Source organism: Dendrobates tinctorius, unplaced genomic scaffold (genome assembly GCF_039654945.1).
Source record: "Dendrobates tinctorius isolate UK_male_01 unplaced genomic scaffold, ASM3965494v1 ptg000232l, whole genome shotgun sequence".
NCBI classification, from domain to species: Eukaryota; Metazoa; Chordata; class Amphibia; order Anura; family Dendrobatidae; genus Dendrobates; species Dendrobates tinctorius.
Genome location: NW_027361899.1, coordinates 2,691,272 through 2,763,360, shown reverse-complemented (window position 1 = coordinate 2,763,360; position 72,089 = coordinate 2,691,272). Strand labels below are relative to the sequence as shown.

At 44.8% G+C, this 72,089-nt stretch overlaps 1 protein-coding gene and 2 long non-coding RNA genes across 4 annotated transcripts in view; 1 reads left to right on the top strand and 2 right to left on the bottom strand.

Annotated features, from left to right (window-relative positions):
- CMTR1 (cap methyltransferase 1) overlaps window positions 1-18,054 on the bottom strand; it is a 71,691-nt gene extending 53,637 nt beyond the window's left edge. The window contains exon 1 of one of the 2 annotated variants that reach the window (XM_073556263.1): window positions 17,842-18,054. The gene's annotated coding sequence lies outside the window, so the exon portion shown is untranslated. The remainder of the gene's footprint in view (window positions 1-17,841) is intronic. The other variant, XM_073556262.1, reaches the window with a different exon arrangement.
- A 6,079-nt stretch (window positions 18,055-24,133) lies between these two features.
- Window positions 24,134-30,563, bottom strand: LOC141060012 (uncharacterized). The gene is made up of 2 exons (XR_012222646.1): window positions 26,781-30,563; window positions 24,134-26,396 (listed from the first exon to the last, which is right to left on the bottom strand). It is a non-coding gene; the product is annotated as an uncharacterized lncRNA (long non-coding RNA).
- Window positions 30,564-47,014: 16,451 nt separating this feature from the next.
- Window positions 47,015-59,472, top strand: LOC141060011 (uncharacterized). The gene is made up of 2 exons (XR_012222645.1): window positions 47,015-47,580; window positions 59,148-59,472. It is a non-coding gene; the product is annotated as an uncharacterized lncRNA (long non-coding RNA).
- Window positions 59,473-72,089: the final 12,617 nt, after the last annotated feature.

Here is a 72,089-nt window from a genome sequence, read left to right as displayed (position 1 = left end):
CATTCATACCCTATGGATTACTGGAGATCACGGACGGGGCTGTGGAGTCGGAGCCCATTTTGGTGGAGTCGGAGGTTTGGCTTACTGACTCCACAGCCCTGATCGCGAGCGCTGCACTTGGCTGGTCTTCAGTACTCATATTAAAAATGTAGAGTAGGAGTGCATGATTTACCACTGCTCCACTCACCGCAGGCTCAGCAGAGCCCCAATTCTTGAGGCTGGTGGAGGTCTCAGTGGTCAGACAGTCAGTCTGCAAATTGTCTCCTATTGTATGGATAACTTACTAATTTGGTACAACTCCTTTATGCGTCACACTAGCTGAACCCCCTTGTGTAGCCACTGAGCCATGATAAAGCTAGCAATAGAAGAAATACCTTTAGGATTACCACACAAGGAAAGAGAACATTGGAGAGCCATTAGGAAATACTCCCTATGAGGAGAGTTGGTACCGCACCTTACAAGTAAAAAATTGGGTGGGTGCTGTGTCCCCCAATGAACTTGTACAGAAAAGGATTTCACGGTATGTAAGAAAAAATAATCAAATTTTTCTCATCAATGTATTTGGGAGACTTAGGGTGGTTTCACATTAGCGTTTCAGGGAGCAGCGACGGCCTGCGCGCGGCCACCGATAAGCCCCGCCCCCTGCCGCGCCTCCTCCGGTAGCTCCGCTTACGGGCGCATGACGCTGCATGCGTCCTGCATCCCCTATCTTTATCACTGGGGACGCAGGCCGTGCGCAGTATGCGTTTGGCGGCACATGCGTCCTTTTGATGGTGCACCGAGCGCAACCAAATTGCAACAGGTTGCGTTTGGCGCTGGTCGGCGCAGCGTCAAAAGGACGCATGCGCCGCCAAACACATACTGAGCACGGCCTGCGTCCCCAGTGATAAAGATAGGGGACGCAGGACGCATGCATCGTCATGCGCCCGTAGGCGGAGCCACCGGAGGAGGCTCAGCAGGGGGCATGGCTTAGCGGCGGCAGTGCGCAGGCCGTCGCTGCGCCCTGAAACGCTAATGTGAAACCACCCTTAGAGATCATGGGATGTGCAAAAGCAGTTCCTAAGGATGGGAGCAACATCCCAGACCATGCAATGATGCTGTCAAACTATGCAATCCAAAGCTATGTTCACACGTTGAGTTTTTGCTGCATTTATTTCTGCAAGCAAAACCTGCTCTCTTGGCAGTAAAGAAGCTGCTTACAAAAAGCAGGTTTTGCTGCGTATATGCTGAGTTTTCATTGTCTCTTGTGCATGCTGATAAAGTTTAGTGCCCCAAACAAATCATGAGGCAACTTCCTTAAGGTTTTTGCACAAAAAATGCTGCAAAATCTGATACCTGTGTTTTTTGCTGCGTTTTTGCACTTACTCATTGCTTTCTATGGGTGAATGAAAAGGTGCAAAAACGCTGAAAGAAGTGACATGCTGTAGTATGCACAAGCACAGCAGTTTTCCAAATTAGCCAGGTAAAAAAAAAAAAAAACACCGGTGGTCGGCGCTCATAGCAAGTCTGTAATTCTGCTACATAGAGGTAATCTGAGCATCACTTCTATGTAGCAGAGCCGATCAGGCTATGGCAGCTTCAAGCCTCCCATGGAGGCGATTGAAGCATGCCAAAAGTTAAAGAAAAGTAGTTTTAAAAATATAAAAAAAATAAAAAAATATAAAAGTTTAGGTCACCCCCCCTTTCGCCCCATTCAAAATAAAATAAAAAAAAAAAAAAAATCAAACATACACATTAGGTATCGCTGCGTTCAGAATCGCCCGATCTATCAATAAAAAAAGGATTAACCTGATCGCTAAATGGTGTAGCAGGAAAAAAAAAAATCAACACGTCAAAATTACGTTTTTCTTGGTCGCCACGACATTCTATTAAAATGTAATAACGGGCGATCAGAAGATCGTATCTGCACCAAAAAGGTATCGTTACAAATGTCAGCTCGGCACACAAAAAATAAGCCCTCACCCGACCCAAGATCACAAAAAATGGAGACGTTACAGGTCTCGGAAAATGACACCATTTTTTTTTTTCTTTTTTAGCAAAGTTCGCAATTTTTTTTCACCACTTACATAAAAGAGAACCCAGACATGTTTGGTGTCTATGAACTGGTAATGACCTGGAGAATCAGAATGGCAGCTCAGTTTTAGCATTTGGTGAACCTTGCAAAAAATGCCAAGCAGAAAACAAGTGTGGGATTGCACTTTTTTTGAAATTTCACCGCACTTTTTTTTTCCTGTTTTCTAGTACACATCATGGTAAAACCAATGGTATTATTCAAAAGTACAACTTGTCCCGCAAAAAACAAGCCCTCACATGGCCATATAGACAGAAAAATAAAAAAGTTATGGCTCTGGGAAGAAGGGGAGCGAAAAACGAAAAGGCATAACCGAAAAAAGCTCCAGTCATGATGGAGTTAAGTTCTGTTTTTCTATTGTATCAAATACTTATTTCATGCAATAAAATGCAGATTAATGATGTAACGATCCTACAATGTGATTCTCTGGATTTATCTGTAGATTCTGTCTCTCACAGGTGACGTGTATCTACGTTAAAGATTACATATCTCTCCATTCATTGCAGGTGGGAAAACTTGTAATATTGTCACTGCATCAAAAACTATATCCCCACTGTATATGTACATTATACATGGGGTACGCTGTATATAGAGGTATATGTACATTATACAGGGGGAATACGCAGTATAATAATAATAATATTGGGTGGGGTCGCACGCATTCAGCAAAGCATCGCATTAGCTAAGCATCAAGCAAAAGGCAGTTATTCCATGACAGTTAGTCAGGGCAGGAGTCAGGTAACCCACACTTTGCAATCCCCTTTAACCATGTGCTTTATTTCTATCGACTGTGTTCTCTTGCCTTCCACATTCACCGCCTCATCCCCCCTCCATCACGACTCATACACATCAGCCCCTCTATACTTCCCTCTCTCATGTACAGCTCCCATGCACTTTTCACCTTCCTGGAAAATCTCAGCCCATCTTGCCCATACACATAGCAGAAAAAAAACTTCTTACAATTCCAATAACTACTTGCTCTTTATCTTCCTACTCCTACTGATTTCAGGGGACATCTCAGCCAACCCTAGTCCACCATCCCCCAACCTCAACCCCTACCTCATATCGAAACCATAATCTTCTTAATATTACTTGCACTCTCTCATCTCCATCCTTTAATTGTGCCCTCTGGAATCCGTGCTCTGTATGTAACAAGCTTCCTTTCTGAACAACTCTCTGAATCTGTTGGCCCTCACTGAAACCTGGATCCAGGATTCTGACACTGTCTCTCCTGCTGACATTTCCTATGGTGGCTTACAATTCTCTCATTCCCCGAGACCCACTGTCACGGGGTCCTTCTCCGATACCACACAATCAACAGAGCGAGGGAAGGGTGAACAATCCCAAGACCTTTATTACAGGCAAAATTAGAAGGTCCATAAACAATCCACCACACTGAGGATACAATAGTCCAGAACAAGAATATAGTCCAGTAACAGGATAAAATGTCCAGGTAGACGAGATTCCAAAACTCTAGCACCAGAGGATAAAATAGGTCCTCCTCTCTGAAGTGCAGTCTTTACACGATCCACTCCACGCAGGAACTGACTTGACCAGCTCCTGTTCTCCCCACCCCCTTCCTTGTGTCCAGGGGTAGTCAAACAGGTTGGGGTGGTTCCCAGGCCTCTCAGAGAACAAAGGAGCCTTGGGGATTAAAGAACTACAGGGGGTCAAGAGACAGATACAGTCAGGCTATAGACATACAAGAAAAACACTATGAAAATAAGTGAAATAGAAATGCACACAAAATGATATCCACAAAGCCTATCACACCATCACAACCTCTCCCCCCCATAATAAGTGAGCACGCTATGAGGTCTACACTGACCTCTGGCCTGCTCACTTTAGACCACATTGCTCAGTTATTTATATTTCCTTGTACAGTGGCAGGGGTAGGTCGGCCTGGGGAGCCTATGGTTCTTCTTGTCGAGACAGTGCATCGGCGTTCTGGTGTTGGCTTCACCGCTTGTATTGGATGGAGAAGCTGTAGGGTTGTAAGGACAAGCTCCAATGCAGCAATCTTCCATTGTCCCCTGATACACGGTTCAGCCATGTGAGGGGGTTGTGGTCTGTAACAATTGTAAAGTCTCTGCCATACAAGTATGGCTGCAATTGTTTTAGCGCCCATACGATGGCAAGGCACTCGTTTTCAATAGTGGCATAGGCAACTTCCCGATCCAGTAGTTTCCGACTGGCAAAAGCAACAGGATGTTCTTCTCCGGCAGCGTTCACTTGGCTAAGTACTGCCCCAATCCCAAAGGTGGATGCATCTGTCTGCACGAGGAACCTGCGTTTATAATCCGGGGCAGCCAAGACAGGAGCAGTACCGAGGGCAGTCTTTAACGCTGAAAAGGCATCCTCGCATGCCGTCGTCCACGTCACATTCCTAGGCATGTTCTTGCGGGTCAGGTCGGTTAGGGGCTTGGCCAAGGTGCTGAAGTTAGAAACAAATTTGCGATAGTAACCAGCAGTTCCTAAAAATGCAAGTACCTACTTTTTAGTCTGGGGTCTACGCCAGTTGCTAATGGCTTCCACCTTGGCAGACTCAGGCCTTAGGGTCCCACCCCCTACTCCATGCCCGAGGAACTGCACCTCAGCCATCCCAATTTGGCACTTAACAGGGCGAATGGTCAGTCCTGTAGTAAGGATACAGTCTAGCACTATGCCCAAGTGTTTAAGATGTTCCTCCCAGGTAGTGCTAAAAATAACAAAGTCGTCTAAGTAAGCACAGGCAAAGTCCTGACATTGTTGTAACAGTCGATCCACCAGTCTCTGGAAAGTAGCGGGGGCAGTTTTCATCCCAAAGGCCATTCACAGGAACTCAAAAAGCCCAAATAGAGTAATGAAGGCTGAGCGCTCCCGAGCGTCCTCCGTAAGGGGTATCTGCCAGTACCCCTTGCTCAAGCCTAACGTGGTCACAAATTGGGCACTGGCCAGATGATCCAAAAGATCAATCCTGGGCATGGGATAAGCATCACTCTTGGTAGCATCATTTAGTCATCTGTAATCAATGCAGAATCGTGTTGTACCATCCTTCTTGGGGACCAGGACGACAGGAGAGGCCCAAGAAGTGAGATGGCTGAATAACTCCAAGTCGTTTCATCTCCTTTCAGTTCGTTCTTTATCATGCCTTGAACAGCCTCTGGAACCCGCTAGGCAGCCTGCTGGATGGGGCGTTGTCCAGGGGTTTCAACATGGTGTCTGGTGAGAGTAGTCTTCCCCGGCTTTGAGGAGAAAGCAGCAGCCCTCGGCCTTAGTACGGCGACAATATAGTCCTTTTGTATGTCCGATAAATGGTAGCCCAGTGGCACTTGTTCCAGTGATCCTCCCGCTTGGGCAACCTGGAGGAGATCTGGGAGATACTCGTCGGCGGCGGTATCACTAGGGGGGTGGCAGACAGCTAGAACAGGCAGAGATCGGTCGTGGTAGTCTTTCAGCATGTTAATGTGGACGGTTTTCTGTCGTCGACCACTAGAGTCCAGGGCAATAACATAGTGTCATTAATTTTCTTGACAACCTGATAAGGGCCTTCCCACACTACTTGAAGCTTGTTGGCAGGGGAAGCAGTAATCATGAGCACTTGCTGTCCTTCCATAAATTCCTGGGACATGGCATTACGGTCATACCAGGTTTTTTGTCTGGACTAAGCCATTTGCTGATGTTCTTTAGCGAAGGTAGCTAGCTGGGCGAGACGGTCTCTGAGCTCCAGAACATAGGGAACGATGGGCATTGCGGTATCTGAGATGTCTCCCTCCAAATGTTCTTTCAGAAGAGTGAGAGGCCCACGGACCTTCCGGCTAAACAGTAGTTCGAAGGGAGAGAACCCTGTGGACTCTTGGGGAACCTCCCGATAGGCGAAGGAGATGTGGCAGGTACTTTTCTCAGTCTTTTTCAACGTCAAAAAAAGCCCTCAGCATATTTTTTAGGGTTCCATTAAAGCATTCACATAGTCCGTTGGTCTGCGGGTGGTATGGGGTGGTGCGAATGGCTCGAACACCACAGGTATGCCATAGGGACTGGACCAGATCTGACATGAACTGAGTGCCTTGATCTGATATTTCACTAGGAAACCCTACCCGGGTTAAGATGGTAACAAGGGCCTTGGCTACCTTTACTGCTGTAATACTGGACAGGGCCAAAGCTTCAGGATATCTTGTGGCATAGTCCACCATTCTTGACTATCGCTGACCCCCGTGTGGTTCGACCCGAGGCAATTTACCAGGGTCCAGGAATTCCCATTGTGACTGCTCCCACAAATTGGCACTGTAACTCCCCAATGTTGTTACCAAGGAGGATATCTGCAGGAAGTCCTCCCATAACTCCAATCCAACACAGTTTTCCTCCACAACCATAATCCAAACGCATAGAAGCTCGCTGTATATATTTGCAGGCACCCACCGCCAGGACAATGGGAATTTCTGGACCCTGGTAAATTGCCTGGGGTCGAACCACACAGGGGTCAGCGATAGTCAAGAATGCCCCCGTGTCTCTAAATCCTGACACTTTGTATCCATCAATTAAGACATCCTGCAGGTGGCATTGCCGTTGCTCTGAGTAGCTAAAGGACAGAGGCCGGAGTCCGTACACTCCAGGAGGAGTATCTATGGTGCCGTGGTCGGTGGTCCACTCTGATGGGGGTGGTGGTCGCTCTTCCTCAGGCGGGGTGGAGTGCACAAGATGCACTGGACGAGGTGGGGCTGCGTGGGGCTCCCTCCGAATCCTGGAGGGACAGCCAGACTGCAAATGTCCAGGTTGCCCAAACCCATAACACCTCCTCTCTGTGATACCCCCAGGTCATGGTCGGAACTGTTGGGGCCTAGGATTGTGAGGCGTGATTGTCATCGGCTTGCGACTAGGTGGAAGGGCAGATATAATTGGAGGGGGACGGGGAGCGGGAGCAGGCCGTGGTTCATTGTCCAGAAGCCTCCTCCATTGCGGCCGGATAGTAAGGGCTTCATCGGCCAGGGCTGCAGCTCTATCCACGGTACACGGCATGCGCTCCCGGACCCATTCCCGCACCTCTGCGGGGCACTTGGCAAGAAATTGTTCTATAAGGAACGCCTGTATAACATCTTCCACAGTAAAGGCGTTTTCTACTTCCAGCCATCTTCGACATTCCTGGGACATCTTATGTGCATACATCCTAAACGATCCCCCCCGTGGTGCATGGGAGGTCTCGGAACTTGGCCCTATATGAGTCTGGGGTGATAGCATGGTACTCCAGGATAGTCCGCTTTACAATGTTATAATCCCGATTCCGAGGTGTGTCAATGGTTCGGTAAGCCTCCTCCATGCTTCCGTTCAGGAGCCCCACTAACAAACGCATCCAGCTAGAGTGGGGCACCTCCATCACAGCACACTGCTGCTCAAAGTCTTTGAAGAATCCCTCCACATCTCCGGAAGCCTCATCAAATGGGTGATCCGTACAGGCTCCCGGATCGTTGGGGTTACACTCCACATTGCGTTACTCCCTTTTTCAAGCTCCATTGCTTCTTGTCTCCGCTGTGCCCAGCGGGCAGCCTCCGCCTTGTACTCCTGAGAGACGCCGGGGCCCTGAACCGCCATCTCTTCTTCGTACCACACCAACCACTGGCTTTTCTGGATGGGGATCCCTGTCTCCAGTGCTCGTCCTTCAGACATCTGGGAGGAGGTGGCCGGGCTAGCACCCACCAGTAGATCGATTAAGGCCTCTTTAGTCAGTCCCTGGTAGTTCAGGCCCAGGTCTCTGACTGTCTCCTGTAAACTGGATACAGTCGAATTTCTGTACTCACTCTGTGGGTGGTTCTCCATTGGATTATGCTCTGTTGATCCCACTGCTGCCACCAGTTGTCACGGGGTCCTTCTCCGATACCACACAATCAACAGATCGAGGGAAGGGTGAACAATCCCAAGACCTTTATTACAGGCAAAATTAGAAGGTCCATAAACAATCCACCACAATGAGGATACAATAGTCCAGAACAAGAATGTAGTCCAGTAACAGGATAAAATGTCCAGGGAAACGAGAGTCCAAAACTCTAGCACCAGAAGATAAAATGGGTCCTTCTCTCTGAAGTGCAGTCTTTACACGAACCACTCCACAAAGGAACTGACTTGACCAGCTCCTGTTCTCCCCACCCCCTTCCTTGTGTCCAGGGGTAGTCAAACAGGTTGAGGCGGTTTAAAGGCCTCCCAGAGGAGAACAAAGGAGCCTTGGGGATTAAAGAACTATAGGGGGTCATCAAGAGACAGATACAGTCAGGCTATAGACATACAAGAAAAACACTATGAAAATAAGCGAAATAGAAATGTACACAAAATGATATCCACATAGCCTATCACACCATCACACCCACAAACAGAAGTGGTGGCGGAGTCGGCATACTCCTGTCCCCACTATCCACTTTCCAGGTCATCCCCCAGTTCCATCACTCTCATTCCCTTCTTTTGAGGTCCACACCATCAGGCTCTTCCGTCCCCTCTCCCTCAGAGTAGCGCTGATATACCGGCCCCCAGGCTCGCCCACCCACTTCCTTGACCATTTCTCGGCCTGGCTGCGCACTTCATATCCTCAGAACTCCCAACTCTTATCCTGGGAGACTTCAAAATTCCCATTAACAGTCCTACTTCCACATCTGCATCCCAGATTCTATCACTAACCACCTCTCTAGGCCTCTCACACCTCTCAACCTCTGAGACACACAAGGACGATAACACCCTTGACCTGGTCTTTGTCCGGCTCTGTTCAATCCTCTACCTAAATAACTCACTGTTTCCCCTCTCTGACCACAACATTCTCTCCTTCACGCTCACAAATCCTGGCCCACCCCAGCACACTCCTACCCATCACACATTCAGAAAGACATTAACCTTCAGACACTTTCAGACTCCCTACATTCATCACTGTCCCCAATCTCTTCTTTTTCCTGTCCTGATCTGGCTGTTCATCACTACAACGACACGCTTAGAAGCACCCTTGACCAAGTAGCGCCCCTCACCCTCAGAACCTCCAAGCACAGAGTAATACAGCCCTGGCTCACATCGCAAACTCAACTTCTCCAGCGATGCTCTAGAAGTGCTGAACGCCTGAGAAAAACACGCACATCAGAAGACTTCATCCACTTCAAATTTATGTTAAGAACCTACAACGCTGCCCTTCACCTCGCCAAACAGACCTACTTCACCACCCTGATCTTCTCACTAGCCAACAACCCCAAGAAACTTTTTGACTCCTTTCACTGCCTCCTCAGGCCAAAAGCACAAGCCCCTATCACAGACATTTGTGCTGACGACCTGGCCTCCCACTTCATAGAGCAAATAGATAATATCCGTCAGGAAATCTGCTCCCAACCACCAAGTGCTGTGACTCCCATCCTTTCCTGCATCTCCCATGGCTCACTTTCCACATTTGATCCCATCACAGAAGAAGTCTCCAAACTCCTCTCTTCTTTTCGTCCGATTACATGCACTACCGACCCCATTCCCTCACATCTCCTCCAGTCTCTCTTTCCAGTCGTCACAACTCACCTAACTACAATCTTTAATCTCTCCCTCTCCTAATGTATATGCACATTATACAGGGGGATACACTGTATATAGAGGTATATGTACATTATACAGGGGGATACGCTGTATATAGAGGTATACGTACATTATACGGGGGGATAAACTGTATATAGAGGTATATGTACATTATACGGGGGGATACACTGTATATAGAGGTATATGTGTATACGGGGGGATAAACTGTATATAGAGGTATATGTACATTATACGGGGGGATACACTGCATATAGAGGTATATGTACATTATACAGGGGGATACACTGTATATAGAGGTATATGTACATTATACAGGGGGATACACTGTATATAGAGATATATGTACATTATACAGGGGGATACACTGTATATAGAGATATATGTACATTATACAGGGGGATACGCTGTATATAGAGATATATGTACATTATACAGGGGGATACGCTGTATATAGAGGTATGTGTACATTATACAGGGGGATACACTGTATCACGCCAGCCTTTATAGAAAACACCGGCGATTGTCTAAACGCTGTGTCTAACATCATGTCCTCACTATATCTGAAACTGAACCTGTCAAAGACTGAACTCCTTGTGTTTCCTCCCTCTACTAATGTACCTAAACCCGACATTGCCATTTCCATGTGCGCTTCCACTATTACTCCCCAGCAACATGCCAGCTGTCTTGGGGTCATACTTGACTCCGAGCTTGCCTTCACCCCCCACATTCGATCACTGGCTCGCTCTTGTCATCTGCACCTCAAAAACATTTCTAGAATTCGACCTTTTCTTACTTTTGACTCCGCAAAAACTCTGTTTCTCTTATACATTCTCGTCTCGACTATTGTAACTCTCTTCTAATCGGCCTCCCTCTTACCAAACTCCCCCCTCTCCAATCTGTTTTGAATGCTGCAGCCAGGATCATATTCCTCACCAATCGTTACACCGATGCCTCTACCTTGTGCCAGTCATTACACTGGCTATCCATCCACTCCAGAATTCAGTATAAACTTATTACCCTCACCCACAAAGCCCTCCATGGCTCAGCATCACCCTACATCTCCTCCCTTGTTTCAGTATACCACCCCCGCGCCCTCCGCTCTGCTGATGACCTGAGGTTAGCATCCTCAATAATCAGAAACTCCCACTCCTGTATCCAAGACTTTACACGTGCTGTGCCAATTCTTTGGAATGCACTTCCCAGGTCAATACGATTAGTCCCCAATCCCCACAATTTTAAGCGTGCTCTGAAAATGCATTTATTCAGACTGGCCTACCGCCTCAACTCTATCCCTGTGTGGCAGAACCAAAAGTTTTACCATATCCAGGTTCCCCGCATCATGTTCCCACATGCTTTATGCATCCATTAGCCCTCTGTGTCTGTACTGTTACACACTTAACATTATGGCTGGTCCATACAATCAGGGCAACTGTTACCACCCACCTTTCGTGTCTCCCTCTTTCCTCATAGACTGTAAGCTTGCGAGCAGGGCCCTCTTTCCTCTTGGTATCTGTTATGATCTACTGTATGTGATTATTGTTATGCTGTAATGTCTATTGTCTGTACAAATCCCCTCTGAAATGTAAAGTGCTGCGGAATATGTCGGCGCTTTAGAAATAAAATTTATTATTATACACTGTATATAGAGGTATATGTACATTATACAGGGGATACCCTGTATATAGAGGTATATGTACATTATACAGGGGTATACGCTGTATATAGAGGTATATGTTCATTATACAGGGGGATACGCTGTATATAGAGGTATATGTTCATTATACAGGGGGATACGCTGTATATAGAGGTATCTGTACATTATACAGTGGGATACGCTGTATATAGAGGTATCTGTACATTACACAGGGGGATACGCTGTATATAGAGGTATATGTTCATTACACAGGGGGATACGCTGTATATAGAGGTATCTGTACATTACACAGGGGGATACGCTGTATATAGAGGTATATGTACATTACACAGGGGGATACGCTGTATATAGACGTATATGTACATTACACAGGGGGATACGCTGTATATAGAGGTATATGTACATTATACAGGGGGATACGCTGTATATAGAGGTATATGTACATTACACAGGGGGATGCGCTGTATATAGAGGTATATGTACATTACACAGGGGGATACGCTGTATATAGAGGTATGTGTACATTACACAGGGGGATACGCTGTATATAGAGGTATGTGTACATTACACAGGGGGATACGCTGTATATAGAGGTATGTGTACATTATACAGGGGGATACGCTGTATATACAGGTATGTGTACATTATACAGGGGGATACGCTGTATATAGAGGTATGTGTACATTATACAGGGGGATACGCTGTATATAGAGGTATGTGTACATTATACAGGGGGATACGCTGTATATAGAGGTATATGTACATTATACAGGGGGATACGCTGTATATAGAGGTATATGTACATTATACAGGGGGATACACTGTATATAGAGGTATAAAAAACCAGGGGAAGAGTCTTGAGATCATTTGCATATTCCCAGTGCCTTCTGGGATAAGTGAAGAGTCTCCGCGAGCTCCTTGATCACTGGGTTTTGGCCGTTGCAGCTGAAAAGAGGACATCGGAAAACCAGGGGAAGAGTCTTGAGGAGATCATTTGCATATTCTCAGTGCCTTCTGGGATAAGTGAAGAGTCTCCGCGAGCTCCTTGATCACTGGGTTTTGGCCGTTGCAGCTGAAAAGAGGACATCGGAAAACCGCGCGCCGAATTTTGGCTCATCTTTCATCGTTTTTAAGAAATCTCAATATGGAAGAGGCCAGGAGCCATTTGGTGAGCTGCATTTCTTGCTACATGTTCATAGACTTACCAGTGGAAAAGCCAAACTTCACATGCCACAAATGCAAGCTTGTGTCCCTGTTGGAGGAAAAGTTGCAAAATCTCGAAGAGAGGTTAGCTACGTTGAAGACCATTAAGGAAGGTGAAGAGTTCTTGGACAGAGCAGAATTATCTCTTCATGTTACAGGAAGAGAAGAAATTCGAAGTGGACCTGAAGAAACAGAGGAATGGAGACATGTGACCCAGAGAAGCAGGAGGATCAGAAGGCAGTCAGCACCCATACTTCTCAGTAACCAGTACCAGGCTCTTACACAGGAGAGCGATGAAGAAATACATCAGGATAAGACTTTGCCCACAAACAGCAACCTTGTACGCCTTCAGAGTCCTCCTGGATGGAGAAAGAAAAATGTTGTGAAGAAGAAACGAAGAGTGGTGGTCATGGGGGATTCCCTGTTGAGAGGAACAGAGGCTGCTATCTGCAGACCGGATATAACTTCAAGAGAAATGTGCTGTCTTCCAGGTGCAAAAATTAAAGATGTGACTGACAGGATATCAGGACTCCTCAGACCTACAGATGACTACCCATTCCTGCTACTACATGTGGGGACAAATGACACCGCAAGAAACGACCTGGAAACCATCGGCAGAGACTTTGAAGACTTAGGCAAGAAAGTGAAAGAACTGGGAGCGCAGGTGGTCTTCTCTTCTATCCTCCCAGTGGATGGCCATGGAACAAGGAGGTGGAATAAGATTCTGCAGGTGAACAACTGGCTACATCGATGGTGCCGTCAGCAACGATTTGGATTTATGGATCACGGAGTGAATTACTTTTACGATGGACTACTTGCTAGAGATGGGGTGCACCTTACGAAGACTGGAAAACATGTATTTGGAAGTCGCCTTGCTACACTTGTAAGGAGAGCTTTAAACTAGAACAACATGGGAAGGGAAGCAAAAGACCAGAAAAAGCCATACATCTGAAAAATGCTATTGAGAACTCTGCTATTAGAAGTGGAAAGGAAGAACAAAGACAAAAGAATCTAAATAATAAAAATATTGGAGAAAGAGAAACCAATCACAAACTAAAATGTTTCTATACTAATGCACAAAGCATGGGCAACAAACAAGGAGAATTGGAACTACTAACACAGGAAAAGAAATATGATGTCATTGGAATCACTGAAACTTGGTGGGACGATACACATGATTGGAATACAAGACTAGAAGGATACAACTTATTTTCAAGAAACAGACTTGATAAACGAGGAGGAGGTGTTGCATTGTATGTTAGAAACACGTATATCTGCACAGAGATTGAAGCTTCAGAGACTGGGAGTTCTGTGGAAACTGTTTGGGTAAGAATACAAGGACAGAACAATGGAAAGGACACCATTGTAGGCATTTACTACAGGCCGCCTGTGCAAGCTGAAGATATGGATGAACTCTTTATGCATCAAATGGCCAAGTTCTCCAAAAAATATGACATACTTGTCATGGGAGATTTCAACTATCCAGACATTTGTTGGGAATCTCTCTCAGGCAAAACTAACAGGTCAAGGAAATTCTTATCCTCTCTTGCTGACAACTTTATCTTCCAAAAGGTAGGGGAGAAAACAAGGGGAACTGCTACCTTGGATCTAATCCTTACAAACAGGGAGGAAATGGTTGAGGAGGTAAAAGTGGCTGGGACCCTAGGAGGTAGCGACCACGCTATTTTAGAATTTTGGATAACTAGAGGAGGAAGACATGTGAAGACTCAGACGTCAAGGTTAGATTTCAGAAAGGCAGATTTTAAGGGATTCAGAAAGAGAACTGGAGGGATCCAATGGCTGGATATCCTTAAAGACAAAAATGTCCAGGAAGGATGGGAAATCTTGAAAAATGAAATTCTCAAAGCACAATTGCTAACAATTCCAAAAAGAGGGAAGAATAGGAAGCATTTAAGGAAACCAGGATGGATGAACACAGAACTTAAGCACATGCTAAAAAGGAAGAAAAAAATGTTTATAAAATGGAAAGAGGGAGGCATATCTAAAGAAGAATATAATGCTGTCTGCAGAACCTGCAGGGAACAAATCAGATTAGCTAAAGCTGACAATGAATTGAGGCTTGCAAGAGATGTCAAAAGCAATAATAAAGGATTTGGGGGATATGTCAAAAGTAAAAGAAAAGTCAAAGATGCTATAGGATTTTTACAGGATGAAAATGATGAAATGGTAAGACAGGATGTTGAGAAGGCCGAACTTTTAAATTCCTATTTTGCATCTGTTTTCTCTCAGAAAGGAAATGTAACATCAACTGTTCTTCACTGTCCTATTAAGGGAATAGAAGAACCCAGGATATCTATAAACAGAAAGATAGTGAGGAAACACTTAGCTAACCTAAATGAATTCAAGTCACCAGGTCCAGATGAATTACACCCCAGAGTACTGAAGGAGAAAGCAGAAAAAATTTCTGAACCCCTCTCCATAATCTTTGAAAATTCTTGGAGAACAGGAGAAGTCCCAGAAGACTGGAGAAGAGCAAATGTTGTTCCTATCTTCAAAAAGGGGAAGAAGGTGGACCCAGGCAACTATAGGCCGGTGAGTCTGACTTCTATACCAGGAAAGATCTTTGAACAAATTATTAAACAACATGTATGTCAGTACCTGGATAAGAATGAAGTGATTAAACAGAGTCAGCATGGGTTTGTAACTAATAAGTCATGTCAGACTAACTTCATTTCCTTCTATGATGGAATCACTGATTGGGTGGATCAAGGAAATGCTGTAGATATAGTATATCTTGACTTCAGCAAAGCATTTGACAAAGTATCTCATACAATCCTTATTGAAAAAATGTCTAAGTATGGAATGGACAAGGCAACTGTTAGGTGGATTCATAATTGGCTTAGTGATCGGACCCAAAGAGTGGTCGTAAATGGCTGCACATCCAGTTGGAAGAATGTCTCAAGTGGGGTACCACAGGGCTCTGTCCTGGGCCCTGTATTGTTCAACATCTTTATCAACGATTTAGATGAAGGAATTGAGGGTAAACTGATTAAATTTGCTGATGACACAAAGCTAGGAGGGATAGCTAATACTAGAGAAGAGAGAGAGAGGATTCAAAAAGATATAAATAAACTGGAGAAGTGGGCAGCAACAAACAGAATGGTTTTTAACAGGGAAAAATGCAAAGTACTACATCTGGGCAATAAAAATGAAAAAAGCATATACAGAATGGGAGGAATAGGGTTAAGCAACAGCACATGTGAAAAAGACTTGGGCATACTAATAGATCACAGACTGAATATGAGTCAACAGTGTGATGCAGCAGCAAAAAAGGCAAATGCAATTTTAGGATGTATTAACAGAAGCATACAGTCTAGATCACGTGAAGTCATTATTTCCCTCTACTCCTCTTTGGTCAGACCTCATCTGGAATATTGTGTCCAGTTTTGGGCACCACATTTTAAAAAAGACATCAACAAACTGGAGCAAGTTCAGAAAAGAGCGACCAGAATGGTGACCGGTCTGCAAACCCTGTCTTATGAGGAAAGGTTGCAGGATTTGGGAATGTTTAGTTTGCAAAAGAGAAGACTGAGAGGAGACTTAATAGCTGTCTACAAATATCTCAAGGGCTGTCACATTGTAGAAGGATCAACTTTATTCTCATTCGCACAAGGAAAGACTAGAAGCAATGGGATGAAACTGAATGGGAAGAGACACAGATTAGATATTAGAAAAAACTTTTTGACAGTTAGAGTGATCAATGAGTGGAACAGGCTGCCACGAGAAGTGGTGAGTTCTCCTTCAATGGAAGTCTTCAAACAGAGGCTGGACAGACATCTGACTGGGATGATTTAGCGAATCCTGCTTTGAGCAGGGGGTTGGACCAGATGGCCCAGGAGGTCCCTTCCAACTCTACGATTCTATGACATGTACATTACACAGGGGGATACGCTGTATATAGAGGTATATGCACATTATACAGGGGGATACGCTGTATATAGAGGTATAGGTACATTACACAGGGGGATACGCTGTATATAGTTATGTGTACATTATACAGGGGGATACGCTGTATATAGAGGTATATGTACATTATACAGGGGGATATGCTGTATATAGAGGCATATGTACATTATACAGGGGGATATGCTGTATATAGAGGCATATGTACATTATACAGGGGGATATGCTGTATATAGAGGCATATGTACATTATACAGGGGGATACGCTGTATATAGAGGTATATGCACATTATACAGGGGGATACGCTGTATATAGAGGTATAGGTACATTACACAGGGGGATACGCTGTATATAGTTATGTGTACATTATACAGGGGGATACGCTGTATATAGAGGTATATGTACATTATACAGGGGGATATGCTGTATATAGAGGCATATGTACATTATACAGGGGGATATGCTGTATATAGAGGTATAGGTACATTACACAGGGGGATACGCTGTATATAGAGGTATATGCACATTATACAGGGGGATACGCTGTATATAGAGGTATAGGTACATTACACAGGGGGATACGCTGTATATAGTTATGTGTACATTATACAGGGGGATACGCTGTATATAGAGGTATATGTACATTATACAGGGGGATATGCTGTATATAGAGGCATATGTACATTATACAGGGGGATATGCTGTATATAGAGGCATATGTACATTATACAGGGGGATATGCTGTATATAGAGGCATATGTACATTATACAGGGGGATACGCTGTATATAGAGGTATATGCACATTATACAGGGGGATACGCTGTATATAGAGGTATAGGTACATTACACAGGGGGATACGCTGTATATAGTTATGTGTACATTATACAGGGGGATACGCTGTATATAGAGGTATATGTACATTATACAGGGGGATATGCTGTATATAGAGGCATATGTACATTATACAGGGGGATACGCTGTATATAGAGGTATAGGTACATTACACAGGGGGATACGCTGTATATAGTTATGTGTACATTACACAGGGGGATACGCTGTATATAGTTATGTGTACATTATACAGGGGGATACGCTGTATATAGAGGTATATGTACATTACACAGGGGGATACGCTGTATATAGAGGTATATGTACATTACACAGGGGGATACGCTGTATATAGAGGTATATGTACATTACACAGGGGGATACGCTGTATATAGAGGTATATGTACATTACACAGGGGGATACGCTGTATATAGAGGTATATGTACATTATACAGGGGGATACGCTGTATATAGAGGTATATGTACATTATACAGGGGGATACGCTGTATATAGAGGTATATGTACATTATACAGGGGGATACGCTGTATACAGAGATATATGTACATTATACAGGAGTAATACGTGCTATACAGAAACAGCATCCTATTATACACATATAGACAATATCACACACTGTATGTAGAGAGAAGCCGCCATTATACGCAGGTCACACGCACTGGATGGACTGTCGGATGCTGCGATCTCAGGTTTCGTTTCTCTGGCTGTTTACTCCCTCAGAGCCCGGGTCCTTCCCGCCTCCTGGCGACATCCGATGACGTCACTGACTACAGACTCCGCCCTCGGCGCGGCACGAAGTCGTCGTCAGAGGCTGCCCGCAGCGCGCCTGCTCCGAAAATATCGACAACTCATCCTGTGGTATAGAATCATGTGATTAACCTCATAGACTACACATTACTGCATGTAGCTGCACGGGTGGAGGGTCCCGCCATCGCTATACACAGGTAGAGGGCCCTGCCATCACTATACACAGGTGGAGGGTCCTGCCATCGCTATACACAGGTAGAGGGCCCTGCCATCGCTATACACAGGTGGAGGGCCCTGCCATCACTATACACAGGTAGAGGGCCCTGCCATCGCTATACACAGGTGGAGGGCCCTGCCATCGCTATACACAGTTGGAGGGCCCTGCCATCGCTATACACAGGTAGAGGGCCCTGCCATCACTATACACAGGTGGAGGGTCCTGCCATCGCTATACACAGGTAGAGGGCCCTGCCATCACCATACACAGGTGGAGGGTCCTGCCATCACCATACACAGGTGGAGGGTCCTGCCATCACTATACACAGGTGGAGGGCCCTGCCATCGCTATACACAGTTGGAGGGTCCTGCCATCACTATACACAGGTAGAGGGTCCTGCCATCACTATACACAGGTAGAGGGCCCTGCCATCACTATACACAGGTAGAGGGCCCTGCCATCACTATACACAGGTGGAGGGTCCTGCCATCACTATACACAGGTGGAGGGCCCTGCCATCACCATACACAGGTGGAGGGTCCTGCCATCACTATACACAGGTGGAGGGTCCTGCCATCACCATACACAGGTGGAGGGTCCTGCCATCACTATACACAGGTGGAGGGTTCTGCCATCACCATACACAGGTGGAGGGTCCTGCCATCACTATACACAGGTGGAGGGTCCTGCCATCGCTATACACAGGTAGAGGGCCCTGCCATCACCATACACAGGTGGAGGGTCCTGCCATCACTATACACAGGTGGAGGGCCCTGCCATCACTATACACAGGTGGAGGGTCCTGCCATCACTATACACAGGTGGAGGGTCCTGCCATCACTATACACAGAGGGTCCTGCCATCACCATACACAGGTGGAGGGTTCTGCCATCACCATACACAGGTGGAGGGTCCTGCCATCACTATACACAGGTGGAGGGTCCTGCCATCAACATACACAGGTGGAGGGTCCTGCCATCACCATACACAGGTAGAGGGTCCTGCCATCAACATACACAGGTGGAGGGTTCTGCCATCACCATACACAGGTGGAGGGTTCTGCCATCACCATACACAGGTAGAGGGCCCTGCCATCACTATACACAGGTGGAGGGTCCTGAAATAACTATACACAGGTGGAGGGTTCTGCCATCACTATACACAGGTGGAGGGTCCTGCCATCACTATACACAGGTGGAGGGCCCTGCCATCGCTATACACAGGTGGAGGGTCCTGCCATCGCTATACATAGGTGGAGGGTTCTGCCATCACCATACACAGGTAGAGGGTCCTGCCATCACTATACACAGGTGGAGGGCCCTGCCATCGCTATACACAGGTGGAGGGTTCTGCCATCACCATACACAGGTAGAGGGTCCTGCCATCACCATACACAGGTGGAGGGTTCTGCCATCACCATACACAGGTGGAGGGTCCTGCCATCACTATACACAGGTGGAGGGCCCTGCCATCGCTATACACAGGTGGAGGGTCCTGCCATCGCTATACATAGGTGGAGGGTTCTGCCATCACCATACACAGGTAGAGGGTCCTGCCATCACTATACACAGGTGGAGGGTCCTGCCATCGCTATACACAGGTGGAGGGTTCTGCCATCACCATACACAGGTGGAGGGTCCTGCCATCACCATACACAGGTGGAGGGTTCTGCCATCACCATACACAGGTGGAGGGTTCTGCCATCACCATACACAGGTAGAGGGTCCTGCCATCACTATACACAGGTGGAGGGTCCCGCCATCACCATACACAGGTGGAGGGTTCTGCCATCACCATACACAGGTGGAGGGTCCTGCCATCACTATACACAGGTGGAGGGCCCTGCCATCGCTATACACAGGTGGAGGGTCCTGCCATCACTATACACAGGTGGAGGGTCCCGCCATCACTATACACAGGTGGAGGGTCCTGCCATCACCATACACAGGTGGAGGGTTCTGCCATCACCATACACAGGTAGAGGGTCCTGCCATCACTATACACAGGTGGAGGGCCCTGCCATCGCTATACACAGGTGGAGGGTTCTGCCATCACCATACACAGGTAGAGGGTCCTGCCATCGCTATACACAGGTGGAGGGTTCTGCCATCACCATACACAGGTGGAGGGTCCTGCCATCACCATACACAGGTGGAGGGTTCTGCCATCACCATACACAGGTGGAGGGTTCTGCCATCACCATACACAGGTAGAGGGTCCTGCCATCACTATACACAGGTGGAGGGTCCCGCCATCACCATACACAGGTGGAGGGTTCTGCCATCACCATACACAGGTAGAGGGTCCTGCCATCACTATACACAGGTGGAGGGCCCTGCCATCGCTATACACAGGTGGAGGGTCCTGCCATCACTATACACAGGTGGAGGGTCCCGCCATCACCATACACAGGTGGAGGGTTCTGCCATCACCATACACAGGTGGAGGGTTCTGCCATCACCATACACAGGTAGAGGGTCCTGCCATCACTATACACAGGTGGAGGGCCCTGCCATCGCTATACACAGGTGGAGGGTCCTGCCATCACTATACACAGGTGGAGGGTCCTGAAATAACTATACACAGGTAGAGGGTCCCGCCATCACTATACACAGGTGGAGGGTTCTGCCATCGCTATACACAGGTGGAGGGTCCCGCCATCGCTATACACAGGTGGAGGGTCCCGCCATCACTATACACAGGTGGAGGGTCCTGCCATCGCTATACACAGGTGGAGGGCCCTGCCATCGCTATACACAGGTGGAGGGTCCTGCCATCGCTATACACAGGTGGAGGGTCCTGCCATCGCTATACACAGGTGGAGGGTTCTGCCATCACTATACACAGGTGGAGGGTTCTGCCATCGCTATACACAGGTAGAGGGTCCTGCCATCACTATACACAGGTGGAGGGCCCTGCCATCGCTATACACAGGTAGAGGGCCCTGCCATCACTATACACAGGTGGAGGGTTCTGCCATCACCATACACAGGTAGAGGGTCCCGCCATCACCATACACAGGTGGAGGGTTCTGCCATCACCATACACAGGTGGAGGGTTCTGCCATCACTATACACAGGTGGAGGGTCCTGCCATCACCATACACAGGTAGAGGGCCCTGCCATCGCTATACACAGGTGGAGGGTTCTGCCATCACCATACACAGGTGGAGGGTCCTGCCATCACTATACACAGGTGGAGGGTTCTGCCATCACCATACACAGGTGGAGGGTTCTGCCATCACCATACACAGGTGGAGGGTCCTGCCATCACTATACACAGGTGGAGGGCCCTGCCATCGCTATACACAGGTGGAGGGCCCTGCCATCACCATACACAGGTAGAGGGTCCTGCCATCGCTATACACAGGTGGAGGGTTCTGCCATCACCATACACAGGTAGAGGGTCCTGCCATCACTATACACAGGTGGAGGGCCCTGCCATCGCTATACACAGGTGGAGGGTCCTGCCATCGCTATACACAGGTGGAGGGCCCTGCCATCGCTATACACAGGTGGAGGGTTCTGCCATCACCATACACAGGTAGAGGGTCCTGCCATCACTATACACAGGTGGAGGGCCCTGCCATCACTATACACAGGTGGAGGGTTCTGCCATCACCATACACAGGTGGAGGGTTCTGCCATCACCATACACAGGTAGAGGGTCCTGCCATCACTATACACAGGTGGAGGGTCCCGCCATCACCATACACAGGTGGAGGGTTCTGCCATCACCATACACAGGTGGAGGGTTCGGCCATCACCATACACAGGTGGAGGGTTCTGCCATCACCATACACAGGTAGAGGGTCCTGCCATCACTATACACAGGTGGAGGGCCCTGCCATCACTATACACAGGTGGAGGGCCCTGCCATCGCTATACACAGGTGGAGGGCCCTGCCATCGCTATACACAGGTGGAGGGCCCTGCCATCACCATACACAGGTGGAGGGTTCTGCCATCACCATACACAGGTGGAGGGTTCTGCCATCACCATACACAGGTGGAGGGTTCTGCCATCACCATACACAGGTAGAGGGTCCTGCCATCGCTATACACAGGTGGAGGGCCCTGCCATCGCTATACACAGGTGGAGGGCCCTGCCATCGCTATACACAGGTGGAGGGCCCTGCCATCGCTATACACAGGTGGAGGGTCCCGCCATCGCTATACACAGGTGGAGGGTCCTGCCATCGCTATACACAGGTGGAGGGTCCTGCCATCACTATACACAGGTGGAGGGTCCTGCCATCGCTATACACAGGTGGAGGGTCCTGCCATCGCTATACACAGGTGGAGGGCCCTGCCATCGCTATACACAGGTGGAGGGCCCTGCCATCGCTATACACAGGTGGAGGGTCCTGCCATCGCTATACACAGGTGGAGGGTCCTGCCATCGCTATACACAGGTGGAGGGTCCTGCCATCACTATACACAGGTGGAGGGTCCTGCCATCACTATACACAGGTGGAGGGTTCTGCCATCGCTATACACAGGTAGAGGGTCCTGAAATAACTATACACAGGTAGAGGATCCCGCCATCGCTATACACAGGTGGAGGGTCCTGCCATCGCTATACACAGGTGGAGGGCCCTGCCATCGCTATACACAGGTGGAGGGTTCTGCCATCACCATACACAGGTAGAGGGTCCCGCCATCACTATACACAGGTGGAGGGTCCTGCCATCGCTATACACAGGTGGAGGGTCCCGCCATCGCTATACACAGGTGGAGGGTCCTGCCATCACTATACACAGGTGGAGGGTCCTGCCATCGCTATACACAGGTGGAGGGCCCTGCCATCGCTATACACAGGTGGAGGGTCCTGCCATCGCTATACACAGGTGGAGGGTCCTGCCATCACTATACACAGGTGGAGGGTCCTGCCATCGCTATACACAGGTAGAGGGTCCTGAAATAACTATACACAGGTAGAGGATCCCGCCATCACTATATACAGGTGGAGGGTCCTGCCATCGCTATACACAGGTGGATGGTCCTGCCATCACCATACACAGGTAGAGGGTCCCGCCATCGCTATACACAGGTAGAGGGCCCTGCCATCGCTATACACAGGTGGAGGGCCCTGCCATCGCTATACACAGGTGGAGGGTCCTGCCATCACTATACACAGGTGGAGGGTCCTGCCATCGCTATACACAGGTAGAGGGTCCTGAAATAACTATACACAGGTAGAGGATCCCGCCATCACTATATACAGGTGGAGGGTCCTGCCATCGCTATACACAGGTGGAGGGTCCTGCCATCACCATACACAGGTAGAGGATTCCGCCATCGCTATACACAGGTAGAGGGCCCTGCCATCGCTATACACAGGTGGAGGGCCCTGCCATCGCTATACACAGGTGGAGGGCCCTGCCATCGCTATACACAGGTAGAGGGTCCTGAAATAACTATACACAGGTAGAGGATCCCGCCATCACTATATACAGGTGGAGGGTCCTGCCATCGCTATACACAGGTGGAGGGCCCTGCCATCGCTATACACAGGTAGAGGGTCCTGAAATAACTATACACAGGTAGAGGATCCCGCCATCGCTATATACAGGTGGAGGGCCCTGCCATCGCTATACACAGGTGGAGGGCCCTGCCATCGCTATACACCGGTAGAGGGTCCTGAAATAACTATACACAGGTAGAGGATCCCGCCATCACTATATACAGGTGGAGGGCCCTGCCATCGCTATACACAGGTGGAGGGCCCTGCCATCGCTATACACAGGTAGAGGGTCCTGAAATAACTATACACAGGTAGAGGATCCCGCCATCGCTATACACAGGTGGAGGGTCCTGCCATCGCTATTGTCGGGATCCCTCAGATTACTCTTTCATCTGAAGGACCGATGTTCTTAGGTGTGAAGCATCATATGTCTCTAATTAAATCAGCTCCGTCGAGAAGAACTACACAGACACCAGCTGTATAATACCACTCGGGATGCCTGCCAAGACGCCTCTGGCTTATCAGTTAGGCTTCCGTCTTTTATAGTAAAGAATTTAAACATTTTACAGACATGCGCAGTACAAATGATTTTACAACTTGTTTTAGACAAAGAAAGTCATTTAGGCGAAAAAGCAGAGGTATTTGACCTTGGTTCACAAGGGAGATGTCTGAGACATCTCCTCGAAGAACAGATAAGGTTTTAAACAAGAGAATGCAACATAGACAGAACTCAATTTAACTCCTTCAGTTCCTATCATTCCCCCCTTTGACATCTTCATTTTCCACAATCTGGAACACTGGATCCTGCAACAACAGCGGATAGTGGCTCGTTCACCAGGTACTATCCCAGGCCGACGGGTTGCCCAAGGGAGACAGGTCTTCTACCTTCTCCATCCCCCAGATACTGAAGCCACGTCCATCATTGCAAGAGTACGCTCCTTCATGCCAGAAATGAGCTGTCAATCTAGGACTCAAAGGAATAATAGTTAAATTCTTGTTGTTTACAGTCAAACTTCCTTATCTATTTCTACATCTTTTCTTGCATACAAAGATACACCAAAAAACAAGTTTCAATAGCGCATATATTACGAAGATACAGACAACAATACGTAATAGACTTAGTATAATCCCAGTTATCCAGCCTCCAATACCCTTAAACCAATTAGCTGGATTAAGAAAAGAGAATGTATCTGACCACCAACTATCCTTAGTACGATCATTGTCTTTATCGTACTGATCTCTAAGTTTTTGAACATCCTCTATTTTTGATCTTAACTTTAAACTACTGTTGGGATCTATATAATGACAGCAAGCGGGTCCGATGACTTGACACATACCTCCTTGTGCTGCCGTTAAATAATCTAATACTATGGTATGCTGATTAGTGGCTATGATGAGCTGATTTTGGACAGCAACGGTGGTGTTCGATATATCCAATATATCCCATATTTGGTCATCTAAGTACTCTGTAGCCCTGACTAATTTATCCCACATTTGAGTAATCATAGGATAAATAAAAATAGAGCTGACAATTTTATTAGCCACACTCATCTGCACTATATGTGGTCTCCCAGAGGGACGAGGTGTATTGTCAGCAGCTCTTTTGTACAACGTGTGTTTAGGTATGCTCTGAGTATTCAACTGGTCATTCGGAATAACAAAGGTAGCTGGAGTCAAACGACCCAGAGTACAAGCACCTTTTACCCCTACTGGCAACCATTTATATGCATTGTCTCCACATACCCAGAACATGTCACTAGGTAGGTCCCATAGGGCTGAATGTTGTAATACCAGTCTATGAACTAAATCTATGAACGCAGATACATTCTGAAGCATACACCAATTTGGAAGTTGTCCTAAAGGGCTACAATACCCTACATCGGGATTTCCACAGGTGGGAGTTCCTTTCTCATATCCAGATGACTCGTTGCAAGGTATATTACCTGAAATATTAAAACAAGTTTCATTATTGCCTTGGGGAAATAAATTGGAATACTCCCAGGACGTGTTATGCAACCTTCTTTCTAGCAGTATTGGTTTGAAGGCATCAGTAGAGTGGGAAGTTACATTAAAACTAACTTGTAGGCCATACATTGGAATTTGCCCCAGGTAGGTTAATCGAGTTCTATTCCTGGGTACCCAAGCTCCCCCTTTATATGCCAGATATTGAAGGTATGTATTACTTCCTGAAAGATTACCCTGCCACCAAGGGTATCCTACCCATCCCACAATAGGTATTCCAACAGTTGTGTTCCATAACTTCACATTATTTGTGGCATTATTAGCGAGTGTATCAGAACAACTGGTCCAGGCAAATAATTCCTCGGGTGGCATAGGAATAACAAGGAACGGAATACTAGTGGCTGATACTGGTGAATGTGTGCAGATCCAGCAAATGATTTGACCAATCATTTAGTATTTTTTCATGATGTTGTATAAACTTATTATTCAAGGACATTGGAGAATTTAGATTGTCCCACGCAGCTACCATTATTACAGATAATGCAACAAAACCAAACCAAAACATTATGCACTCTTATGCTTTGTTAATTCCTGTGGCTAGTTTGCAATGCGATGCGTGGATCCAGGTTGGTCGTCCTTCCAACTTAACAGAAGTAGGCGTTGTCAGGAGTACTTGGTAAGGTCCTTGATATCGGGGTTCAAGGGTCTTTCTGGAGTGTTTCTTGACATATACGTAATCACCAGGTTGTAGACAGTGAGTTCCTTCCACACTATCTGGATCTGGAATGGAAGAGAAAACTAGAGAATGCATTTGAGTTAAATGCTTTTGCAACTGGATTACATAACTTGTCAAATTATCCACATTGAGTGTTAAGACCTGTGGGTAGTACAACCCTGTGTTTGGTGGTCTTCCAAACAGTATCTCGAAGGGTGACAGTTTAGTTTTCCCCGTGGGTGTGTACCTTACTGAGAATAATGCTAATGGGAGACACTCTGGCCATGGTTTATGGGTCTGTTCCATGGTTTTCTGTATTTTCAATTTTAGTGTCCCGTTCATTCTCTCTACCTTCCCTGAACTCTGTGGGTGGTAGGGTGTATGAAATGCCTGTTCTACACCTATCATTTGCATTACATTTTGCATTACCTCAGCAGTAAAGTGTGTACCTCTGTCTGATTCAATTGTTTCAGGGACACCGAATCGTGGTACTAGTTCCATCACCAGTTTCTTTGCAGTGGCTCGAGCTGTAGCCGTTTTCACCGGGTAGGCCTCTGGCCATCCAGAGAAGAGATCTACACATACTAGGATATTTGCATACACTCCTACCTTGGTAGCTGTATGTCGTCAATCTGCCGTCTCTGAAACGGGTAGAGAGGCCTAGGTGTCGCTTTCTTAGGGACTTTTACTGTTTTACCTGGGTTGTGCTGTGCACAGATGAGGCATGATTGTACAAGTTTCGCGGCTGCGCAACTGAAGCCAGGAGCGATCCAGAAGGCATCTACCATGGCACACATGTGACTTTTTGAGGTGTGATTGGGGCCATGTGCTGCTTGCGCCATGATTGGGAACAGGGACTTTGGTGGGCACATTTTATCCTTATTCTCCCATACTCCATTTGAGTTCAGCTCAGCTCCCAGTCTCCCTCGGTGTACCTTCTCTGTTTGGGCAGCCTTTTGCTGGAGGGATTTCAGGACATCTAGACCCAATGTGGCTGGAATACGCTGACTCCCCGCCACCGTCCACTGCTCTCTCTAGGCCGCCTTGTGCTATTTTAGCAGCCTCATTCGCCCTTCTATTGCCCTCTACCTCCACGGAGTCACCTTTGTGTGTGCTTTTACCTTGACAATGCCAACCTGGACTGGTAACATCAATGCCTCCATCAATTGTTTCACCAGCTCTGCATTTTTAATGGGCTTCGAATCTGTGAAAATATTAGCGACTTTACCTGCAGCGGCTCTACACACCTCAGTGAGTGCCTTCAACTCTGCCTCCTGCGCCGACATGTGAGGAGAGAGTGGTTCCGCTCGGATTACCTCATGTGAGGATACTACTGCATATCCAGTGTAGAATCGTCCATCCTGGTGGTATCTGGGGCCATCTACAAAAAAGAAACTCAAAGTCTGCATTAGGAACAGGTTTTTCATGAATGTGTGCAAACCCAACTGTCTCCTGACTCATCAGTTCTATGCAGACATGTTCATGCGTCATGTCAAAGTATCCTTCCTCACTTGCCAATACGGTCACCAATTCCCCCTTTTCTGAATCCATAGGCAGGAGGGTGGCTGGATTCAGAACGTTACATCTTTTGAGGAGTGACATACTCAGGAATTAGTAGAGCACACTCAAGTCAGAGCTGTCTGGCCATAGACAGATGTTTTGGTTGAACTTGTAGGAGTATGGCATGGATGTCATGTGTCATCTCACATGCCTTTCCTATTACGTCTCCACTTTTTTCCTTGTGCTCCAGCATACATGACAGGTCGTTTTATTATCCTTGTTTGCTCAATTTCTTTAGCTACCTTAAGGAGGTCTTTCGGATCTACATGTCTCCATTCAGGTCTGGCTGTCTGTACTGCGTCTCGTAAGTCTTTGTTCATACCGTCAATGAACGCATTCACCAGTATTCTAACATCAAGTGGGTTTATGCAAATGTACCCCATGTCTGCCCATTTCAGCTGTAACCGTCCAAGGTATATCTCTACTCTCTCTCCTCTTTGCTGTGTCACATTAGTCAGGAGTACAGACTGCTCTGATTGTTCCACTGCAGCCCATTGTCTTAGTGACTCACAGTACGTCTCCCCAGATCGTGCAGATTTATCATCCATGCCCCAAGCCTGATTCTTTGTCACATCTGTGTGTGTTAATTATATGATCTAGTGCGTCACCTGCCTTTAAACTCACCAACCTCTCTAGGTCTGCCCAGGTACACTTATATGTCTGCTGTACTTCCTTTATGTGTCTGTAAAACGGGAATGGTTGGTCTTCAGGGGCAGGCAGCTGCTTCAGCAAAGCTAGCTGGTCAGAGGGGCTCCAGGGATAATACACCTGCATCTTTCTTATTCTAGTCACACTTCTAGGTCCTGCTGGGGTTGGCCGTCTGATGTCTACTGTCAGCTTACTCCTCAAGGGCCAATGTCCCCACTACCCACTATCCACACTATTATGTCAGCTTCTTATGATCTTGTCTGGATAGGATTTAGTGCAATTCTCTTAGGTCAGTAGCACAGGTCACACAAGTAGCTATTCAGTCTGGGTTTGTCTGAGTCTGACCACAGTGTTTACAAGTCCATCTGTTTTGTCTGGGTCTCTGGTTACACTTTGTCAATCAAACATTCATAATACACCTTCCACACTGCTGCACATTCTCAAGCATCATTTATTCACTTGCTATTTTCTTCCCTTGTCTGTGCCTTTTTGTACATCCAAACATTCACACTCTGGTATTTTTGCCTTTTTCAATATTTGTCCCACTTGTTTTACTGCTTCCTTCCTTCTCTGTCTCTTGTAATTTGACACAATTTGCTATACAAATCAATCACACAACTAGAAGCAGGTTCAAACACATTAATGACCAAGCAATCACTTACAATTCCCTTCTAAATTAGGCACCATATCTTACTTTTAACTTCCAATCTTCAATTAAGTACTGTTGCTTTAAAATGCACAAATCTTTCAGCTTGTACCTTACGGATAGAATTACAGAGAATTTTGAGCACAGCTCACACTCAGCAGAGATAAGAGCGAAGGGAGAAGAAACTACGCAGCGCCATCCTTCACCCCTCCCGTCAGAATGCAGCGTCGTCCTTCACAGAATTCTGTAGTTCTTTAGACTTATCAAAATCAATTTCTACAAAGAAACTCAAAATCACGGGATTTCACTGTAAGGGCAGATAACTGTATAATGAGATTAACCATGCCTTGCCCTTTTTCTGGCCAAATGCATTCAGGAAACTTTACAATGTAATGCCACATATAACACGAACTATATCATTACTCAATTCATTCAGTCTCAGATGTAGATTTGAAATATCTATAACGCATCTGTCCGGGATTCCACCACAACTAGAAAGGTCACAAATCTCTTGACACAAAAATGATGTGTGATGATTCATTCATACATGCTCATTCACTGATTTTTTTTTTTTTTTTTTTTTACTCAATTACTCATCTCTCATCTTATTCAGAGGTTCTCATAGACATATATACAAGGATTCACACAGCCTGCCTATCTTGCACTTTGGATTTGATTAATACTTTTTCCAGGTTCTTTGCTGCACTACTTCCATATCTATCCTCAATTATATCACATAACCGATTTCCTTCTTCAGGTGTCTTTCCCTGACTGTTCCCCATTTTATCTTTTATTCTTATCCTGTCTCTCTTGTTGTCTTCCTGTTAGTCCCCTGCCTTAGGTGGTGTATTGGGTAAGCTCAAGACTAGGCTCTACTATACCTCGTTACCTTCTTCCTAAGGTGCTAACAGGCTAAATGGAGTGTCTGTTCCTCGGTGTACTACGTGTTTCGTGTACTTATATGCTATGTAGCATCCGAACAGAAATACTCCCACAACACACAGGATTGTAAATAAAGTGTCCATCTACTGGGGTTCTTCAGTCATATCCTGTCACAGGCTCATTTCACGGTCCTGTGCTCATTCGGTCACACTCTTATCTGTCACAAGGTTTATTCGTAAAGGGTGTTGATTTAAGCTTAGGCGGTGACCTCCCCGAAAGGACGCTGTCACATGACCCAGTTAGGCAATATCACCACTCTTTGAACGAATACCTACTGTGCAGCTTATTTGTCTACTTTCCACAACCTTTCAAATCAAAGTAGCCATTCAACAACCTCCTCTATTCCTAGTGCGGAACCGTCTATTGTGAAAAACTTGTCCGTCCGGGTTGCGCAGTATGAACTGTTCACCCAGCCTTATATTCCGTAATGTCAGACCTCTCCCATTTTGATTTGCATCAGCTCTTTTTCTAAAAATAGCTGTGCACACACAGAACCTACAGTAACCTCTCATTCGAGCAGAAATTACATATGCGTGTCACACCCGATTTCCTCAGAGTTCTTATATGGACCTGATTTTACGGCCCCCTCCTCTACTAGATTCCCCTTTATACGGACCTTAGTTATAATGATAGATTATGAAGAGCAGAGAAGAGAAAAATTGATCTCTTACCTGGCCAGGTGTTTAGGTCTGCTGTTCACAATTTCATCAGTAACTGGAGTGGTCTGTAGATCGGGTAGTCTTGGAGAGGTGCCTATATCAGGTCCCTGTTCGGGCGCCAGGAAACTGTCGGGATCCCTCAGATTACTCTTTCATCTGAAGGACCGATGTTCTTAGGTGTGAAGCATCATATGTCTCTAATTAAATCAGCTCCATCGAGAAGAACTACACAGACACCAGCTGTATAATACCACTCAGGATGCCTGCCAAGACGCCTCTGGCTTATCAGTTAGGCTTCCGTCTTTTATAGTAAAGAATTTAAATATTTTCCAGACATGCGCAGTACAAATGATTTTACAACTTGTTTTAGACAAAGAAAGTCATTTAGGCGAAAAAGCAGAGGTATTTGACCTTGGTTCACAAGGGAGATGTCTGAGACATCTCCTCGAAGAACAGATAAGGTTTTAAACAAGAGAATGCAACATAGACAGAACTCAATTTAACTCCTTCAGTTCCTATCAATACACACAGTACTGATCACTATACACAGGTACTGGACCCCATATATCACCATTATTACCTCATATACTATATACACAGAGTACTGATCACTATACACAGGTACTGGACCCCATATATCACCATTATTACCTCATATACTATATACACAGAGTACTGATCACTATACACAGGTACTGGACCCCATATATCACCATTATTACCTCATATACTATATACACACAGTACTGATCACTATACACAGGTACTGGACCCCATATATCACCATTATTACCTCATATACTATATACACAGAGTACTGATCACTATACACAGGTACTGGACCCCGTATATCACCATTATTACCTCATATACTATATACACAGAGTACTGATCACTATACACAGGTACTGGACCCCATATATCACCATTATTACCTCATATACTATATACACAGAGTACTGATCACTATACACAGGTACTGGACCCCGTATATCACCATTATTACCTCATATACTATATACACAGAGTACTGATCACTATACACAGGTACTGGACCCCGTATATCACCATTATTACCTCATATACTATATACACAGAGTACTGATCACTATACACAGGTACTGGACCCCATATATCACCATTATTACCTCATATACTATATACACAGAGTACTGATCACTATACACAGGTACTGGACCCCGTATATCACCATTATTACCTCATATACTATATACACACAGTACTGATCACTATACACAGGTACTGGACCCCATATATCACCATTATTACCTCATATACTATATACACAGAGTACTGATCACTATACACAGGTACTGGACCCCATATATCACCATTATTACCTCATATACTATATACACACAGTACTGATCACTATACACAGGTACTGGACCCCATATATCACCATTATTACCTCATATACTATATACACACAGTACTGATCACTATACACAGGTACTGGACCCCATATATCACCATTATTACCTCATATACTATATACACAGAGTACTGATCACTATACACAGGTACTGGACCCCATATATCACCATTATTACCTCATATACTATATACACACAGTACTGATCACTATACACAGGTACTGGACCCCATATATCACCATTATTACCTCATATACTATATACACAGAGTACTGATCACTATACACAGGTACTGGACCCCGTATATCACCATTATTACCTCATATACTATATACACACAGTACTGATCACTATACACAGGTACTGGACCCCATATATCACCATTATTACCTCATATACTATATACACAGAGTACTGATCACTATACACAGGTACTGGACCCCATATATCACCATTATTACCTCATATACTATATACACACAGTACTGATCACTATACACAGGTACTGGACCCCATATATCACCATTATTACCTCATATACTATATACACACAGTACTGATCACTATACACAGGTACTGGACCCCATATATCACCATTATTACCTCATATACTATATACACACAGTACTGATCACTATACACAGTGTCGGGATCCCTCAGATTACTCTTTCATCTGAAGGACCGATGTTCTTGGGTGTGAAGCATCATATGTCTCTAATTAAATCAGCTCCGTGGAGAAGAACTACACAGACACCAGCTGTATAAAACCACTCGGGATGCCTCTCAAGACGCCTCTGGCTTATCAGTTAGGCTTCCGTCTTTTATAGTAAAGAATTTAAACATTTTACAGACATGCGCAGTACAAATGATTTTACAACTTGTTTTCGACAAAGAAAGTCATTTAGGCGAAAAAGCAGAGGTATTTGACCTTGGTTCACAAGGGAGATGTCTGAGACATCTCCTCGAAGAAAAGATAAGGTTTTAAACAAGAGAATGCAACATAGACAGAACTCAATTTAACTCCTTCAGTTCCTATCATTCCCCCCTTTGTCATCTTCATTTTCCACAATCTGGAACACTGGATCCTGCAACAACAGCGGATAGTGGCTCGTTCACCAGGTACTATCCCAGGCCGACGGGTTGCCCAAGGGAGACAGGTCTTCTACCTTCTCCATCCCCCAGATACTGAAGCCACGTCCATCATTGCAAGAGTACGCTCCTTCATGCCAGAAATGAGATGTCAATCTAGGACTCAAAGGAATAATAGTTAAATTCTTGTTGTTTACAGTCAAACTTCCTTATCTATTTCTACATCTTTTCTTGCATACAGAGATACACCAAAAAACAAGTTTCAATAGCACATATATTACGAAGATACAAACAACAATACGTAATAGACTTAGTATAATCCCAGCTATCCAGCCTCCAATACCCTTAAACCAATTAGCTGGATTAAGAAAGGAGAATGTATCTGACCACCAACTATCCTTAGTACGATCATTGTCTTTATCGTACTGATCTCTAAGTTTTTGAACATCCTCTATTTTTGATCTTAACTTTAAACTACTGTTGGGATCTATATAATGACAGCAAGCTGGTCCGATGACTTGACACATACCTCCTTGTGCTGCAGTTAAATAATCTAATACTATGGTATGCTGATTAGTGACTATGATGAGCTGATTTTGGACAGCAACGGTGGTGTTCAATATCTCCAATATATCCCATATTTGGTCATCTAAGTAATCTGTAGCCCTGACTAATTTATCCCACATTTGAGTAATCATAGGATAAATAAAAATAGAGCTGACAATTTTATTAGCCACACTCATCTGCACTATATGTGGTCTCCCAGAGAGGCGAGGTGTATTGTCAGCAGCTCTTTTGTACAACGTGTGTTTAGGTATGCTCTGAGTACTCAACTGGTCATTCGGAATAACAAAGGTAGCTGGAGTCAAACGACCCAGAGTACAAGCACCTTTTACCCCTACTGGCAACCATTTATATGCATTGTCTCCACATACCCAGTACATGTCACTAGGTAGGTCCCATAGGGCTGAATGTTGTAATACCAGTCTATGAACTAAATCTATGAACGCAGATACATTCTGAAGCATACACCAATTTGGAAGTTGTCCTAAAGGGCTACAATACCCTACATCGGGATTTCCACAGGTGGGAGTTCCTTTCTCATATCCAGATGACTCGTTGCAAGGTATATTACCTGAAATATTAAAACAAGTTTCATTATTGCCCTGGGGAAATAAATTGGAATACTCCCAGGACGTGTTATGCAACCTTCTTTCTAGCAGTATTGGTTTGAAGGCATCAGTAGAGTGGGAAGTTACACTAAAACCAACTTGTAGGCCATACATTGGAATTTGCCCCAGGTAGGTTAACCGAGTTCTATTCCTGGGTACCCAAGCCCCCCCTTTATATGCCAGATATTGAAGGTATGTGTTACTTCCTGAAAGATTACCCTGCCACCAAGGGTATCCTACCCATCCCACAATAGGTATTCCAACAGTTGTGTTCCATAACTTCACATTATTTGTGGCATTATTAGCGAGTGTATCAGAACAACTGGTCCAGGCAAATAATTCCTCGGGTGGCATAGGAATAACAAGGAACGGAATACTAGTGGCTGATACTGCTGAATGTGTGCAGATCCAGCAATCTGCTGGAGACTGAGTGTCTTTTGACCAATCATTTAGTATTTTTTCATGATGTTGTATAAACTTATTATTCAAGGACATTGGAGAATTTAGATTGTCCCACGCAGCTACCATTATTACAGATAATGCAACAAAACCAAACCAAAACATTATGCACTCTTATGCTTTGTTAATTCCTGTGGCTAGTTTGCAATGTGATGCGTGGATCCTGTTTGGTCGTCCTTCCAACTTAACAGAAGTAGGCGTTGTCAGGAGTACTTGGTAAGGTCCTTGATATCGGGGTTCAAGGGTCTTTCTGGAGTGTTTCTTGACATATACGTAATCACCAGGTTGTAGACAGTGAGTTCCTTCCACACTATCTGGATCTGGAGTGGAAGAGAAAACTAGAGAATGCATTTGAGTTAAATGCTTTTGCAACTGGATTACATAACTTGTCAAATTATCCACATTGAGTGTTAAGACCTGTGGGTAGTACAACCCTGTGTTCGGTGGTCTTCCAAACAGTATCTCGAAGGGTGACAGTTTAGTTTTCCCCGTGGGTGTGTACCTTACTGAGAATAATGCTAATGGGAGACACTCTGGCCATGGTCTATGGGTCTGCTCCATGGTTTTCTGTATTTTCAATTTTAGTGTCCCGTTCATTCTTTCTACCTTCCCTGAACTCTGTAGGTGGTAGGGTGTATGAAATGCCTGTTCTACACCTATCATTTGCATTACATTTTGCATTACCTCAGCAGTAAAGTGTGTACCTCTGTCTGATTCAATTGTTTCAGGGACACCGAATCGTGGTACTAGTTCCATCACCAGTTTCTTTGCAGTGGCTCGAGCTGTAGCCGTTTTCACCGGGTAGGCCTCTGGCCATCCAGAGAAGAGATCTACACATACTAGGATATTTGCATACACTCCTACCTTGGTAGCTGTATGTCGTCAATCTGCCGTCTCTGAAACGGGTAGAGAGGCCTAGGTGTCGCTTTCTTAGGGACTTTTACTGTTTTACCTGGGTTGTGCTGTGCACAGATGAGGCATGATTGTACAAGTTTCGCGGCTGCGCAACTGAAGCCAGGAGCGATCCAGAAGGCATCTACCATGGCACACATGTGACTTTTTGAGGTGTGATTGGGGCCATGTGCTGCTTGCGCCATGATTGGGAACAGGGACTTTGGTGGGCACATTTTATCCTTATTCTCCCATACTCCATTTGAGTTCAGCTCAGCTCCCAGTCTCCCCCGGTGTACCTTCTCTGTTTGGGCAGCCTTTTGCTGGAGGGATTTCAGGACATCTAGACCCAATGTGGCTGGAATACGCTGACTCCCCGCCACCGTCCACTGCTCTCTCTAGGCCGCCTTGTGCTATTTTAGCAGCCTCGTTCGCCCTTCTATTGCCCTCTACCTCCACGGAGTCACCTTTGTGTGTGCTTTTACCTTGACAATGCCAACCTGGACTGGTAACATCAATGCCTCCATCAATTGTTTCACCAGCTCTGCATTTTTAATGGGCTTCGAATCTGTGAAAATATTAGCGACTTTACCTGCAGCGGCTCTACACGCCTCAGTGAGTGCCTTCAACTCTGCCTCCTGCGCCGACATGTGAGGAGAGAGTGGTTCCGCTCGGATTACCTCATGTGAGTATACTACTGCATATCCAGTGTAGAATCGTCCATCCTGGTGGTATCTGGGGCCATCGACAAAAAAGAAACTCAAAGTCTGCATTAGGAACAGGTTTTTCATGAATGTGTGCAAACCCAACTGTCTCCTGACTCATCAGTTCTATGCAGACATGTTCATGCGTCATGTCAAAGTATCCTTCCTCACTTGCCAATACGGTCACCAATTCCCCCTTTTCTGAATCCACAGGCAGGAGGGTGGCTGGATTCAGAACGTTACATCTTTTGAGGAGTGACATACTCAGGAATTAGTAGAGCACACTCAAGTCGGAGCTGTCTGGCCATAGACAGATGTTTTGGTTGAACTTGTAGGAGTATGGCATGGATGTCATGTGGGGAATAGATTGTCAAAAGAAACGTCAGTGTCATCTCACATGCCTTTCCTATTACGTCTCCACTTTTTTCCTTGTGCTCCAGCATACATGACAGGTCGTTTTATTATCCTTGTTTGCTCAATTTCTTTAGCTACCTTAAGGAGGTCTTTCGGATCTACATGTCTCCATTCAGGTCTGACTGTCTGTACTGCGTCTCGTAAGTCTTTGTTCATACCGTCAATGAATGCATTCACCAGTATTCTAACATCAAGTGGGTTTATGCAAATGTACCCCATGTCTGCCCATTTCAGCTGTAACCGTCCAAGGTATATCTCTACACTCTCTCCTCTTTGCTGTGTCACATTAGTCAGGAGTACAGACTGCTCTGATTGTTCCACTGCAGCCCATTGTCTTAGTGACTCACAGTACGTCTCCCCAGATCGTGCAGATTTATCATCCATGCCCCAAGCCTGATTCTTTGTCTTAATTATATGATCTAGTGCGTCACCTGCCTTTAAACTCACCAACCTCTCTAGGTCTGCCCAGGTACACTTATATGTCTGCTGTACTTCCTTTATGTGTCTGTAAAACGGGAATGGTTGGTCTTCAGGGTCAGGCAGCTGCTTCAGCAAAGCTAGCTGGTCAGAGGGGCTCCAGGGATAATACACCTGTATCTTTCTTATTCTAGTCACACTTCTAGGTCCTGATGGGGTTGGCCGTCTGATGTCTACTGTCAGCTTACTCCTCAAGGGCCAATGTCCCACTACCCACTATCCACACTATTATGTCAGCTTCTTATGATCTTGTCTGGATAAGATTTAGTGCAATTCTCTTAGGTCAGTAGCACAGGTAACACTAGTAGCTATTCAGTCTGGGTTTGTCTGAGTCTGACCACAGTGTTTACAAGTCCATCTGTTTTGTCTGGGTCTCTGGTTACACTTTGTCAATCAAACATTCATAATACACCTTCCACACTGCTGCACATTCTCAAGCATCATTTATTCACTTGCTATTTTCTTCCCTTGTCTGTGCCTTTTTGTACATCCAAACATTCACACTCTGGTATTTTTGCCTTTTTCAATGTTTGTCCCACTTGTTTTACTGCTTCCTTCCTTCTCTGTCTCTTGTAATTTGACACAATTTGATATACAAATCAATCACACAACTAGAAGCAGGTTCAAACACATTAATGACCAAGCAATCACTTACAATTCCCTTCTAAATTAGGCACCATATCTTACTTTTAACTTCCAATCTTCAATTAAGTACTGTTGCTTTAAAATGCACAAATCTTTCAGCGTGTACCTTACGGATAGAATTACAGAGAATTTTGAGCACAGCTAACACTCAGCAGAGATAAGAGCGAAGGGAGAAGAAAAACTACGCAGCTCCATCCTTCACCCCTCCCGTCAGAATGCAGCGTCGTCCTTCACAGAATTCTGTAGTTCTTTAGACTTATCAAAATCAATTTCTACAAAGAAACTCAAAATCACGGGATTTCACTGTAAGGGCAGATAACTGTATAATGAGATTAACCATGTCTTGCCCTTTTTCTGGCCAAATGCATTCAGGAAACTTTACAATGTAATGCCACATATAACACGAACTATATCATTACTCAATTCATTCAGTCTCAGATGTAGATTTGAAATATCTATAACGCATCTGTCCGGGATTCCACCACAACTAGAAAGGTCACAAATCTCTTGACACAAAAATGATGTGTGATGATTCATTCATACGTGCTCATTCACTGATTTTTTTTTTTTTTTTTTATACTCAATTACTCATCTCTCATCTTATTCAGAGGTTCTCATAGACATATATACAAGGATTCACACAGCCTGCCTATCTTGCACTTTGGATTTGATTAATACTTTTTCCAGGTTCTTTGCTGCACTACTTCCATATCTATCCTCAATTATATCACATAACCGATTTCCTTCTTCAGGTGTCTTTCCCTGACTGTTCCCCATCTTATCTTTTATTCTTATCCTGTCTCTCTTGTTGTCTTCCTGTTAGTCCCCTGCCTTAGGTGGTGTATTGGGTAAGCTCAAGACTGGGCTCTACTATACCTCGTTACCTTCTTCCTAAGGTGCTAACAGGCTAAATGGAGTGTCTGTTCCTCGGTGTACTACGTGTTTCGTGTACTTATATGCTATGTAGCATCCGAACAGAAATACTCCCACAACACACAGGATTGTAAATAAAGTGTCCATCTACTGGGGTTCTTCAGTCATATCCTGTCACAGGCTCATTTCATGGTCCTGTGCTCATTCGGTCACACTCTTATCTGTCACAAGGTTTATTCGTAAAGGGTGTTGATTTAAGCTTAGGCGGTGACCTCCCCGAAAGGACGCTGTCACATGACCCAGTTAGGCAATATCACCACTCTTTGAACGAATACCTACTGTGCAGCTTATTTTTCTACTTTCCACAACCTTTCAAATCAAAGTAGCCATTCAACAACCTCCTCTATTTCTAGTGCGGAACCGTCTATTGTGAAAAACTTGTCCGTCCGGGTTGCGCAGTATGAACTGTTCACCCAGCCTTATATTCCGTAATGTCAGACCTCTCCCATTTTGATTTGCATCAGCTCTTTTTCTAAAAATAGCTGTGCACACACAGAACCTACAGTAACCTCTCATTCGAGCAGAAATTACATATGCGTGTCACACCCGATTTCCTCAGAGTTCTTATATGGACCTGATTTTACGGCCCCCTCCTCTACTAGATTCCCCTTTATACGGACCTTAGTTATAATGATAGATTATGAAGAGCAGAGAAGAGAAAAATTGATCTCTTACCTGGCCAGGTGTTTAGGTCTGCTGTTCACAATTTCATCAGTAACTGGAGTGGTCTGTAGATCGGTTAGTCTTGGAGAGGTGCCTATATCAGGTCCCTGTTTCGGGCGCCAGGAAACTGTCGGGATCCCTCAGATTACTCTTTCATCTGAAGGACCGATGTTCTTAGGTGTGAAGCACCATATGTCTCTAATCATTTGCTCCGTCGAGAAGGATAACAAAGACACGGCTGTATAATACCACTCGGGATGCCTCTCAAGACGCCTCTGGCTTATCAGTTAGGCTTCCGTCTTTTATAGTAAAGAATTTAAACATTTTACAGACATGCGCAGTACAAATGATTTTACAACTTGTTTTCGACAAAGAAAGTCATTTAGGCGAAAAAGCAGAGGTATTTGACCTTGGTTCACAAGGGAGATGTCTGAGACATCTCCTCGAAGAACAGATAAGGTTTTAAACAAGAGAATGCAACATAGACAGAACTCAATTTAACTCCTTCAGTTCCTATCAGTTACCAGATAAAAATATAGTGGTTTATTTGGATTCTTCCATCAAAGAAAAGATTATTACAGAAAAACATAAAAATAGGAGAAAGAGAGATTGTCCATTAGTTCATAGCAAAAGCTTGTCACCTTCATTCTCTGGGATTGCAAATGGTAAAATGGCTTCGGTCTCTCTCAGGCTTCTCCATAGTAAAGTCTTATACCACCTGTTCAGTTATGTCCGTGCAGAGATGGCATCTTGCTTCTGTGTCTCATGATGGTGAGGGAAGGAACGAGCGACCTCTACAGTTAGCCATGAATTATATACGTCTCTTGAAGCACGTGATCTCGGTATATATGGAGTTTGACATTTACCTCAAGGCTAAACTTAAATATGTAGTGGAGCTGACATTTACCACTTGCTAAAATAGCACATGCAATGGAAGGCAATGTCCCGTACAGAACTTAGTGTGATAAGAATACAACTCTATAACTAGTAGATAAATCCATAACTAATATAAATCCATAACTAATAATATTTAACTATTCCCCCTTTTGAGGGAGACAGACATTAATTGGAACCCTCAAAATATAACAAGATCTTCTTTCTTCTTTTCTTCTTTGACAAAATAATTTAATATCAATAATAATATCAGATTACCGTTATAAGTACTCAATGACATAATTGATGTGAATTCATGTTATGGTAAGCCGTGAACAATATTCATATACAATATGTATAATTATACTTCCCTAAGGCTGGTTTCACATTTCCTTTTTTTTGCGCTTTAAAAATACGCCTACGTGCGCATGCGTTTTTTCCCCTATATTTAACATGGTCGCACATACGTGCGCGCTGGCATGCGCACGTATGCGTTTTTCATGTGCTGCGTTTTTTTGGGGTGTGCGTTTGTATTTTACAGACGCTACATGTTGCATTTTTTGGTCCGCCCAAGCACTGCAAAAAAGCGCATGCGCACGTATGCGCACGTTTTGCGCTAAAAATGGCCATTATGGCCTATGGATGCGCATACGTGCGCACTGGCATGCGCATGTATGCGTTTTTTTAGCGCTGCGTTTTTTTGGTGGTGTCCACTAGTTGCACTAGTTAGAAAATTCTAAAGTCAAAAAAAAAAAGTCTATATAAAGGAGGTGCCTGCCAAAACTCTGCCACTACTACACTGACAGATTGGAGAGCAGACCGTCACCAAGGAACCTATCTTCTATCAGCGTCAAGAATGTGAGTATTATTACATCATATGCCTGTCCTTTTAAATTATGTATGTACTAATGATTTTTATTATTTTTACATGCAGTATGTCTTCAGAATCAGAATATTCCCCATCGCGGCAGGAATTGGCGCAAGCAGACCGTGAGGTGATTATTTTCGTGCATCTGGTAAGTATATCTGCTGCTACTCCAAATCTCTTACGTTTTTTTCAACTTTTTTAAGACATCATCATCATCTTCTGTGGACGGGACTACTGAGGGCGAAGAGCAGGAGCAGCGAAGCCAAGTCCCGGTGGTGATACGGAATGTATGTATCAAATGATTTGTAATGTTCTTTATTTTTTATCTTCTATTTTTACTCTTTTTTATGTTTCTTTTTTTTGTAACTTTTTATTCAATTTAAATTTGATTATTCTAATGAATGTGTTTTGTCTAGGTTCCACAACGGGATGAAGACGTCTACCTGGATAATGAGCAGCTCATCAGCCTGGTCCAGGAGCGTGCGCCGTTGTGGGACAGCCGTGACCGGCTGTACAAGGACAATGTGGTGACCCGGCGGCTATGGAATGAGGTGGCCGCAGCGTTGATGGATGGCTGGGACAGCGCCACAGCATCCTCCAAAAAGGCGTTTAGTGAGTATTTCCCTGCTCTGTATTGTGCCGCAGTGACTGTTGTCCTTGACAGCACTGTTGGGTTTCGTGCTAGGTATATTCTAGCAGGAAACCCAACAGTATCATCGGGGTCTACAGTGACTGCTTTGAGTATTGTATTGCTACATTGTGCCGCAGTGACTGTTGTCCTTGACGGCACTGTTGGGTTTCGTGCTAGGTGTATTCTAGCAGGAAACCCAACAGTGTCATCGGGCTCTACAGTGACTGTTTTGAGTATTGTATTGCTGTATTGTGCCGCAGTGACTGTTGTCCTTGACGGCACTGTTGGGTTTCGTGCTAGGTATATTCTAGCAGGAAACCCAACAGTGTCATCGGGGTCTACAGTGACTGCTTTGAGTATTGTATTGCTATATTGTGCCGCAGTGACTGTTGTCCTTGATGGCACTGTTTTTTTTTTTCCCAACAGTGGACAAAGTCTGAACACGTTGGCGTTCGATCAAGGACCGCTTCAAAAGTGATGTTCGTGCTGAGGGCCAGGTTCGCAGTGGATCGTAAGTATTATAAATTTTGGGTTCTTAGTTAATCTGTGTTTTTCTAATCCACAGCTGATGCTTCTTGTAAAGGCATGGTAGTAATGATTTTCCTTTCTTCCACAGCACCTGTAGCAGCACCCTGCAACCTGGCCCTAGAGCGGTCCTTCCTCGGACGTCCTCTGACCCGTCCCAGCCATCCGACAGCCAGGAAGCGCCTTGCAGGTCAGCCACACACACAGCTGGTGACCAGGAAGCTGGGCCATCAGGTGTTCCCCTGTCCCAGGTCTCTGCCACTGGTTATGCGGGCACTACCCGCCAGCGGCAGAGGGCCTTGGACAGGAATGTCTTGCCCGAGTTTATGCATTTGAGCGAGGCCTTTAATTCCAGCCTCAAGTCGCTGTCCGACAGAGTTGAAAGCGGTTTTGCACTCATGGAACGTGGTTTTAACCACTTTGAACACCGCTTCAATTCTGTAGAACAGCGCCTTGACCGTCTGGAGGCCGACCTCAACAGACCAGCACACCATTTTTTTAGTAAGATTGAAAAGGGCATGGCGGAACACCTTAGTCCTGAGCAACAGCTGAATGTGCTGCAGGCCTGCAACAATACTTTCTTGCAGACTATGCAGCATAATCGGTACGGTCAGCAGTCAGTGGTGTCATTTCCACCTGTGCCACTGTAAAATAATGCTTATCCTGTAAAATACTCAGGACTAGTTACCAGATAAAAATATAGTGATTTATTTGGTTTCTTCCATCCAACAAAAGATTATTACAGAAAAATATAGAAATAGGTGAAAGAGAGATTGTCCATTAGTTCATTGCAAAAGCTTTTCATCTTCATTCTCTGAGATCCCACCTGGCAAATGGCGTCTGTCTCTGTTCGGCTTCTTACGTAGCCATCAAGCTACATACCAGCTGTTATGTCATGTCATGGCCCAGCACAGATGACATCTTCGTGTCTGTCTCTCATGATGGTGAGGGAAGAAGACAGCGACCTCTACAGTTAGCCATGAATTGTATACGTCTCTTGAAGCACGTGATCTCGGTATATATGGAGTTTGACATTTACCTCAAGGCTAAACTTAAATATGTAGTGAGCTGACATTTACCACTTGCTAAAATAGCACATGCAATGGAAGGCAATGTCCCGTACAGAACTTAGTGTGATAAGATATTAACTCCATAACTAATATATAAATCCATACCTAATATAAATCCATAACTAATAATATTTAACAGCCACCATTGACTCGCTTCACCTCACTACCGACTTGTGCTGCATACCACTGCACGGACACCTCTATTCAAAGCCAGGACACCCACCGTTACACCACCACAAGTCTGAGTGCAGCTGGTCACTTCACCGACACCACCATGGCAAGCGCTGCTCCTGTCTGGAGCACCACCGCCACTCCCATGCATGCGTGGAGCTCAGCCACCACTAGGCAAACATGGAACAGCCTTGCCGCTACAACAACATGTAGTAGCCCTGCCACCACCACTCCGCAAACCTGGACCATCACTGCCGCCACCAGTCCTCCTGCAAGGACGAGCACTGCCAACCAAGAGCAGCAGCAGCAGCCACCTCAGCAGCAGCAGCAGCCACCTCAGCAGCAGCAGCAGCAGCCACCTCAGCAGCAGCAGCAGCCACCTCAGCAGCAGCAGCAGCCACCCCAGCAGACGGGGGACCTACACTCAATATTTGCCCCAAGTTCAAGGCGAAATCAATTAAGGCGGGCATTGGGCCAAAGTCGGTCCAGGCACACAAGCCTACGGCGACATGCCATTACAACAAATGTACCTGAACAGATTTCCTCTCCTCCAAGTGTTCCTAGTTTAATTCCCTTAACTGGACTACCTTCCCCCACAAGTTTTGTTGCCCCTTCCCCTCAAACACCGTCTTCAACTGCAAGTGTTGCATATTCCCTGCACACCCCCAAATTGAAACCATCTGCCCCCAAACGCCGAAAAAAATAATTTTTTTGTTTATTTTTGTGGTTAAAAATAAATTTACATTTGTGGTTCACCATTACAAAGTTTGATTAATGTTGTTTGCGCCGCTCACACACACTGATGGGTAAATACATGTTAAAAACCAACCCAAGGCCTAGTATAGTCATATGTGAAATACCACGGCCTAGTGTAATAACTCGAGTTTTACCAACTAGAATCTGGTTTCATGAAAAACAAACTGTTGAAACTTGTCTAAAAAAATAAGTTTCTTTCTTAAAAAATGTTTAATTTCTACACTACCACAATTTTAAATAAAAGTTGGAATTGAGCTGATTACATTCATCCGACTTGTATTCCCCATTGACTTTCATTGGGGTTGGGTTTTGAAAAAATCACATACTTTTTTTTCAACTAGTTGGACAATTTTCTCTTGGAAAAAAATTGGTTTCCTGATTCATGGCCTGCAGCTTTGCTTACGTTCCAATATATTTCACGCAGACTAGCAATGCTGCATTTTAACTCATATGTGTATTTACCTGCCCAGGTGTGTGAACATCAAAAACTTCACAGTTATACATGGGAAGTTTTTTATTTAATTGGAGTTTAAAAAATATAGTGCACTCAGTAATGGTATCAAATAAGGTTTTTTATTACCATAAACAAACAAAAACATTATTACACCATTTCATCTTGCCAGTGCACCCGTCCTACATCAGAAATATAGTAGGCCGCAAATTGGTCCCTCATTTGGCCAACTTCAACGGATGACCTGAGAGGGTGCTGAGTGAATTCAGGCAATGGGTTAGGAGCATCAGCGTCCAGTTCAAAGGTCGGGTGCTCTTTAGCCATCACAAAGTTATGTAGAACCACACAGGCCTTCACCACCTCATCGACTGTTTCAAGTTTAAGATTAATGGCCGTGCCGAGAATTCGCCATCTGGAGACAAGAATCCCAAAAGCACACTCGACAGTTCTTCTGGCCCTGGTCAGCCTGTAATTAAATATTTTTTTGGTGTGGTCCAAGTCCCGGCTGGAGTAGGGTTTCAGTAAGTTTCCGCACATTTGAAAAGCCTCATCGCCAACCATTACAAAGGGCAGTGGCGGAGCTTCGGTGTGAGGAAGAGGCCGTGGCATAGGGAAATTAAATTGGTTGCCATACAACCTCCGGCCCATGTCTGAGTTTTTAAAAGCCTGTGAGTCATTACCACGGCCAAATGCTCCAATGTCCACTGCTACAAACATACATCCGGCATCCGCAATGGCCATGAGTACTATTGAAAAGTACTTTTTGTAATTATAGTACTCAGATCCCGTTCTTTTGGGTTTGATGATCCGTATGTGTTTACCATCAACAGCTCCCAAACAGTTGGGGAAATTGCATACTGTCCAGAATTTGTCAGCAATTTCCATCCACTTTTCAGCGGTGGGCAGGGGCATAAATTCTGGACAAAGAACATTCCAGAGAGCCCGGCAGGTCTCCGCAACAATTCCAGACAAGGTAGAGATTCCAATACGGTACTGGAAGTGTAGTGAAGATAGGGTTTCTCCAGTTGCCAGGAATCCGTGAACAGAGAAAGAAGTTAAATTAATATTTATGTATATTATTTTAAAAAACTATAAAATAAAATAGTACATTCACGAAAACTAATTACCCAAGGTTTTGAATGTTAAATTTAAAAAAAAAGCAATCAGACCGCACCCCTTGGTTTTTAAATATTACGTATCGTAATGTCACCAGTAGCCGTTCCTCAGGAGGAATCGCACGACGGAGCTGTGTGTCCTGTCTCCGGATGGATTGTTGGACACGAGCAAGCAAATCCATGAAACTTTCTTGGGACATCCGGATATAATCTGTAAATTTCTCCGGGTTTGCCTGGAGCTCGCTGTAGAGGGTGTGGTATGCCCCACGGCTCTCCCGGAGTTCAACAATCGGATGTATCCACATACGCCGCCGCTGCCGTCTTCGCTGCCTCTCTCTCTTCCTTTGTTCGTGGCAAGCAACTGCATACGCCTGAGCCATCGCGATGTCCAAATCCAAGTTGAAGTGAAAACTCTTCCAGCGCAGATCCATGGTCACGAGAAGAATCAAGCAAATGGGAAGAATACTGTAGACAGGGTCTATATATTAACATACCACACCCACAATGAAGTCCCATTGGTCTTGTGTGTTGTTGAATGGTTTTTTTTCTTTTTTGGGGGGTTGTCCAAAAATCTGTAAAAAAACGCAAACACAAAAAACGCATACAAACGCGCAAAAACGCTGCGTTTTTTTCCTGCATGCGCATAAAAATGCTTGAAAAAAATGCAGCGTTTGTATGCATTTGTATGCGTTTTTTCTATGCGTTTTTTTGCGCTAAAAACGCGCTGGAAAAAAAAGCAAGTGTGAAACTAGCCTAAGTCTAAATTGAAGCATCTCAGGTCCAGTCATCATCATCCAATGTCCTTTGGTCTTCATTTTGATGTCTTCTGTCTTCTTCTTGGTTCTTTTAAAACCACAGTTTTTCTCTAGCATATAGATGTTGTAGAAATCGTGTTGTGTATCAAATCAAAGTTCATAAATTCAAATGTTGATACAAAAACAAAGTCTATAGATGAAATGCAGCTTTAATATCTGTGCAGTGTCACCTTTAAAAACCTGGGCTTACATTGGCTCGCCTTGGATATTCTGGAATCCTCCATCGGCACTGGTCTTTGAACAGGTGTGACGTCTTTGGTCAGCAAAGCAAGGGTTAAAATGACTTCCTTGCTAAACATAGCACCATAACCAGTCCTTGTCCTAATGCACAGGACACATGTCAGGGTTGTAGCTTCCTGACAATTTTTACCTTATTGTTCACCAGCTTTTCATTGAAACTTTACAGGTGATTGGAAACCTCTGGAACTTGATAAGAACGTGATAACACAGTTCATCTCAGCATCATAGGATCATCGTCCTCTGGTTGTCAGGTTAGACACTTTAATCGTGACCGTCAGTGGTGGATACTGCACTCGTGACCGTCAGTGGTGGATACTGTACTCGTGACTGTCAGTGGTGGATACTGCACTCGTGACTGTCAGTGGTGGATACTGCACTTGTGACTGTCAGTGGTGGATACTGCACTCGTGACTGACAGTGGTGGATACTGCACTTGTAATTAACACAGTTCATTTCTCAGAAGTTATAGCTTTGTTACCTTCTGGGACTTCTGGATAGCGGCATTCTTCTTCTTGCAACTGATAAGAATCAATAAAGTTTAGAAATATGAAAAGTCTTTATTAACATAATTTCAGTATCTTGCTTGAAGTCTTCATTCCCTATCCTATACCAAATCTGGTAATTTTCCTATCCTATAATATCACAACGTACCATAGCAATCAGTAATATCCATATAATTATTATCAGAATTTGTACCATATATGGATTTCAATATTTGAAATAATAAACCAATAATAAGTGATAATACATTATTATCCATATTTTTTCAGATAGAACATTTTTATGTCATAGGTGTAATTACCTTTTCCAACCCATAGGTGTCACTGTGTTTTATGTAACCAGTGTTTTCATCTTTATTAATAAGGAATATATTTATTATACAAATAATATGTAGGAATGTATAGCCATGAACCAAAATAAGAATATATGAGTGAGCGAATGAATGAATAAAAGAATTGGTGCATATAACTCAGAAGTGAAACATTTCCTTAGTAATGAAACCGTATCATTGCTATATTTAATGAAGCAAAATTCTATAGTAGATATTTACTATTGATGAAAGAAAAAATAAAAATGTAAAAATTAAAATAAAAATAGAATAAAAAATTGAAAATTAAAAATAAGAATAAAAATAAGGCCTTTATGTTGATGCAGAGTAGTTATGTCTTCAGTAACATATACCCTTAATATTTCCATGATCTGGATTATTTCATAATTGTCATAAACTTGTGTTACCAAAATATTCAAATTATGCAACTTTGCATGTATTACTCCTCTTAGTGTAAAGAAATGACTCTTTATAATACTTATTATTATACCCAATACTTGTACCATTGTACCTTATTAATATTTCTTTTTTATTAAAATGTGTGAAGAAGAGGTACTAATCAAATGTGATGATGTAGTCAGGATCAAAAACATATTTTCCCCATTAATACCAAAAAATATTGTTCTATGAAATAATTCATTTATCAAAACCAAAATTAAAAATAATTAATTTATAAATTGTGTGAATTTATACTTGCTTATACCATTATTTGTCTGAAGATGTGTAACCATTAAAATTAATTTGAATATCATAAAATTATCCTTTGGAAAAATTAATTTGAATGTAGATTTTCTTCATAAACCATTTTGATGTGCGATGGCACTTTGCACTTATCCACAATTAACTAAATCAAGAAATAATTACTATAGAAATACAGAAATATATGTTGTGTAGATAATATTTCATTATATATCCTAATATTCTAATAAATTAACTTATTTGCATATTTCTCCTAAAGACAGTTTTGTTTTTTTTTTCTCTTGCATTCAGAATCCTGAGGCCTCACACATACACCAAACGCATCACATTACTCGCTCAGCAGCTGCTCCTACACTCAGTCACTGTCACTCAGACTGTGTCACATATTTAAGTTTAAACCAAATACCTCACATACAGAGGTGTGATGAATACACGTATTTTAACCCAAATTATCAATGCGCATTGTAAACTATTTAAATTTAGTCTTAATATTTCTTAGAATATTCCCCAAATACACATGATATAAATATATGTTGTATAGCTATACTTGACATTTAGGCCTGGAAAAAAATTCCATTGGTTTGCAAAAGTTGAGACCCCCTTGAAAATTCTTTTCCTAAAGAACAGAGACATAGTATACTGGTATACTTATTATTAGAACAAAATTCAAATTTCACCTGCTGTGGTAGTCATTCAAGCCATGCAATGAAGGCACACGCACAGAACACATTTTAAAATGCAGTTAGTTTTCTTTTAAGTGTTAAATATATGAAATCATGCAATTATTGCAACTTCCTGTGTAAATAAAGGCATAAATCCTTGTAAGAGAATTTTTCTGATTAAGTCCTGCTTTGAAATGAAAATTCTAAGGAAAAATAAAAGAGAAGGTTAATATCATATTCATAATTCTAAATTTTATTACTGATGTAGATTTTAATTTTCATTAAAAAATACAGTTCTACAATCTCTACTCCTACAAACACTCTATATATACTCTATGAATATGTATATACAAACTATAGAACTACAGGATTATACTCTATAAAATAATTACATATAACTCACTAATTGTATAACACTGTTACACAATATATATATAATTACTTTTTCTAGCCAATTCCTACACCCATACTTATTTCTCTGCAAAAAATATCCTGAAAGGTTCTTGCCATTTTGAAGCTGATAGATTCTTGGAGCAGAGTATTCAGTTTACAGGCCATGATGTCACTCACCACCTGCTTCTGTCTGTCAAATCCGGCCATCTTTGTTACAGAAAGAAGATCAGAACTCATCATTTTTCTTAACTCAATTTGTGTCTTTTCGGTGATCCTTTGCATCATTCCCTATGGCTTATAACAAACATGTGATTTTCTTCGTTCTTCGTATATTTGTTTTTGGGGAAAACTCATTTTAGAAGGCTTTGCTGATACAGGCTTCTGATAAGATTTTACTCTGCCTGTCCTCACAAAATTAGCACAATTTACTTTCCTTTCACCATTCTCGTGTTTTCTGGCAAAATCAAGGGATTGCGCACATTCCAATAAAGAATCTTTTTGTGACGCAATAACACGAGATGCAGGATTTAAAAACCAAAATTTTCTTACAAAACTCCTTATGAGGGACGGTGTTTTGACATTCTCACTCAGCATTTTGTACAAACGTTCATATATAGACATGAATGTGTACGTACATTCCTTCCGACCAATCTTTAATTTTTGAAGAATATCAATATCTGGATGATTTTCATTTGATGAACAAAAAATGAGAATTTGTAATCTGTCCTTATCAGTTAAATTCTCATGTGTTTCACCAGATAACTTTAAAGATAACCTCCTGGAAAAGGTTACAGGGATCCACATTTTGAACAACTGATTCTTCTCTTCGTTAGATAAATCAAACTTATCAACACTGCTTTCAAAAACCTCAGAGTTTCTACAAACATGGATTGTGTTGTCATATGCAGGAATTATTTTGCATATCTTTAGCAAACTTTTCCTTACTTTCCTTCGGATTTCGGCCTGTGTGTCGTCTATTTTTAGTGGTACGTCTTTCCCTTGTACATCCTCTACGTCAGTTCTGAAGTCTCCTCCTACTTCTCCATCTTGTTCCACGTCTGCAAGGTCACCTTCAATGGCCGCTACAGACACTTGATTACAGTCAATCTCGAGAACATCACAACAATCATTTTTGGATTTCTCTGACACAGATCTATGAAATATATCTACCATCTGTAGAATATTTTTTAATCTCTCTCTTTCTCTATTGAAAAGTTTACAATCTAACTTCTGATTCGCCAGTTCGCACTCGGCATATAATCTAAGCCATAATACTTCTGGATTAGACTTGTCTACAGACTTAAATTTCAATTTACTCTGCTTAGCAAGAGAATTAATGACATCCATTCCTCTTACCTTGAAATGTCTCAGCTTGTTCCTTTGATGGTCAATGCTGGGCTCCTGTTGTCTTCACACGTCTGGCTTCAGCACGTCTGGCACTTTGGCACTTATAGTACTTCTCAATCCATGTGGCAATTCTTAGTCCTCACTTCTAGGTTCTGTCTGATTCTTGTGAGTAGTGGACTTCCTGATAACTTGCACATATGACTGACGTTAGCAAAGTTCAATCCCCCTTTTGGGCAAGTTGAGGGAAATCCGCAAAAAAAAATACAAAAATGCAGATCTGGCTGGCTCTCCAATGTAAAATAATGCTTATCCTTGTAAAATACTTAGGACTAGTTACCAGATAAAAATATAGTGGTTTATTTGGATTCTTCCATCAAAGAAAAGATTATTACAGAAAAACATAAAAATAGGAGAAAGAGAGATTGTCCATTAGTTCATAGCAAAAGCTTGTCACCTTCTTTCTCTGGGATTGCAAATGGTAAAATGGCTTCGGTCTCTCTCAGGCTTCTTCATAGTAAAGTCTTATACCACCTGTTCAGTTATGTCCGTGCAGAGATGGCATCTTGCTTCTGTGTCTCATGATGGTGAGGGAAGGAACGAGCGACCTCTACAGTTAGCCATGAATTATATACGTCTCTTGAAGCACGTGATCTCGGTATATATGGAGTTTGACATTTACCTCAAGGCTAAACTTAAATATGTAGTGGAGCTGACATTTACCACTTGCTAAAATAGCACATGCAGTGGAAGGCAATGTCCCGTACAGAACATATAAGAATACAACTCTATAACTAGTAGATAAATCCATAACTAATATAAATCCATAACTAATAATATTTAACAGTTACTTATGGTATTGACTGAAACCAATGTCCCCACTGCCATGAGATCTTCCCGGAGCTCCTTCCTGTTGTCCTTGGGTTAGCCTTGACTCTTCGGACAAGCCTGGCCTCGGCACGGGTGGAAACTTTCAAAGGCTGTCCAGGCCGTGGAAGGCTAACAGTAGTTCCATAAGCCTTCCACTTCCGGATGATGCTCCCAACAGTGGAGACAGGTAGGCCCAACTCCTTGGAAAGGGTTTTGTACCCCTTGCCAGCCTTGTGACCCTCCACGATCTTGTCTCTGATGGCCTTGGAATGCTCCTTTGTCTTTCCCATGTTGACCATGTATGAGTGCTGTTCAGAAGTTTGGGGAGGGTCTTAATTAGTCAGAAAAGGTTGGAAAAAGAGATAATTAATCCAAACATGTGAAGCTCATTGTTCTTTGTGCCTGAAATACTTCTTAATACTTTAGGGGAACCAAACAGAAGTCTTGTGGTTTTAGGGGTTGAATAATAAATGACCCTCTGAATAAACTTTTCACAATGTAAAAAAAAAATAATAAAAGAAATAACATTCTTTTTTGCTGCAGTGCATTTCACACTTCCAGGCTGATCTACAGTCCAAATGTCACAATCACCCATTAGAGTATGCATCGAATTTTATTGAAGAAACCTCCCAATGATAACAGTATAATCTCCAAAATGAATAAAAACTCAAATTGCACTGTTCCAAATTATTAGGCACAGTAGAATTTCTAAACATTTGATATGTTTTAAAGAACTGAAAATGCTCATTTGTGGAATTTGCAGCATTAGGAGGTCACATTCACTGAACAAAAAAGCTATTTAACTCCAAAACATCCTAACAGGCCAAGTTACATGGTAACATAGGAACCCTTCTATGATATCAACTTCACAATTCTTTCATCCATTGAACTTGTGAATTTTTGGAGAGTTTCTGCTTGTATTTCTTTGCATGAAGTCAGAATAGTCTCCCAGAGCTGCTGTTTTGATGTGAACTGCCTCCCACCCTCATAGATCTTTCGCTTGATGATACTCCAAAGGTTCTCTATAGGGTTGAGGTCAGGGAAAGATGGTGGCCACACCATGAGTTTATCTCCTTTTATGCCTATAGCAGCCAATGACTCAGAGGTATTCTTTGCAGCATGAGATGGTGCATTGTCATGCATGAAGAGGATTTTGCTCCTGAAGGCACATTTCTGCTTTTTATACCATGGAAGACAGCTGTCAGTCAGAAACTCTATATACTTTGCAGAGGTCATTTTCACACCTTCAGGAACCTTAAAGAGCCCTACCAGCTGTTTCCCCATGATTCCGGCCCAAAACATGACTCCTCCACCTCCTTGCTGACGTCGCAGCCTTGTTGGGACATAGTGGCCATCCACCAACCATCCACTACTCCAGCCATCTGGACCATCCAGGGTTGCTCGACACTCATCAGTAAACAAGACTGTTTGAAAATTAGTCTTCATGTATGTCTGGGCCCACTGCAACCATTTCTGCTTGTGAACACTGTTTAAGAGTGGCCGAATAGTAGGTTTATGCACCACAGCATGCCTTTGAAGGATCCTACACCTTGAGGTTCGAGGGACTCCAGAGGCACCAGCAGCTTTAAATATCTGTTTGCTGGTTTGTAATGGCTTTTTAGCAGCTGCTCTCTTAATCCGATGAACTTGCCTGGCAGAAACCTTCCTCATTCTGCCTTTATCAGCACAAACATGTTTGTGCTCAGAATCAACCACAAATCTCTTAACAGTACGATGATCACGTTTAAGTTTTTGGGAAATATGTAATGTTTTCATCTCATGACCAAGGCATTGCACTATTTGATGCTTTTCAGCAGCAGAGAGATCCGTTTTCTTTCCTAAATTCCTTGAAACCTGTGCCCTGCTTAATAATGTGGAACATGATTCTTAAGTAGTTTTCCTTTAATTGGGCTCACCTGGTAAACTAATTATCACAGGCGTTTGAGATTGATTTCCGTGATCCAAAGAGCCCTGATACACAATAGCATCTATGAGTTTATTTGAAAAACAAAAAATTACATCTTTATGACACTTAAATCCAATTTGCATAATAATTTGGAACGCAGTGTACATGGCTCCACTCCGTACACACGCTGCTCCGCTCCCACCTCATACACACGCGGCTCTGCTCCCCACACCTCGTACACACGCAGCTCCGCTCCGTACACACACGGCTCCGCTCCGCACACTTCGTACACACGCTGCTCCGCTCCCCACACCTCCGCTCCCCAGACCTCGTACACGCACAGCTCTGCTCCGTACACACACAGCTCTGCTACATCCCCCCTGTAAATCCCTCCTGACCCCACACATAATAAACTTCACCTCATCCATCACCATGACAACCAGCACAGCTGAGTCCCGCATACACTGAGGGTCCTGATCTTGTGACTCCTGACTCCTCCCCTCCTGTGACCTCATCGCAGGTCCTGTGCGTGCAGAGAAGCCCAGGAGCTATGTCATTGCTGGGATTTATCAGGGCTGCGGTGGCCGGTGGGGTCTCTGGCAGGGTGAGGATGGGGTCAGTACATCGGGGTGTGTGGCAGCGGGGATCAATTCCCAGACAGCGTGAGTGGGCCCCCTCGTCTTGCCCAGGTGTGCCGGGTGCTGACGCCAGCCCTGGCACCAATATCCCACCGATCTGGCTAATGTGGCGTTCGTGGTTTCACATTTGGAGGGTGAGGCTCTGGCCTGGGTTAATCCTTTGTGGGAGCGTGATGATCCCATAACCTCTCAATTGTCAACCATTTTGGAGACCTTCAGCAAAGTTTTTTGATGAGTCAGGTCGCATAGCCTTGGGAACTGAGGCTCTCTTTAATCTCCACCAAGGCTCCAATATGCTATTTGTTTTCGTACTCTGTCCTCGGAGCTAGGGTGGAATAATGAGGCACTGGTCGGAGCATTCTGGCGTGGGTTGTTGGGTCAAATTAAGGAGGAACTGGCGGGTCAGGATACTCCAACCTCCCTGGAGGATTTAATCTCTCTGGCCACACGTATTGACCTACGCTTCCAGGTGCGCTCCCAGGAGTCCGTTCAGGAGAGGAGGTACAATCGTCCTGTTTCGTCCACCAATAGATCTCTCAGCCCGTGGTCTTCAGCGTCCTCTTCCGTTCCTGCGCCTGATCCTATGCAGGTGGATTAGGTCAAAATGGCGGATCAGTGTCGGAAAGAGAGGGATGCACAAAGGCTTTATTTTTATTGTGGTAGTGCCTCGCACTTACTCCGTTTCTGCCCTGTGTGACCGGGAAACTTCTCCACCTAAGTCAGGTAGGAAAGGCCTCCCTGGGTGTGTGTGACTCCTCTCTACCCTTAACCATGTCTGTCCAGATAATTTCTGTAAATAGGCGCTACTCGGAGTTGGCGTATTTGGACTCGGACGTGGCAGGCAACTTCATTAGTCTTGAGGAAGTCAAGAAGCATCAGATTCCGGTCAGGATTCTGAAGGAGCCGCACCTGATTTCCTCTGTGGATGGAAGGCCTTTACAAAAGACCGTCACGATGATTATGGAGAAGGTGGAGTTGCAGGTGGGGGCTATGCATCATGAGAGAATCGCGTTCTTCATCCTGCCCAATTTGTCCCATGCAATTCTTCTCTGACTATCTTGGCTGAGGGCACATGAACCTATCCTTGACTGGCGCTCGGGGAAGGTTCTTCGTTGTGGTCAGCACTGCCATAATTGATGTCTGTTATCATTTCTCCCTGTCAAAATTTCTTGACCCATCTTTGCTCCGGCCGGATTACCAGTTTCTTATTGGTTCTTTGCGGATGTCTTTTGTAAGAGGGAGGAGGAGAGTCTTCCCCCACATCGGCCATATGACTGCCCGATTGAACTTATTCCTGGCTCTACTCCCCCCCAGGAGTAGAATCTATCCGCTCACTCCAGCTGAGTCGCAAGCCATGTCGGAGTATATTAAGGAGAATCTGGCCTAAGGCTTTATCCGACAGTCCTCTTCCCTCGCTGGCACTGGATTCGTCTTTGTCAAAAAGAAAGATGGCTCACTTTGTCCTTGCATTGACTACAGAGAGCTCAATGAGATTACCATCAAGAACAAGTATCCACTGCCGCTCATCCCTGAGCTCTTTGATCGCCTGCGAGGAGCAAGAATCTTTACTAAGCTTGACCTCCGTGGGGTCTACAACTTGGTCCGTATCCGTGCTAGAGATGAGTGGAACACCACATTCAACATGCTGGATGGGCACTACGAATATTTGGTCATGCCCTTCGCCTCTGCAATGCTCTCGCAGTGTTTTTAGGAGTTCATAAATGATGTCTTCCGGGATCTCTTGGATTAATGCGTTGTGATGTACCTCGACGACATTCTTGTTTTTTCCTCCAGATCTGCCTTCCCATAGATGGAACGTTCGTCAAGTGTTATTACATCTGAGAGATAACCGTCTCTATGCCAAGTTCGAGAAATGTATCTTCGTGCAGACATCCTTGCCTTTTTTGGGGTACATTATCTCTGACTCTGGTTTACAGACGGATCCCGAGAAAGTGTCCGCCAACCTCATCTGGCCGCGACCCGACAGGTTGAAGGCCATCCAAAGATTCCTTGGTTTCGCGAACTATTACAGGCAGTTCATGCCCCACTTCTCCTAGTTGATCATGCACCTCTCGTCACATCCTCAAGGGAGCTGATCCCAGTGTTTGGTCTGTGGAGGCCGAGGACGCCTTTCTGACTGAGGGCTCATACTCACGAGAGACTCGCATGATTCTTGTGCGAGTCTCTTGCATGAAAACCTGGCACAGCTGCCGATACTGGGACCGGATCGTGCAGCTACATAGAAATACATGTAGCTGCACACTCCGGTCCCAGTGCTGGCGGCAGTGCCAGGTTTTCATGCGAGAGACTCGCACGAGAATCATACGAGTCAAGTGAGTATGAGCCCTGAAGCAAGCCTTCACACGAGCGCCGATACTTCATCGCCCAGACGCTAACAGACCATTCATTCTCGAGGTGGATGCCTCCTTGGGGGTTGGGGATGTGCTATCCCAGAGGTCATCGTCCGGTTGATTGATCACTTGCGGATTCGCAGGGTAAACAAAGGTAAATGCTGGACGCTTGCGGCAGTAGGCGGAGCGTGGACAGAGCTTCACGGAGGAAGTAAACTGCCATCCGCAGCCCTCCTGAACGCTAGTCTGAAACTAGCCTAAGTAGGGGAAAAAAATGTACCGTATTTTTCGGACTATAAGACGCAATTTTTACTCCAAAAATGTGGAGGAAAATGGGGGGCTCCTCTTATAGTCTGGATGTACCGGCTCTTGTGGGGAAGCGGCATCGGCAAAGCAGTGGGTCACAGAGGCAGGAGCCGGCTGCTGTGCCTAACTCTTGTGCCCGCTGCTAAAGAGAAATTAATATTCACTGCATTCCACGCCCATGTAATTCCTACAAAAATAGGGAATCATGTATAGTTTTGTACAGAAATAAAACAAGCTTTGCATAAATCAATAGTACAGTTGATGACAAATAAAAAGTTTGTAATATATGTTATTAGCTTTATTCTGAACTTTCAATTTCAGGCATTTCTCAGGGTACAGCTCAGTAAATGTTTCACGTCCTGATGCTTCACAGTCTATGAAGAAGGGAGCAAGTTTGTGCTGAATCGTACCCCAGAAAGGACCTGAAACTGCGAGCTAATAACGTGAAGCGCATCAGATCAACTGACCTCTCCAAACAGGAGCTCAGAGGACGAGCAAACGAAAACAGGAAGCGTACAGAGGAAACGTACACTGGACTATTGATTTATGCACAGTTTATTGAAAGATTAGATATGCTTTATGAAGTACTTACCTTAATCATGTTTTCCTGTTCACATTAGCAGTTATTGAGATGAGTGCAGGGCTGCGGGCATACTTTATCAGTGCCTTTCTGCTTTGATCGGTAGAGGAGGATCTTTACTACTGAACATATACATAAAATGCAGCACAGATTCATCTCCACTAAAAGCCGAGAACCTTAGATCAGGAACAGAACAGACATTTAGAGGACATTTCATAACTTTCCCAAATTATTCCGAAAAAATATTCAGCACACCCTGCATTTAAATACTGTACCCAATTCATTATATATTGTCAGAGTCTGTCCATTTTATACCAACTCCACCAAAATGGACACCGACTCCACAGCCCTGAATTTGTGACCATCAAAAATATTCAGAATTGAGAGTCCTCAGTGGTTGATACCTTTTAATGGCTATCTGAAAAGATGGTGACACATTGCAGCTTTCCAGACTACTCAGGTCTCTTCATCATGCTAGACTAATACAAAATCTGAAGAATCATATATATATACACAACACAGCACAGAAAGAAATAACGCAATAGGTAAGACAAGTGACGTGAAGCAGAAATATCATTATGGGAGGGGGAGAAACATAAATATTGGACCAGTTCATAGATAAGGAGTGTGAAAGTTTTATTGTCCTCTGATTGGGGCCTCCTAATGTGTTGTGATGACCCCACAAGGTCTTATGGGGGTTTTACACATAGCGATATCGCTATAACGTCACCGATTTTGTGACGTTATAGTGATATCGCTAGCGATATCGCTATGTGTGATACTTACCTCCGACCGGCTCCCCCGCTGTCCATCGCTGATCGCGCGAGAATGTCCGGCTCCATTTCTCGTCGGGCGCTTCCTGCTGTGACGACGAGCGACGCGTGGAGGCGGGCGGGAGGACGTCAGGATCGCTGTGTGTGAAAGGTGGGTATCGTGCGCTGCGTCGCTGCTGCATCGCTGTGAGGTCTGCCTGTGTGACAGCTCACTCGCGATCATTTAGCGATGCACCAGCGATCCTGACCGGGTCGGATCGCTGGTCGGATCGCTGGTGCATCGCTAAATGTAAAGGGGGCTTTAGGAGCAAATTCCTTAATTGATGTAAAAAGACATAAATCCATGCGACACATTCATTCCTGCATTGAAAGTGTCAAAGGTCGTCATGAGCTTGTACTTCCAGACCCTCCTGTCTCTCTGAGATGTGAAGTTACCTCTCAGTACCAGTAATTGCATGTCCATGGTGCTGTGATCAGGCATAAAAGAATACAAAGATATACATCTTCCCTGACCATCAAAAAAACACTGAAGCCTAACAAAAAAAAAAAAGAGCTAAAGCAAGTGTGATTGGAGCCTTGTTCATCCCGATTGATGTGAACAATTTCTCCAGAAGTAAAGACTTGACTAACTGGTATGTGTGTTTGTGACAGCAGGACAAACGTAGGTCGTCTAGTGATGCAGCTCCATCCAAGTCATCGCTTACAAGAAAGTGGTTTATGCATCATATTCTCTATTTTGTATTGGAAGAAGTGGTTACAAGTGTCGATGTCCATGAAGATGTTTCTGCGCCTCCTGGAAATTTTCAAATAAAATAAACATTAAAAAAAATGACTAATTGTGATACATGGAGAACAGGTGTAAAGAACATACAGTAGCATTGTTATGTTCTGAAGTATCTTGCGAGATAAATCTGTTTGCAAAAATTCATTGTTATTGCAATAAAAATTCTGGCACCAGATTATTTTTATATTTTTATTACTTTGTTCCAGAAAATGAATTTGTAACCCTCTGTCACGGGGTCCTTCTCTGGTATCACACAATCAACAGAGCAAGTGAAGAGTGAACAATTCCAAGACCTTTATTCAGGCAAAAATATGAAAAGGTCCATATTCAGTCCACCACACAAAGGATAAGATAGTCCAGAATAAGAATGCAGTCCAGTAACAGGATAAAATGTCCAGGGAAACGAGAATTCCAAAACTCTAGCACCAGAGGATAAAAATGGGTCCTTCTCTCTGAAATGCAGCCTTTACACCATCCTGTCTCCACCGAAACTGACTTGCCCAGCTCCTGTTCTCTCCCCCACCCCCTTCCTTGTCCAGGGGTAGTCAAACCAGTTGGGGCGGTTTCCAGGCCTCCCAGAGGAGAACAAAGGGCATTAGGGATTAATGCACTACAGGTGGTCATCAAGAGCCAGATACAGTAAGGCTGTAGACTTACAATGTAATAAGAAAAACACTATGAAAATAACTGAAATAGAAAAATAGGTATATACAAAAAATGACATCCACATAGCATATCACACCATCACAACCTCTCTCCCCCCATAATAAGTGAGCACGCCATGAGGTCTACACAGACCTCTGGCCTGCTCACTTTAGTCCACATTGCTCAGTTATTTATAGTTCCTTGTACAGTGGCAGGGGTAGGCCGGCCTGGGGAGCCTATAGTTCTTGTTGAGACAGTCCATCGGCGTTCTGGTGTTGGCTTCCCCGCTTGTATTGGATGGAGAAGCTGTAGGGTTGTAAGGACAAGCTCCACCGCAGCAATCTTTCATTGTCCCCTGATACACGATTCAGCCATGTGAGGGGGTTGTGGTCTGTAACAATTGTAAAGTCTCTGCCATACAAGTATGGCTGCAATTTTTTTAGCGCCCATACAATGGCAAGGCACTCCTTTTCAATAGTGGCATAGGCCACTTCCCGATCCAGTAGTTTCCGACTGGCAAAAGCAACAGGATGTTCTCCGGCGGCGTTCACTTGGCTGAGTACTGCCCCAATCCCAAAGGTGGATGCATCTGTCTGCACGAGGAACCTGCGTTTATAATCCGGGGCAGCCAAGACAGGAGCAGTGACGAGGGCAGTCTTTAACGCTGAAAAGGCATCCTCGCATGCCGTCGTCCACGTCACATTCCTAAGCATGTTCTTGCGGGTCAGGTCGGTTAGGGGCTTGGCCAAGGTGCTGAAGTTAGGAACAAATTTGCGATAGTAACCCGCAGTTCCTAAAAATGCAAGTACCTGCTTTTTAGTCTGGGGTCTACACCAGTTGCTAATGGCTTCCACCTTGGCAGGCTCAGGCCTTAGTGACCCACCCCCGACTCTATGCCCGAGGTACTGCACCTCAGCCATCCCTATTTGGCACTTATCAGGGCGAATGGTCAGTCCTGCAGTAAGGATACAGTCCAGCACTATGCCCAAGTGTTTAAGATGTTCCTCCCAGGTTGTGCTAAAAATGGCAATGTCGTCTAAGTAAGCACAGGCAAAGTCCTGACATTGTTGTAACAGTCGATCCACCAGTCTCTGGAACCCGGTAGGCAGCCTGCTGGATGGGGCGTTGTCCGGGGGTTTCAACATGGTGACTGGTGAGAGTAGTCTTCCCCGGCTTTGAGGAGAAAGCAGCAGCCCTCGGCCTTAGTACGGCGACAATATCGTCCTTTTGTATATCCGATAAATGCCCAGGGGCACTTGTTCCAGTGATCCTCCCGCTTGGGCAACCTGGAGGAGATCTGGGAGATACTCGGCGGCGGTATCACTAGGGGGGTGGCAGACAGCTAGAACAGGCAGAGATCGGTCGTGGTAGTCTTTCAGCATGTTAATGTGGACGGTTTTCTGTCGTCGACCACTAGAGTCCAGGGCAATAGCATAGTTAGTGTCATTAATTTTCTTGACAACCTGATAAGGGCCTTCCCACACTACTTGAAGCTTGTTGGCAGGGGAAGCAGTAAGCATGAGCACTTGCTGTCCTTCCATAAATTCCCGGTTCCTGGCATTACGGTCATACCAGGTTTTTTGTCTGGACTGGGCCATTCGCTGATGTTCTTTAGCGAAGGTAGCTAGCTGGGCGAGACGGTCTCTGAGCTCTAGAACATAGGGAACGATGGACATTCCGGTATCTGAGATGTCTCCCTCCAATGTTCTTTCAGAGGAGTGAGAGGCCCACGGACCTTCCGGCTAAAAAGTAGTTCGAAGGGAGAGAACCCTGTGGACTCCTGGGGAATCTCCCGATAGGCGAAGAAGAGATGTGGCAGGTACTTTTCCCAGTCTTTTTCAACGTCAACAAAAGCCCTCAGCATATTTTTTAGGGTTCCATTAAAGCATTCACATAGTCTGTTGGTCTGCGGGTGGTATGGGGTGGTGCGAATGGCTCGAACAGGTATGCCATAGGGACTGGACCAGATATTACATGAACTGAGTGCCTTGATCCGACAATATTTCACTAGGAAACCCTACCCGGGTAAAGATGGTAACAAGGGCCTCGGCTACCTTTACTGCTGTAATACTGGACAGGGCCACAGCTTCAGGATACCTAGTGGCATAGTCCACCACGGTCAGGATATATTTTTTCCCCGACCTGCTGGGGTGGGCCAGAGGACCTATGATGTCGACGGCTACACGTTGAAATGGTTCCTCAGTTATGGGCAAGGATTGCAGGGGTACCTTATGTCGAGTTCCTGGATGCCGCATTCGCTGGCACACATCGCAGGAGCGGCAATAATGGGCTACCGACTGCGAGACGCCCGGACAGTAAAAACTTTGGGTGAGTCTCTTTTCAGTCCTTTTTCTCCCTTGATGCCCAGCCAAGGGGATGTCAGGGGCCAGTTGAAGTAGCTGTGCCCTGTACTTCTGAGGGACAATGAGTTGCCTGGTCGTTGCATCAGGGTTGCCCTGGTCACTGCCCTTTGTTACACGATAATACAGTCCGTTTTCTATAGTGAAGCCATCCCCACTATCTCCCAAGTGCCCAGTTTCTGCCTTTCGCCTAAGGGCTGCTAAGGTAGTGTCACCCTCTATTTCTCTCCTAAACTCCTCTCTGTCCCAAGACTCTCCCAATGTAGTAGCAGCGAAAGTATTGCTTACCGACTCTGATGCAGTTCGTGGTGGTTGCTCCCCGGTGGGGTCCGGATGACGTAGTGCTTGAAGGGCCTGTAGTCGGGTGACTGCTCCCACAAATTGGCACTGTAACTCCCCAATGTCGTTCCCAAGGAGGATATCTGCAGGAAGTCCTCCCATAACTCCAATCCAACACAGTTTTTCTCCACAACCATAATCCAAACGCACAGAAGCTCGCTGTATATATTTGCGGGCACCCCCCACCAGGACAATGGGAATTCCCGGACCCTGGTAAATTGCCTCGGGTCGAACCACACGGAGGTCAGCGATAGTCAAGAATGCCCCCGTGTCTCTAAATCTTTGTATCCATCAATAAAGACATCCTGCAGGTGGCGTTGCCGTTGCTCTGAGTAGCTAAAGGACAGAGGCCGGAGTCCGTACACTCCAGGAGGGGTATCTATGGTGCCGTGGTCGGTGGTCCACTCTGGTGGGGGTGGTGGTAGCTCTTCCTCAGGTGTGGTGGAGTGTACAAGATGCACTGGACGAGGTGGGGCTGCGTGGGGTTCCCTCCGAATCCTGGAGAGACAGCCAGACTGCAAATGTCCAGGTTGCCCACACCCATAACACCTCCTCTCTGTGACACCCCAAGGTCGTGGTCGGAACTGTTGGGGCCTAGGATTGTGAGGCGTGATTGTCATCGGCTTGCGACTAGGTGGAAGGGCAGATATAATTGGAGCGGGAGCAGGCCGTGGTTCGTTGTCCAGAAGCCTCCTTCATTGCGGCCGGATAGTAAGGGCTTCATCGGCCAGGGCTGCAGCTCTATACATGGTACACGGCGTGCGCTCCCGGACCTATTCCCGTACCTCTGCAGGGCACTTGGCAAGAAATTGTTCTATAAGGAACGCCTGTAGAACATCTTCCACAGTAAAGGCGTTTTCTGCTTCCAGCCATCTCCGACATGCCTTGGACATCTTATGTGCATACATCCTAAATGATCCCCCCGTGGTGCATGGGAGGTCTCGGAACTTGGCCCTATATGAGTCTGGGGTGATAGCATGGTAATCCAGGATAGTCCGCTTTACAATGTTATAATCCCAATTCCGCAGTGCATCAATGGTTCGGTAAGCCTCCGCCATGCTTCTGTTCAGGAGCCCCACTAACAAACGCATCCAGCTAGAGTGGTGTTATGATTGAGTCACCGTAGGAGGCAAACACCAAAATAGTAGCTACGTCCAGAAAACCAGAGAAGTTGGCCACTATCAGATTGCAGACCCCTGAACCTATCAACACAACTATCAGTAGCCGTGGGGGGTTCCTACGGTGCCCTAGACCCCTCGGTCACAGCCAGAGAGCTAAATAGCCTAAAGACAGAAAGGGAAATCTAAACTGCCCCAGAGCAGACCCCAAAGTAAAAGGCAGCCCCCAACATATAATGACGGTGAAGCAAGATGAAAAAACACTAACACAGATAGAAAGATAGGCTGAGCAAACGATGGGGCCCAAGCTGACTAAATAGGACAGGAAAGGAAGGTTGCTGTCTGCAATCTGCCAAAACCCTATCAAAGACAAAAGCCAACAGACTGATATGGAAAAAGACCCTGAAGACGCTAGGCTTCAAAAATACTATATCAGTACTCAGGTCTTTTCTGAAGACAGAGCAAGAAGGAATTCAGCTCACCCCAGCAGGGAATGGCAGAAATCCAGAAAAACAAAGCAAAACAAAATCAAAACACAAATGCAAAAAGCAGAGCAGAAAACTTAGCTTTAGAGGAGCAGGAATTCAGACTGGTCTCCAAGAATCTCTCAGAGAAATCACCCGCAAGGTAAAAGGGCGTTGGCAGCCAGTACCTCCACTCAGCCAGTCATCATCATTAGGCTCAGGTGCTTGATAATCAGGCTCACTACCTTCCTTAACCAGAAGAGGGAGTTCACCAGACCTCAGTGGCGAAGGGGAAAATTAACTCACAACACTACCTCCCCCTTGAGGAGGGGTTACCGAACCCTCAACCACGCCACCAGGGCGATCAGGGAGAGCCCGATGAAAGGCACGCACCAATCTTTTGGCATGAATATCAGAGGCAGAGACCCAGGAATTATCCTCCTGACCATAACCCTTCCACTTAACCAAATACTGGAGTCTCCGTCTAGCCAGACGGGAATCCAATATTTTCTCTACCTCATATTCCATGTTACCTTCAACCAATACAGGGTCTGGAGGTGCCACCCCCGGAACAACTGGTTCAACAAACCTCTTCAACAAGGACTTATGGAACACATTATGGATTTTAAATGTGACAGGAAGAGCCAAACGAAAAGAGACCGGATTAATAATCTCCAAAATCTTGTAAGGTCCAATAAATCTAGGCTTAAACTTAGGAGAAGCCACCTTCATAGCAATATTTTTGATGATAACCACACCATATCACCAACCTTAAACTGGGGACCAATGGTCCTATGTCGGTTGGAAAACCGCTGGGCCTTTTCCTGGGGGAGAGATAACTTATCCACCACTTGGTCCCAGATCTGGTGCATTCTCTCCACCACAGTGTCAACACCTGGGCAGGCAGAAGGCTCCACCTGCCCTGAAGAAAATCGAGGATGAAACCCAAAGTTACAAAAAAAAGGTGACATCAAAGTGGCAGAACTAGCCCTATTATTTAAAGCAAATTCGGCCAAGGGCAAAAATGAAACCAAATCATCCTGATCAGCGGAAATAAAACATCTCAAATACGACTCCAAGGTCTGGTTTGTTCTCTCTGTCTGCCCATTAGTCTGAGGGTGGAAAGCAGAGGAGAAGGACAGCTGAATTCCCAGCTTGGAACAGAAAGTCCTCCAAAATCTAGACACAAACTGAACTCCTCTGTCAGATACAATGTTCTCAGGAATCCCGTGCAAGCGAACCACCTGTTGCAAAAACAGGGGCACCAACTCAGAGGAAGACGGCAACTTAGGGAGTGGTACAAGATGAACCATCTTAGAGAACCTATCACAAATCACCCAAATAACAGTCATTCTTTGAGAGACAGGCATATCAGAGATGAAATCCATTGAAATATGGGTCCATGGCCTCCTGGGGACCGGCAAAGGCATCAACAACCCACTAATTTCCTTCTATGACGGTATCACTGATTGGGTGGATCAAGGAAATGCTGTAGATATAGTATATCTTGACTTCAGCAAAGCATTTGACAAAGTCTCTCATACAATCCTTATTGAAAAAATGACTAAGTATGGAATGGACAAGGCAACTGTTAGGTGGATTCATAACTGGCTTAGTGATCGGACCCAAAGGGTGGCCGTAAATGGCTGCACATCCAGTTGGAAGAATGTCTCAAGTGGGGTACCACAGGGCTCTGTCCTGGGCCCTGTATTGTTCAACATCTTTATCAACGATTTAGATGAAGGAATTGAGGGTAAACTGATTAAATTTGCTGATGACACAAAGCTAGGAGGGATAGCTAATAATAGAGAAGAGAGAGAGAGGATTCAAAAAGATTTAAATAAACTGGAGAAGTGGGCAGCAACTAACAGAATGGTTTTTAATAGGGAGAAATGCAAAGTACTACATCTGGGCAATAAAAATGAAAAAAGCATATATAGAATGGGAGGAATAGAGCTAAGTGACAGCACATGTGAAAAAGACAGGTATACTAATAGATCACAGACTGAATATGAGTCAACAGTGTGATGCAGCAGCAAAAAAGGCAAATGCAATTCTAGGATGTATTAACAGAAGCATACAGTCTAGATCACGTGAAGTCATTATTTCCCTCTACTCCTCTTTGGTCAGACCTCATCTGGAATATTGTGTCCAGTTTTGGGCACCACATTTTAAAAAAGACATCATCAAACTGGAGCAAGTTCAGAAAAGAGCAACCAGAATGGTGACCGGTGTGCAAACCCTGTCTTATGAGGAAAGGTTGCAGGATTTGGGAATGTTTAGTTTGCAAAAGAGAAGACTGAGAGGAGACTTAATAGCTGTCTACAAATATCTAAAGGGCTGTCACATTGTAGAAGGCTCAACTTTATTCTCATTTGCACAAGGAAAGACTAGGAGCAATGGGATGAAACTGAATGGGAGGAGACACAGATTAGATATTAGAAAAAACTTTTTGACAGTTAGAGTGATCAATGAGTGGAACAGGCTGCCACGAGAAGTGGTGAGTTCTCCTTCAATGGTAGTCTTCAAACAGAGGCTGGACAGACATCTGACTGGGATGATTTAGCGAATCCTGCTTTTAGCAGGGGGTTGGACCAGATGGCCCAGGAGGTCCCTTCCAACTCTACGATTCTATGATTCTATGATTCTAGAGCGAGAACAAGATTTAGACCGGGAGCAAGTCCCACAGGACTGCACAAAATTCCTGACATCATGAGACAAGGAGGGCCACCAAAAAGACCGACTCACCAGATCTCTAGTACCAAAAATACCTGGATGACCAGCCAATGCAGAGCAATGAAGTTCAGACATCACTCTCTTCTTCCACTGGTCAGGAACATACAACTTTCCACTGGGACAACGCTCAGGTTTGTCCTCCTGGAACTCTTCCAGAGCACGTCTCAAATCGGGCGAGATGGCAGAAAGAACTACCCCTTCACCTAAGATGGTAGCAGGCTTGGTCACCACAGGAGAATCAGCAAAGAAGCTCCTAGAGAGGGCGCCTGCCTTGACATTTTTAGTTCCAGGAAGAAAAGAGACTACGAAATCAAAACGTGTAAAAAACAAGGCCCACCTAGCCTGTCTAGGGTTCAAGCGTTTAGCCGACTCTAGGTAAATCAAATTCTTGTGGTCGGTGAGGACCACGACTTGATGTTTAGCTCCCTCCAACCAATGTCTCCACTCCTCAAATGCCCATTTCATGGCCAACAGTTCCCGATTCCCCACATCATAGTTACGTTCAGATGGAGAGAACTTTCGGGAAAAGAAAGCACAGGGATTCATTTTAGATGTAACAGGATCCTTTTGGGACAAAACAGCTCCTGCACCAATCTCAGAAGCATCCACCTCTACCTGGAACGGGAGTGAGACATCAGGTTGCCGCAAAACCGGGGCGGAGGTGAATCTTCGCTTCAGCTCCTGAAAGGAAGAAACAGCCTCCGGAGACCAATTCAACACATCAGCACCCTTCTTAGTCAGATCAGTCAATGGCTTGGCAATACTAGAAAATTTTGCTATAAATTTCCGATAAAAATTAGCAAAACCCAAAAACTTCTGGAGGGCCTTCAAAGAAGTGGGCTGAACCCAATCATAAATGGCCTGTACCTTGGCCGGGTCCATTTCAATAGTTGACGGAGACAAAATAAATCCCAAAAATGAAATCCTCTGTACTCCAAAATGGCATTTCGATCCTTTGACATACAGGGAATTCTCTCTCAAGATCCGGAACACAGTCCGAATATGTTCCACATGAGAATCCCAATCCTTGGAGAAGATCAAAATATCATCCAGATAGATAATCAAAAATTTATCGACAAAGTCTCGGAAAATATCGTTCATAAAGCACTGGAAGACAGAAGGGGCATTAGTGAGCCCAAAAGGCATCACCAGGTACTCAAAATGTCCCTCTGGAGTATTAAACGCTGTCTTCCATTCATCCCCATGCTTAATGCGGATAAGATTATACGCCCCCCTGAGGTCAAGCTTGGTAAACCAGCAAGCACCTTTAACTCTAGAGAATAGATCCGAAATCAGGGGTAACTGATACTGATATTTAACAGTAATTTTGTTGAGGGCACGATAATCAATACAAGGCCTTAATGATCCATCTTTTTTGGCCACGAAAAAAAACCCAGCACCTAAGGGTGAAGAGGATGGTCTAATATGACCCTTCTCCAACGCCTCCTTAATATAGGATCGCATAGCCTCGTGCTCGGGTACAGATAAATTGAAGAGCCGACCCTTGGGAAACTTGCACCCCGGGCTCAATTCAATTGCACAGTCATAACTCCTATGAGGAGGCAAAGACGCAGACTTATTCTCACTAAATACATCACAAAAGTCCGCCAAATAGTCAGGAACATCATGCGACTGAGGGGAGGTGGAAAACACCGGAGCCTCACTAAAGGCACACCGACAACCCCAACTCACCACAGACACAGATTTCCAATCCAAAACTGGATTATGAATTTGTAACCAGGGAAACCCCAGAACAATGGCATCATGCAGATTATGCAATACCAAAAATCTGCAATTTTCTTGATGGTCTGGGGCGACCCGCATTACCACCTGGGTCCAAAACTGAGGTTTATTTTTCGCCAAAGGAGTAGCATCAATCCCCCTCAAAGGGATAGGCGTCTGCAGAGGTGTCATCGGAAATCCACAACGTTTAGCAAAATCAAAGTCCATTAGGTTTAGGGCTTCTCCCGAATCCACAAAAGCCTTGGCGGAAAATGTAGACAGGGAGCAGATCAAAGTAATTGCCAGAAGAAACTTAGGCTGAACACCACCAACAGAAAACGTGTGTGCAAAGCGTTTCTCTCGTTTAGGACAGACAGAAATAATGTGCGAGGCATCTCCACAGAAAAAACACAGCTTATTACGCCTTCTGAACTCCTGACGCTGCTCTCTGGACAAAACTCTATCACATTGCATAGGTTCCGACACCTGTTCAACTGGTGGCAACACCTCTTGTGCAATCCTGCGTTCATGCAAACGCCGATCAACCTGAATGGCTAATGACATAGAATCGTCCAGACCAGAGGGAACAGGAAATCCCACCATAGTATCTTTTACGGCTTCTGACAAACCCTTCCGAAAGAGAGCAGCCAAGGCATTATCATTCCAGGTAGTAAGGACCGACCACTTTCGGAATTTTTGACAGTACAACTCTGCAGAATCTCGACCCTGGTTCAATGCCAACAGGGTCTTTTCAGCCTGATCAATAGCATTAGGTTCGTCATACAACAACCCCAAGGCTTGAAAAAATGCGTTCACATTAGTCAGAATAGGATCATCTGGTTTCAAAGAAAACGCCCAATCCTGGGGATCGCTACGCAGCAAAGAGATCACAATTTTAACCTGCTGCGCGGAGCTCCCTGACGAGTTAGGCTTCAAGGCAAAAAATAATTTACAATTATTTTTGAAATTCAAAAATTTTGATCGATCCCCAAAAAATACCTCAGGTGTAGGGATCTTTGGTTCAACAGCATGCGAACGAGCAAGGTAGGCGGAAATTTCCCGCACTTCCACAGCGAGCTGCTCCACACGATCAGACAATTGCTTTATCTCCATTGAGAGAAAAAAAAATTACCCTATGGCCTCAGAGATATAGAGGAAAGAATATACACACTTTCCCACTAACAAACGCATCCAGCTAGAGTGGTGTTATGATTGAGTCACCGTAGGAGGCAAACACCAAAATAGTAGCTACGTCCAGAAAACCAGAGAAGTTGGCCACTATCAGATTGCAGACCCCTGAACCTATCAACACAACTAGCAGTAGCCGTGGGGGGTTCCTACGGTGCCCTAGACCCCTCGGTCACAGCCGGAGAGCTAAATAGCCTAAAGACAGAAAGGGAAATCTAAACTGCCCCAGAGCAGACCCCAAAGTAAAAGGCAGCCCCCAACATATAATGACGGTGAAGCAAGATGAAAAAACACTAACACAGATAGAAAGATAGGCTGAGCAAACGATGGGGCCCAAGCTAACTAAATAGGACAGGAAAGGAAGGTTGCTGTCTGCAATCTGCCAAAACCCTATCAAAGACAAAAGCCAACAGACTGATATGGAAAAAGACCCTGAAGACGCTAGGCTTCAAAAATACTATATCAGTACTCAGGTCTTTTCTGAAGACAGAGCAAAAAGGAATTCAGCTCACCCCAGCAGGGAATGGCAGAAATCCAGAAAAACAAAGCAAAACAAAATCAAAACACAAATGCAAAAAGCAGAGCAGAAAACTTAGCTTTAGAGGAGCAGGAATTCAGACTGGTCTCCAAGAATCCCTCAGAGAAATCACCCGCAAGGTAAAAGGGTGTTGGCAGCCTTATATCCAGTCAGTAACTCCACTCAGCCAGTCATCATCATTAGGCTCAGGTGCTTGATAATCAGGCTCACTACCTTCCTTAACCAGAAGAGGGAGTTCACCAGACCTCAGTGGCGAAGGGGAAAATGAACTCACAACAGAGTGGGGCACCTCCATCACAGCACACTGCTGCTCAAAGTCTTTGAAGAACCCCTCCACATCTCCGGAAGCCTCATCAAATGTCTTAAACTCTGTCCGGGTGATCCGTACAGGCTCCCGGATTGTTGGGGTTACACTCCACATTGCGTTACTCCCTTTTACAAGCTCCATTGCTTCCTGTCTCCGCTGTGCCCGGCGGGCAGCCTCCTCCTTGTACTCCTGAGAGACGCCGGGGCCCAGAACCGCCATCTCTTCTTCGTACCGCACCAACCAATGGCTTTTCTGGAAGGGGATCCCTGTCTCCAGTGCTCGTCCTTCAGACATCTGGGAGGAGGTGGCCGGGCTAGCGCCCACCAGTAGATCGATTAAGGCCTCTTTAGTCAGTCCCTGGTAGTTCAGGCCCAGGTCTCTGGCTCTCTCCTGTAAACTGCGTACAGTCCAATTTCTGTACTCACTCTGTGAGTGGTTCTCCATTGGGTTACGCTCTGTTGATCCCACTGCTGCCACCAGTTATCACGGGGTCCTTCTCTGGTATCACACAATCAACAGAGCAAGCGAAGAGTGAACAATTCCAAGACCTTTATTCAGGCAAATATACGAAAAGGTCCATATTCAGTCCACCACACAAAGGATAAGATAGTCCAGAATAAGAATGCAGTCCAGTAACAGGATAAAATGTCCAGGGAAACGAGAATTCCAAAACTCTAGCACCAGAGGATAAAAATGGGTCCTTCTCTCTGAAATGCAGCCTTTACACCATCCTGTCTCCACCGAAACTGACTTGCCCAGCTCCTGTTCTCTCCCCCACCCCCTTCCTTGTCCAGGGGTAGTCAAACCAGTTGGGGCGGTTTCCAGGCTTCCCAGAGGAGAATAAAGGGCATTAGGGATTAATGCACTACAGGGGGTCATCAAGAGACAGATACAGTGAGGCTGTAGACTTACAATGTAATAAGAAAAACACTATGAAAATAACTGAAATAGAAAAATAGGAATATACAAAAAATGACATCCACATAGCATATCACACCATCACACCCTCATTGTATACTTTTTACAGGTGTCTACAAAATGATGCACAGATCTGGTGAATCTAAAAATGTGCCAGATTTATGAATGGCGTATCATGAATTTAATGGAAATGAATGATCTAAATTATGGCAAATATGGGTGAGAGAGAAAGTGTGTAACAAGATGCGCCATCTATCACACAGCATGCGTCGCTGTGATACCGGTAGCTCATTTTCCTACTACTAGTACTAAAATTAGGCTGTCCACCTATTAAACATCACTAGTAAACATGGATGTTTGTGGTTATTATCCTGCACTTTTTAGTTTGCACAATATAACTTTTATTCTAAGCGGATTACATTTTCTAGGTTGATTATGTAGATGCTAGTGGTCTCTGGGATGCTTTGCCCAACC